The sequence below is a fragment of the Euphorbia lathyris genome, chromosome 9 (assembly GCF_963576675.1).
Source record: "Euphorbia lathyris chromosome 9, ddEupLath1.1, whole genome shotgun sequence".
Lineage (NCBI taxonomy): Eukaryota > Viridiplantae > Streptophyta > Magnoliopsida > Malpighiales > Euphorbiaceae > Euphorbia > Euphorbia lathyris.
In genome coordinates this window covers 15,654,530-15,726,618 of record NC_088918.1, presented here as the reverse complement: position 1 = coordinate 15,726,618, position 72,089 = coordinate 15,654,530, and positions in this window count along the sequence as shown.

Sequence of the window (72,089 nt, the reverse complement as noted above, 5' to 3'; positions counted from 1 at the left end):
TCATGTTTTTTATAATTTAATAATAGAATTAGAGATTAATGTTTATAAATTTGGTGATTTTTTTTGAATTTTTTTGTTCAATTCGTACAAAAGACATTATATATATATATTTTCAGATCTCAACATATGTTTGTGATTCGTTACTGATAAAATCAGGGGGTTTTTTTTGGAATTTACCCAATTTATTTATATATATTTTTAATATTTAATTGAGATTCGGTCGGTTTCGGTTAACCGCGGTTTTTGGAATGAAGAAACCGTAACCGTAACCATTAACCATTATTTTTAAAAGGGTAAATTCCAAAAACAACCCCTGTGGTTTGATGTTGTTCAAAAAAAAACCCTTGTGGTTTGTTATTACCAAAAAAAAGGACTGTGGTTTACGCCGTTACCCGAAAAAACGGAAAAGGGCTTAACACCGTTAAAATGCTGACGTGACACAAGGGTAGAGTTGGAAATTTTTTTATTTTTTTATTTTTATTTTTTATTTTTTATTTTTTCTTTTTCTTTTTCTTTTTCTTTCCCTTCTCCCTTTTTCTTCCTTCTCTCCTCCTCCTCCTTCCTTCTCTTCTTCTTCTCTTCTTCTTCTTTTTTTTTTAAATTTCTGAAATTTTATTTTTTTTAATTTTTCTTTTTCTTTTTTCTTTTTCTTTTTCTTTTTCTTCTTTTCCTTTCCCTTCTTCTTCCTTCTCTCCTCCTTCTTATTCTTTCTTCCTCCTCCTCCTTCTTCTTCTTTTTTTCTATTCTTTTTTTTTTAAATTCCCTTACTCGAAGAAATTTGGAATTTTCCCGAAATCTGGAATTTCCAGATTTCGGGAAAATTCCAGATTTCTGGAATTTTCCAGATTTCCGTCGAAAATCGGGAAATTTTTCAGATTTCCGAAGAAATCTGAAAATTTCCGAAACTTAAAAAAAAGAAAAAAATAAAGGAAGAAGAAGAGGGATGAAGAAGAAGAAGAATGGAGGAGGGAAGAAGAAGAATTAGAAGAAGAAGAAGAAGAAGAAGGAGAGAAAGAGGAGGAGAAGAAGGAGAGAAAGAGGAGGAGAAGAAGAAGAAGGAGGAGGAGGAGGAGGATGAGAAGAAGAAGGAAAAGGAAAAGAAAAGAAAAAGAAAAAGAAAAATATAAAAAAAAAATTTCAGAAATTAAAAAAAAAATGAAGAAGAAGAGAAGAAGAAGAAGAAGAAGAAGAAGAAGAAGAAGAAGAAGAAGAAGAAGAAGAGAAGGAAGAAGGAGGAGGAGAGAAGGAAGAAGAAGGGAGAAGAAAAAGAAAAAGAAAAAGAAAAAGAAAAAGAAAAAGAAAAAAGAAAGAAGAAAAAGAAAAAGAAAAAAGAAAAAGAAACATTAAAAAAAATAAAATTTCAGAAATTAAAAAAAAAAAGAAGAAGAAGAGAAGAAGAAGAAGAGAAGGAAGAAGGAGGAGGAGAGAAGGAAGAAGAAGGGAGAAGGGAAAGAAAAAGAAAAAGAAAAAGAAAGAAAAAAGGAAAATAAAAAAAAAAAATTTCCAACTCTACCCCTGTGCCACGTCAGCATTTTAACGGTGTTAAGTCCTTTTCCGTTTTTCAGGTAACGGCGTAAACCACAGTCCTTTTTTTTGGTAATAACAAACCACAAGGGTTTTTTTTGAACAACATCAAACCACAGGGGTTGTTTTTGGAATTTACCCTTTTTAAAATTAAAAACCGTACACTAGTCCATCGGTTTCGGTTAACCTTATTTTCGGTTTGGTTTCGGTTTGGTTTTTCGGTTTTTCGGTTTTTCGGTTTTTCGTGTGCACCCCTACTTTTAATAGTACTAATTCTATTAGAGTTAACAATCAATATTAAGTTAATTATAATTTTAACTTTTTAGTTAGACCCTGTTCTTTGTCACTTAATTTCAGTATCATTAATTCCAGTTCAGTTAAATTCAGTTATCAGTTCAGTTCATAATTTATCATTCCTTATTATAATTATTTTTTATTTTGTTATTATTATTATTAGAACTGTTATTATTTTTATAAGCTTTTTATTTTAATTATTACTATATTTTTAAAGGATTATATTAATGTTTCAGTAAAATTCAGTTCAGTTCAGTTAATTTCAATAAAAAAGAACAGAGCCTTAGAATATGATTCCTTAATTAGCTTTAATTCTGACACTAAGTTACTAGGTATTAACATACTAAAGCTTCAAGTCCAACCCGTTAGGGCTGGCAAAACTTTTTTAATTTTCAACATGCTAAAACTTGATTTTTTTTGGTGTTTTGGCTAAAAAAAAATTAAAAGTGGTTAAAATGAAAAAGTTAACACTAATTTCTTAAAAATTATAATTTTTTTTTATTTCTAGTTATAATTTTCTTAAATTAAAATTTAGTTTAGAAGTTAAATTATTTGAGTCTTAAAAGTAAAACAAAATGATTTTTTAATAGAAAAAGAGATATTGTATAAAAATGAGATCAAAAGTGTTATAAACATAAAGAGTTTATTAGAAGTAATTAATAATTTTTTGAAATATAAAATTCAAATAAATAAAAATTTGATAAAATAAAATGAGATCCATGGAATTATAACTCATACATCTTAAACCAACGCAATCAGTTTGGAATATTGCAATAATACTACAAAATACCACCATTACTCAAGGGTAGAGTCAATGCTCGGGGGAGTTCCGACACCCCTAGACAGTGGCGAATACAAGATTACTCGGTTGGGGGGCCGATTTTACACGTGCGTTTGTAAAAAAAAAGTTTTGCTAAATCGAACTTGCTCAATTTTTTGTGTGTATATATGCGTGTTATAATTTGAATGGTCAAGAACCAATTTTTAAGTATTAATGTACAATTTCTCAAAATTAAGCTAGATTTCGTTTAATAGTCCTAACATGTAAAAAAAAATTAAATTTAGGAGGGCTGAACAGGTAAAAAAAATTAAAAATTTGATTTCAGAGGGCCTATCAGGTTAAAAAGAAATTAATAATTTGAATTTAAGGAGGTCTAACAGACAAAAAAAAAAAGAAATTTGGATTTAGGGAGCCCTAACATGCCAAAAAATAAAAAATTGGATCTACAGAGGCCTAATAGGCCAAAAAAATCAGAAATTTGGATTTAGAGAGACCTAATATGTACAAAAAAATAGAAATTTGGATTCAGGGAGTACCTAGTAGATCCAAAATATTTAAATTTTTAATTTTGGACAAGCATAACACGTAATGGACCATTTTGGGGGCTAATTCAATACTCGATAAAAAAAATTTGAAACAGGAGGGCCGAAACTACCCGGGATCAAGCTGGTTCCGGCGGCCGGAGGGGCCAGTGCCCTCCTGTCTATGCCCCGGGCTGTGGCTGGCTCCTCCCCTGCATTGAGGTACCAACAAATTTTTAATGCTTTGTTTTTGGAAGTTAACTTTTTGTTTCGATAATAGTGAATAGACTTTAAAACACGTAACTAATATACTTCAATCACTCTCTCCATTTATATTAAATATTTAACTATTAATTCTAATAATAATAAAACAAGTAAGAAAAATCATACAAAAAAAAATGTCAAAAACGTGTAAACACCATTTTACTTGAGATGTAGATTTATAATGTCAAAAGGGATATAAGTTTTTCTTTCGTGGAAGATTTATGAAGTTTTGCAAAGGAGATGATTACAATTAAAAAACTCATACTTTTTGAGGGTCTGTTGAAAGAGCCTTTTCAACAATATTGTGGTGACCAATTTTCGAAATCGGATGAGACGAGTTGATGAATGATAGTTTGGTAGTATACATCGAGAAGGAAATTTTTCCGAGCATTGATAATGAAATAATTTTGGATCATTTTCAAAAGATATCGTCTTATAGAATTCAATTGCCATCTAATAATAATCGGGTTGGAATACATGTTCAAAAATAGTCATATAAACTATTATGTATTAAAATAATTTTCTTGATTTCAAGACATCTAGTAAGAATATCACGCCCTCTTTGGAAATTTTGGATTCGCCACTAGTTAGAATTAGACCTATCTAGTTGTGGATTGGGCTCGGGCCTAGTCTCGCGTTTTTATGTAAAAGTACGTAGTTCGAGCCCAGCCCGCTATAAATTTAGACGAGTTCGGGTCGGACTGGACTCAACACTAATTAGAATCAGTTAAAGAGCAGTTAAATCGGTCTTTTTTAATTTTTGATAACATGGGGCTAAAGTTAATCTTACATGGAAACGTTAGAATTAAATTTACATTATTTCTTCTTTTAAACATTAGGGTTAAATTTGATCTTTATTTCTAAAATCATCTGTTGAGAAAGAGAGAGAAATTAAAGAAATTAAAGGCACTTTACAATAATAATAATTTAACTATAATATAAAAATTATAAATAATAGAGGTTATGGGTTCGAATCACATGAGTGGGATGAGCTAAAGGATTTTCTTTATCTTTAATATAATTTTCATTTGTTTAATGTAAGTTCATTGCGCAAACTTTTAAAAAAATAATAATAATAAAATTTTATATGAAGTTTTTTTTATAAAAATACGTACATCATTTTATAGATAAGAAAATAATGGCTCTGTTTGGTAAATAGCTTTTTGGAGTAAAATGAGAGGTTTTGATCACTTTAGAGGTTTTGACTAGTCAAACCTTTAACAGTGGTGTTTGGTGAAAAGAAGTTTGAAAGTGCTTATTGGGTCCAAAAGGCTAATTTTGAAAAAACTCATTTTATGAGTCTTTTCAATTAGCTTATTGTTCCATCTCTTTTTATGGACATTTCTACCCTTAATTAATATTCTTTATGATACGGATCGGTTTCGTGACGTGTTAGTTTTAATCGTAAACTAACAAAGATGTTCTTCTCTAGCTAAACTAGAAGGAGTGAATCCCAATTTCATAGACTAAATCCATAGGAATAATAAAATCCTCATTGTTGAAGGTAGAACCTTAACAAAGCTTCACAAAGAAGTTGATAATTTGATTGATAAAAAGTTAAGCATTACAATGACAAAGAGATGAATTTATATCATCTAAAACCTAATTGCCAAATTACAATAAAGGGTAAAGAATATAACTACTTAAAATAATAAGATAAGGGTAAAAGGGGTTAAATATAAAGGGGTGACATGGATGGTAAATAGGGAGTGGTAGGGTTGTAATAAGGGAGTGGCAAAGGTGTAAATAAGGAGTGGCAGGATTGTAAATATTAAAGAAGCTGGAGTAAGGAGCAAGTTCCTTAAACTGAAGGCACGCGGGGCGTGCCTAATTCTACGCGGGGCGTAGATTGGCTGATGAGCTCTTTTCAGGATCAGTATTCATTCTACGCGGGGCGTGCCTTGGCTGCTGAGCTCCTCTCTGGATCAGTACTCACTCTACGTGGGGCGTGCCCAATTCTACGCGGAGGCGTGCCTTGGCTGTTGAACTCTTCTCCGGATCAGACACTCAAGTACGCGGAGCGTGCTATAAGGTACGCAGGGCGTGCCTGAGCTGTTGAGCTGTTATGTGGCCCTGTTTTGGCCTCTTTACTCGTTTGTTGCTCGTGCTTGGTTCTTCCTCCGACTTCCCTCGTACGGACCCGATCCTAGGTAAAGATGCCCTGCATCATACACTCTCTCTTAAAAGAACTTGACCCCAAGTTGCTTGCCACATATTGATGAGACGTGTTCGTCGTGAATGAACCCAAGCCCTCAAATCGAACCAAAGTGTTGTTCGAGATGAATTTAAGAAGTCCACTCCACATATTGTCGGACTCACCTTCTCCTCACGATTTTTTCCCCATATCTCCACAAGTGCCTCACCCCGGATTTCATCTTCCGTGGTACTCATCTCCCCATCTCCACCAATATCGGATGCTCTTCCAACATCGAATGGTATGTGTTGGCGAAGCTTGTCAAACCACTTCCCAATAAATGCTTGGATGGTCTTCCAACGCCCCTCACTTCGTTGAACAGACTACCATTGGATCCTCTTGATCTCCCCATCACGAACTTGAGGAATCAACACACTCTTTTTCCGCTCTTGGCCTACCTCGAATGGAATGTCCCGACGACACATATCAACCCAGCTAGGATCAATCCCATAAGCACTCTTCAAAACCCCAACACGGCCTTGAGTCGAATATGTCCGGACCTCAATATACCTCACGCCATCAACCCGGATGCTAGGCTCAACCTCCACTCGCTCATAGCCAACCTCAAGTGTAATGTCCCGGCGCCATATATCAACCCAAATTGGAGCGATCCCTTGAGTACTCTTCATAACCCAAACATGACTTTTGATGGACGAAATGTGTATCGTGCAAAACTAAGGGCAAGTGCACCCTATCGTTATCAAGTAATAAATAGTAAGTAGAGTATCGTTCCCTCGAGGATTGTGTTTATATCTATTGATTTTTGTGAATTTCTATTATCTAAGCAATCAAAACTTGAATTGTTTGAGATACTAAACTAATGAATTTAAAACAACTAAATAAAGTAAACAAAGGAGGAAACAAAATGAATTTAAATATGATGTAAGTCACTAGAGCAAGGCTTCCCCTAACCTAATGTATATAATCCACACAACAATCCTATCCAAGTTCTTAAGTTTTAATCTAGAGACGGTGATTATTTCCTAAAGTAATTAACCTAGCTTTGGTCCAGTCAAGATTAATCCTATTTCACATACAATTACCCTAGCTTTGGTCTAGTCAAGAATAAAAGTATAATGAAAGCATTAAGTTCTCTGAAATAACCTCGAAGTTATATCGTGAAACTAAACCCCGAAAACCGCACCGCATAGACAGGTCTAAACTATGTAGTTCCATTAATTATCTTAGTGTCGGTCAACCAAAATCATTAATTGTAATTTAGCTAAATATTGGCCAAATATCTAACTAGGAAATTAAGCTCCATAGTTTAATTCTCTAATTAATAAATTATGAACTTGAAATCAGATTGCAAGTAAATCATATACTTCGATTAGGATCCGCCATAGCTCTAGCTATGGAGGGGTTAGTTCATGGTAGATGGAAAGAAAACAAGAAATTTAATAGAAAACAAACTAGAAAACATAATTAAAGTAAAGAGAAGAAAAGATGACCAGAGAATAAACTTTGAAATAAAACTAGAATCAGCTACAAAGGTAGAAAGGAAATGAACAAAAAGAAAACTAAAAAAAAATCTAAAAGAGAGAGCTAAAAAGAGGTGGTGAGGCCTGTTCCATGTTTGTTCCAGGTCTGTGATGAGGTCTGTTCCACGTCTACTTTCATGCTTTCCAATGTAGGTATTTATAGTTGCACATGCCTTCATGCATTCCTTGTAACTTCCAACTTTAATGCCATTAAAGAGAAGATAAATGGAGGATTGAATTCTTAATGCTCTAACTTCCTAACTTTGATGTAGTTAAAAAGAAGATTAATGGAGAGTTGAATTCTTCTTTGTAACTTTTTAACTTTCATAGAATTAAAGAGAGCATTAAGTAGTGTAACTCCTTCTTGAGCATTCAAAAGACTCTTTAAATAGTATTAAAATAGTCATAACATTCCATGGATAGTTTTTGAGGAATTTATGACAAGAAAGATTTATTTAAAGAGTCATGATTTTTCATTCTTCAACTGCTACAAGGTCACCAACTAGAGGGAGTTCTAACTTTGCAACTTTATTTACTTGAGTAATGATTCCTTAATTGCATTTTTTCCCCAAATAATACCTAAAAACATATGGAACAAGCATTAGTTCTTAAAACATAAAATAATTATAAAATATTAAAAACTATCTTAAAATGTATGATTAATATAATTAAAATATATTAAAAACTATATGAAAATGCAAGATAACAACTTTGAATTGAATATGTCCGGACTTTGCTATCGCCCATTCCACTAACTCGGCTATTGTAGACACCGAGTCGGAAGACCTGTGACGAAAACCTGTAACAAGACGGTTGAAGTGGCTGATTCCGGAAGTTTTAAAGCAAAAAATATATAATAAAAAGACGTGAGGTCAGTAGGAGTTGCGGTCGTCGAATGGACGGCTCGCGAGTGCTCGGCGACGTGGTGTGAGCGCCTAGTGATAATCGGCGTGCGCCCGACGACAGTTGGACGCACGCCCGACAGCGCGGGACGCACGCCCAACGTCCGCTGGGCGCACGCCCGACAGCGTGGGGTGCACGCCCGACGCGTCCGACGGTCGTTGGGCGAATGCCCAACCTGCGTTGGGCGTGCGCCCAACAAGAGTTGGGCGTCCGCCCAACTAATGTTGGGCGTTCGCCCAACGCAAGTTGGGCGTCCGCCCAACTAAGTTGGGCGTTCGCCCAACTAGTGTTGGGCGATCGCCGAACCTCCTTTGGGCGACGCCCAACTTTAATCGGGCGTCGCCCAAAGTTTTCGGGGATCCTCGCCTATATAAGGCACGAATCCCCATGCAAAAAAGGAGGAGGATTTTGGAGAGCTTTCTCACTCTAGACATTTTTAGAGAAAGTGAATTTTTTGAGGAAAATATTTTTTTTCTCAAAAAGTCCGAATTTCCTAAAAGTTAAATTTTTACTAAAAAACCGAAAAAACACAAAAAGGCAACTCGTGAAATCAACTGACTTCAACTGTCAATACCGAACTTGAGGTATTATCCGAGGACTAGACTCGTGTTATTTATTTTAATTATTTTATTTATTTATTTTTATTTTTAGTCTTTATTTTTATTTATTTATTTATCACGTCTTATTTAATTTCCCGTATTTATTTGTTTTTGTCTCGTATTAAATAAACGTTCGTTTTTGTTTTGAAATAAAAAACCTCGTTTTAATATCCCAATACGAACCGTGATCCGATTCGAAGGTAGTTCGGGATTAAAAAACGTTGTAATTATAAGTTTTGAAAATATTTCTAAATAACGTTTTGAAATAAAACATCGTTTTAGGAATCTCCGATATAGACTATGATCCAAATTTGGTAGTCCGGGGACCCAAAATGATAGAATAGATCTAATCTAAAGCTTTTGAATAAATCTGGAAACTGTTGGACTAAATCTGTAATTCTGCCTTTTCTGTCACTAACAGCAGATTAGCGACGGAGTTTCCGTCGGTAATCTGCTGGAATCCGAAAATACCCTTTTAAACCCATTTCTTCATTTTTTTTGATATTCAATCTCTTATATATATATATGTATAGTTATGTAATATGTTAGTTAAAATTATTTTTGAGGCATTCACCCAATAATTATCTATATACTTACTTACTTTGTATATTCGATTACAATTTTCATTGTTTTGGTTTTCATGGAATTATTTGTATATGTATATATAGTTTTTTGGTTTATTTAAATGGATTTAGCTATTATTGAGGATGGGGTATTTCCTATATATTCATAAACTATCTTGGGATCCAAATTACTTTCCTTTTCTTTTAAATTTGTATAGTTTTAGTTATTTTTACATAGTTATAATTAGGATAAAAAGGTATTTTATTTAGTACTTTTTCTCATTTTCTTTATTATATCATATAGTATTCCTTACTCATTTTTATCTATAGATATATCCTTATTTTTAGATAAAACTATGTATACATATATATTTCTATCTTATTTTTGTATATATGTATATATTTTAAACATATTTGATTGGGTAAATTTGGCCTTGATTTGTTAATTATTGTAATGATGTTCAAGTAAGGGCTAATTGAGTGAAAAAGGGAAAAATAAAAGACAAAAAGAGATTTCAAGTTGTTTGTTTAAATTAAAGTTTTTCTAGATATTCTTCAAGTGTAAATAAAAGATTTTTGTCATTTTAAACCGTTTCCAAAATATCATGTGTCGAAACCTTAATTCGTTCCAACGGCGGATTAAGCGAATCTTGTAATTAAAGTCGTTTTCTATTTGTAAATAATAGAGTTTTGAATTGTTTTCTTGTTTAAATGATTTTGTACAAAAATAAATGAACTTGTATGCTTAATCACGTTTTTGTTAAAACTTCTTATCTCACGTTTTCAAACACTCGAATCGTTCCAACGGCGATTCGAGTCGATATCATGTTAATCAACGGGGTTTTGAAACGTACCTAAATCGTTCCAACGGCGATTAAGGTACGAACCATGTAAATGAGCTCGTTTTTGGGAAATGAGATTAGCTTAGAGTTAGTGTATGGTCTAAAGCATAAAATCACACTGTAAAAAATCAATTCTCTCTTCTCCCCCTCTCTCTCTTGTATACTTTAAATTTATGCAAAATGGGTGATTCTTTACTAAAATGGCTTTCAATGACATGCTCAAAACGGTTTTCAAAGCGAGAAAGAAAAGGTTTCAAATGAATTTTAAACTTAAAGAAATATGCGATTAGTCCGTTATCGCCTAACACGCTGAGTAGGAGGCCGGTGGTTCATAACCGGGCGATGTCGGGGTGCCTAGTAGCCTTTCTTCGGAAAGGAGCTAGCCTTCTCGGCTCGTACCTAAGTTTCCCGAACCCTCACCGGTCTCTCGCAAGGGATCGGTGTTCATTTTCCCATTCGTGGGTGGAGACTCTTCCATACTCCGAGCTCCGGTCCTGCCGAGCAGCTTGATTCCACGATTGGTTGCTTTCGGCGCCAATCACCGCTTACGTCGCCATGAGGTGTCCACCCCCCGGTCCGCCCGGGCGAGGCCGTTCGGCACCTTGTCTAACAAGTGGCGACTCTATTGGGGAAGCGAGAAATTTGATTCCGAAAGGCGTGTATTAAGCCCTTAACGGGGACGGATCGTATTATTTCTTTTCGTATGCATTCATAAGCATTATTGCAAACCTTTTGGGTAATTTCCGCGAAACCTCTACCGAGAGTCCATTCGTCGCTCGAAAGAGGCTAGTGTAAGTTCCCCCTTACAGTAAGGCGCCAAAGGGTCCCCATCCATTCGTTAGGGGCGAATTTGTGCGATTCTGTGAGGTCCCGCGATCAGCCGTGTCAGCATATAGTAGCCTTAGAAGTTGCCATAGGATTACCCGTTACTATTTTTGACGTGATGAATGAATCAGTTCGTGTTTTCAAATTGCCATGATACATATCTAATCCTAAACTATGTAAAGAAAATGAAACGATACGTTAATATATACTCTTGAACCGATATACAAACTACCCCAAAGCATCGAAACGATTCGAACTAAAGACGACTTAGTCATCTCGTGTGAATGAACTTGTGCGACCCGCCTGGTCCCTTTTCGTGTCCCGAAGAAGGCACATGTTCAGGAAATGCGTTATGACGTAAGCACGTATTAGTACGAATCGGTTTGATATTAAGGATAGTTATGTCTCGATTCAAAAGACTATATTAACGGTAGCTGTTACTCACATTCTTTAAATAGGTTAGGATAAAACGAGATTATGACAAAACGAAAACAAAGAACATTTCTATTTCGAACGACCCCGTTGTAACATAAAGAGTTTCATAAACGTGGCCCGTCCCTTCTGAATGAAAAAGCGAACTCTTACGTTACGCCTTGTGTTGTTCTTAAGAGAAATGGATGTATCCGCAAAAGTGACTAAGAAAAAGATAAAAATGACCAAAATCATTCTGTATCTACGTTATATATCCATCCCGAGAGTAGTTAAAGAAAATGAACCAATGCCGTTAAATACGTGCCTCAAGCCGGTATGTACGCCGTTTAAAATCATAAAGCCGAATTAAGCTAAACCGCATAATCGCGCTAAATGGACGAGACTGTGGGTTTGACTAATGGCTCAATCATGTCGACCATTACCAAAACTATAAGAAATATGGCCCGACATACGTGTTTGCTTGACTCGTGCCTAAGTGAAAAAGAACGGTGATATCTCTGCTCCGAATAAGCATGTGATTCAACGAAACGTTGATTTTCTATAACCACACTAGGAGGATATATCCCGTAAATTGGAAAAAATAAAGAGTTGTTAATAGCCGAAAGATTATCGTGCGCTCGAATAAGACTCGCCGTCTTTTCACGTAGCCAAAAAACGAGCAAACAAGATTCTTGACGCTAAAAACAAACACGTTACGCGATGAGTCCGTTCCCTAAAAAAAAATCTAAAAGTGATACCATCACTAAATAAACACGTGGTTACGTCTCTCGATAGATCCAAAAGATCCCGTCGTAATCCAAAAATTGAGACACGAACCCACACGAATAAAAGGGAACGAGTCATTGTCAATAACGAACGGTTGAACTGAAAGAATAACTCGTACAACGTCTAAAATCCGAGATGCGCTCAAAGGGAGTCAAAACCCGAACTAATGCGTCTCGTAAAATGACAAAAGATGAGTTATTCCAAAAGGACAATCCAACTTGGTCGATATCTTAGTCACTAAACGTTGATATGTCAAAACGAACTGTATTGTCTGATGAATGATTTACTTTTCCGCAATAATCGACGGCATCACGCGTCCCCTGGACCGCAATGTGAGCCCCAAACCAAAATCCTAGGAAAGAGACTTGGACCATCGAGTGCGTGGAGGAATAAGGGTGGAAGAGAGATGATGTGATACGTGTAATTAGACTGACGTTTGTTCTTCTTATCTTATATATCCGTAAATAAATAAACGCACACACCACGAATCATGCATATAAAACCATGCATACATACTAATGGATGACCGTTCGTGCAGACTTCATCATTAAGCGGTTGTGGTTTCGCGAGAGTAGCCGGCTAGTCAGGCAGTTTGATCAGCTACAAATTGACAATTCTGAATCGGCAGTTGTGGCTTCTGAATCATCTTCGTCCGAGTATACTCAGTCTTCTGCCAGTATGTCTGCGACCGACGAAAAGGTGGCCGAATTGGAAAACTCTGTGAACAACATTAATGATCAGTTGGCCGCAATTTTGGCCCAGCTCGCTGAGCTAGCATTGAAGGATAATAAGAGTGGTAGCAAATGCGCTGAGAATGAAGTGAACACCGGTCCCCGCTTCGGGAACGAGGATGACTATCAGGATTATATCCAGAAACAGCTTGAGAAAGAGAAGGCTAAGGAAGATGAGTAGAAGCAGCACATCACTCAGGAAGTGCAGGATCTGCGTGGGGGAAGTTCCGGGAGTCAAGACTTTTATAATTTGAAGAACTGCTTGTCGGCAACGGCTTTGCCCTTGAAATTTCGGCTCCCGGACATGAAGAAGTTCAATGGAACCGGGGATCCCACGGCTCACATGAATCAGTATGTCACAGTAATGAAGCACACGACCCTAACTGAGGATCAAGTCCTGGGACTATTCAATACCTATCTGGAGGGAGCGGCCCTCGTATGGTTTCATGCGTTGCCGCTGGTGACGAAGAGAGATTGGAAGGAGTTGGCAAAGTCATTCATCGCCCAATATAGTTTCAACACTATGCTTGAGGTTACTCTGAAGGAGCTGGAGAGTACTAAGCAGCAAACTGGTGAGTCTTTTTCCGATTTTGTGAGGAGGTGGAGAGCCAAGGCGGCAATAATGAAGCAGAAGCCGCTTGAGCAGGATCAGATCAGAATGGTAGTTGGTAACACGTTGCCGTATATTAAGAATGAGCTGCGGTATATGCCTTTTACCGATTTCAATCAGATGTATAGTTGTGCCTTGACAGTTGAGGGGGATGGAGAGCCGAAGAAAGCTTACACTAAGTGGACGAAGTCTGGATATAGTGCCGGAGGGCCAAGTGCGAGTACAGAATCAGCCGCAGTGAAAGTGCTTGAACTTAACACTATCGAGAAGAGGCAGTTCGCCAAGTTTGATCAAAGCTACGCAAAAGTTTTCGAACGATTGCAGAAAAGGGGATTGTTGAAAGCCCTCACTCCTAATGGAAAAGCACCGTCTACTCCTCAGATGCAAGCTAGGGGGTACTGTGAGTTCCATAGCAACTACGGGCACACTATTGAGAACTGTGAGAGGTTGAAGCATGAGATTCAAAATTTGATTGAGAAGAAAAAGATAGCTGATCCATCATCAGCAAACCCTTCCACTAGGCGCAATCCATTTCCTAATCATAGGGTAGGTATGATCGAATCCGGGCTCGAGGAGAGTACGATGGTAGAATCCTTTGAGGAGGATGAAGAGGAGCTGTTGGACTCCGATGAGAAAATGACGATAGGAAGCGGATTGTATGTGTCTTTTCTGGGAGAGGAAACAACGGGCGAGATGATAGATGAGGAATTGGGCGATGGAGCGCCATATGACAAAGATGACACCGAAGAGACCGGGCAGGGGTCATCTCGGAGAATTATTCTTGAGTTAAAGATATTCAGTGGGGTGGAGGACCCTGAGGTCCACTTGTATGAGTATATGTGTGCTATGTTTGTTGAACCGTTTGGGATTAATGAGATCGCTCAGTGGTTCCACCCTTCGTTGATAGGCGAGCCTTTGGAGTGGTTCCGATCCTTGCCTGATTCCATCAAGGGTGATTGGTCACAATTGGCAAGTTTATTCTTGGAAAAGTATAAGAAGGCTAAAGAGAGAGCGTCAGAAAGTAGCGCAATGCAGGTTGGGCCCATCAAGCGCCCATTGCCAGCAGTTAGTAAGTATAACGGCAACAAAGACCCTATGGAGCATTTGCACTTCTACTTGTCAGTGATGGGGCCGTTGGGCTTCAAAGGGGAGGAAATCACGAGTTTATTTTGCAACTCGTTGGCAGGAGAATCGCTGGTGTGGTATATGTCTCTTCCGATGAATGTTAAGGTGAATTGGGCTGAAATGACTAAGAGATTCATCAAGAAATGCACCGCATGGGGACATCCAGAGGAAATGCCTGAGTCACTCGATGAGGAGACACCTGAGGCAGTATTAACCATGGCTAAGTACAAGGGAGATGAGAACCCCATCGATCATGTAAACCGTTTCCGTGCCTACATGTTTGACGCGGGACTCTATCGAAGTGAGTTGGTTCAGCATTTTCCAAAGACACTCATATGAGAAGCTTTGATGTGGCACCGAATGCTCTCGGTAAAGACAAAAGGGGACTGGGGGTCCCTCATGGAGGCCTTTGTGCAAAGGTATGAGATGTACATTCCGTGGACGGGGTCGTTGGAAGATTTAGAAAGGATCAAGCAATTTCCCGAAGATACATTTGTGGATTACGCAAGAAGGTGGAGGTTCAAGTATGCTTCACGTCAGGTCACCTTGAGCGATCAAGAGCAACTCATGTGCATCCGAAAGGGTGCTATTCCACTTGTGGCAAAGAGGTTGAGTAGGGTGTTGTTGAAGGATTATGATGAGGTTATAGGATGGGCTCGGTATGGATCGTCGGACCCTTCCTACGTAAATCCGAACGTCCCTCACGTGATGGATCTGATTGTTGTGGATATCTGGGGAAGTTCCTCGGAAGAGGAAGGTATCAATCAGAAAGCTCCAATCCATATCCGGGATGAGTCTGATGACGAGCCGGAAATTTCCGTAATGGTAGAGTCGGGCCGAGGCACCGAGGGAAAGAATCTGCCCGGATTTAAGATCTTCAACGATGTTACTGACTGGGGCAAAAGAAAGGCAAGCTGCTTCATAGAGGGGATCATGATGCTTGACCTGAATGCTGAGGAGCAGGTGATCACTATTGAGGCCACTGTGGGAGCGGTGGATGAGCCCAGTACCTCTAAGACTTATGAGAAACTCGAGAACCCTGTTGATGACAACTAGATTACTGCTTTGTTTGAATCTGATGATGTACTCACCAATACTATCAATGAAATGAATTCTGATTTTGCTTACTTGCTTGATGTTGATTCTGATCATTCCATGCATTCTCATTCATATAACATGCCTACATTTGAAATCAATACAATAGAAATGTCAACTTTCAATCTTGGCACGGATGAAAATCCTAAACTTATACAAATTGCTCAAGAATTAACTATTGAAGAGAGGAAAGAATTTGAGAGAATAATTAAAAAAAAATATGAAATAGTGTTTGCTTGGACGTACGAAGACATGCCTGAAACCGATAAATCCATCGTAGCTCACCGTATTCCAAAATACCCCGATGCTAAACCTGTAAAGCAAAAGCTCCGACGCATGAGGCCAGAATGGGTAGATAAGATCAGGGAAGAAGTGAAGAAACAGTTAGAGGCAGGTTTCATCGAAGTAATTGAATATCCGCCGTGGGTGGCAAATGTAGTGCCAATCGCAAAGAAGGACGGTAAGGTGCGAATGTGCGTCGACTATAGAGATCTCAACAAGGCTTGAAGATGAATTCACATTGCCTCACATCGATGTATTGATCGACAGTGCAGCATCAAGCGTCTTGCACACGAATGTGGATGGCTTCATGGGCTACATGCAGGTTCAGATGGTCGAGAAGCACAAAGCAAAGACCTCGTTCACTACTGAGTGGGGGACATGTTGCTATTGAGTAGTGCCATTTGGTTAAAAAAAATGACGGGGCAACTTATCAGCAAATGGCTACGGCACTATTCCACGACATGATAAACAAAGAGGTGGAGGTCTATGTGGATGACATGATGGTCAATTCGGATACAAGAGAAGGGCATTTTGTAGCACTTGAGAAGTTTTTGGCCCGAATTGCAGAATTCAAGCTAAGGTTAAACCCGAAGAAATGCTTCTTTAGCGTTTCATCGGGGAAAATCTTAAGCTATGTGATCAGTAACAAGGGAATTGAGGTAGATCCCGACAAAGTGAAAGCCATACAGGAAATACCGGCACCGAAGAATGAGAAAGAAGTGAGAGGATTCCTGGGGCAGGTTCAGTATATCAGTCGATTCATAACATGACTCACCACAATCTGCGAACCAATCTTTAAGCTGCTACGGAAATATCAACCCACGGTTTGGAACGATAAGTGCCAGCAAGCGTTGGAAAGTGTCCGGACCTATTTAACTAATCCACCGGTTTTGAGGCTGCCTAAACTCGGAAAACCACTTCTCCTCTTTGTAGCGATCGAGGAGCGATCCATTGGAGCAATGTTGGCCCAGGAAGGGGACACCGGTGTGGAGCATGCGGTGTATTATCTGAGTAAGAAGTTCCTGGAATACGAGCTTAAGTATAATATGATCGAAAAGACATGCGTGGCAGTAGTATGCCTAACGAAGAAGCTGCGACACTATTTTCAGTTTTACAAAGTGATCATTATTTCCCGGATGGATCCCGTGAAGTATCTGTACCGAACTCCATCCTTAATCGGAAAGCTGGCCCGATGGTTGTTGCTTCTGTCAGAATTCGACATCGAATATGTAACGAAGAAGGTTATCAAGGGGAGAGCCGTAGCAGAATTTCTGGCCAATCAGCCCCTAAGTGCGGAAGAAGAGGAGACGAACTATGATTTCCCCGACGAGCATTTGAGCACCATAGAGTTTATACCGTGGAAAATGTTCTTCGATGTCGCAGTTAATTTAAGTGGAGCAAGGGTAGGAGTGTTACTTATTTCGCCAGAAGGAGAAAGGATCCCAATGGCAAAGAAGTTATCGTTCCCTCTCACTAATAATACGGCCGAGTATGAATCGTGCGTCTACGGGTTAGAGTCTTTAGCAGCATTGGGAGCATTGTACGTTGAAATCTGGGGCGACTCAAAGCTGATTATCAAACAAGCACAAGGAAACTGGGAAGTAAGGGAAGAAAGGTTGCGCCCATACCTAGACCAGCTGGAAGGGTTGGCACAGAGATTCAGCGAGTGCCACTTTTATCACATTCCCCGAGCACAGAACCAAGCAGCGGATACTTTGGCCACCTTGGTGTCGGTGTGGGATAATCCACGAAATCTTGCCTCAAAGCCTTTGGTGCTAAAAAGGTCCCACAAACCGTGCTATGAAGATGTAATGTTGTTAGGAGTAGACGAGAAGCCTTGGTACTTCGACATTGTGAATTTCATGAAAAACGGGACTTATCCAGCAGAATCAGAACTTAGGGATCAGGCTGTGATCAGGAGGTTAGCTCATCAGTTCGTCATCCACAATGATTTGCTTTACAAAAGGCACACCGATGGATTACAATTGAGATGCTTGGACGAGGGAGAAGCCCGTGAGGCAATGGAGTCGGTACACTTAGGAATTTGTGGAGCCAATATGGGAGGAGCAGTATTAGCAAAGAAAATCGTAAGGCAATGCTTCTATTGGCTCACCATGGAAAGAGATTGAAACGAATATATGAAGAAATGCTATGGTTGTCAAATCAACGGGGATTATAACCACCTGCCAGCTATGGAACTACACATGTCGGCACCCGTTTGGCCGTTTGCAGCTTGGGGCATCGATATCGTCAGCGAGGTAAGGCTTAATGCATCTAATGGACACAAGTTCATCGCAGTTGCCATTAATTACCGCACTAAGTGGGTAGAGGCAGAATCGTTTAGTAAGCTGGGATCAAAGCAGATGAGGAAGTTTATTGAAAAGCATCTAATCACCAAGTTCGGGGTGCCTCACCACATGATCACGGATAATGGGATCCAGTTTCAAGGGGAAGTGAAAAGTCTCTTCCAAGAGTACGGTATTGAGCATCATAGATCGTCTCCATATCGCCCACAAGCTAACGGGGCAGTAGAAGCGGCCAATAAGAACCTTAAGGGGATTCTCGTAAAGACAGTAGCATCGCATCAGAATTGGCACGAGCAGCTTCCGCTCGCTTTATGGGCTTATTGCACGATGGTTAGAGCGTCAACGGGGGCAACGCCGTTCTCCTTAGTATATAGGGCAGAAGCGGTTCTGCCTATTGAGGTTGAGAAGCGATCGCTGAGAATCGCGGTAGAAGTAGAGATTCCTAAAGCGGAATGGGTGAAGAAGCATTATGAACAGCTGGCATTGGTAGACGAGAAGAGGATGGAGGCCCTTTACCATATACAGCTATATCAAAGGAGGATGGCCCGGGCTTTCTGATAGGGGTCAAAAACCCCTATCTTTGGGTACGGTTTTAGGACGGGTTTTAGCATTATTTAGTTAATAAGCGAGCATTTCTCGCATTTAAATGCTTTTGTGTGAGTTAGTTAGGAATTGGAAACGTTTTATTTATTTTTCGTTGTTTAGGTTCGTTTTATGACCAATTTAGGTAATTACGGCCAAAATAGCATGCATAGTATAATTCCGTTATCTTTTGAAGCTAATTGGTCCGTCAAAAGTCGCACCAAACGAAGCGTTTGCTCAAAATAAGCGATTGGCGGGTCAATTTAGCCTTTGGACTAATGTTATCTGGAGTTTCTGTACATGCGCAGGTATAAGTTCGAACGAAAAAGGCATCGACGGCAGTCGGCAAGCACACGGGGGCATACCGGGCAAGAATGCTCGACGAGCGGGCCTCCGTAGGCCATGCCTGCTCGCCGAGTAGGCCCCTGGAGGCCTGTTCGGGCGAGCAGGATGCTTGCTCGCCGAGCAGGCCGCCAGAGGCCTGCTCGCCGAGCAGGGCGCTGCTCATCGCGAGTAGCGCCTGCTCGCCGAGCAGCTCGCCCTGCTCGGCGAGCAGACCTGCGGGAATTGGTCAAAAAGACCAATTCCGCCCCCACGATGCCACGACGGACCCCACGACTTCCTACCTGCATAAGGACACGAAAATAGGTCAAAAAGAGGGCCGAGCCACGCCTATAAATAGAGTTTTTCCAATGTAAATTAGTATCTTTTATCTTTGTAATTCTCTTAGCTTTTCATCTTGAGAAATCCTCTCCACCTCCTCCATATCCTTCAAACCTCCATTGAAGACACCTCCGAAGCTCCGTTCACCGAGGATTGCTCAAGCTCCATCCTTAAGTCCTAGGAAGACGCCTGCATTGGTAGACAGGTTCCCTGAAAGGGATTTTTCTTCTTTTATATTCTGTCTAGCCTCTGATACATGTTATGAATCCTAGGCTCATTGTAACTTCGTGACAATACTTTCATCTTTGATATATATTATAGTTCTTATTCATTCAATTGTTTTAATGCTTTAATCTTTGTCTTACGCTTTGTCTGATTGGTTTAACTCATTCGATAATCCCAAAATCAAGTTGGCACATATTGCGAGCTGAATCTGACCTAGTCAGTGCCTATAGGATTGACGACCCTATAGAAGATTAAGCCCAAATTGCTAAGCCTTAGAGCTAGTTTCGGCCTTACAAGGGAATCACGAACTAGGGACTTTAGGAGGATAGGTCGGGTTAATCGCTTCGGACACAAGTGACTTAGGTTTTAATTCAATTGCTTAAACAATCTATTCTCATTATCATCGTATCCCTTCATGTTCCTTCGGATAATTGCATTGGTAAAAGATCACTTAGGAGTAGTTTAACTTAATTAGGGGTAGAGTAACTTAATTAGGCATAAAATAACTTAGTTAGAATCAGATAACTTAGCTAGGAATAGTATAATTCAACCTAGGAGTAGATTAACTTAGAAAAACCAACTCAAAACCCCCTAAGCCTAGATAACACCTGAAACCAAGTAACTCGATACTTGCAGAAATAAATCCTGTGGACGATAACCTGGACTTAACCAGAAATTTATTACTTGATAACGACGGGGTACACTTATCCCTTAGTGAGTCTTCATCCCAACTTAGGTGAAGGCGCATCAAGTTTTTGGCGCCGTTGCCGGAGATTTATTTCTTCTGCAATATCGAACCAAAGGTCGATTTGTTAGTTTAGGCATTCTTTGTGAATATATCTTTGTTTATATCATTCATACTTGCCTATAGCTTATACTTGTCTATATATATACTTGTTTATATCATACTTGCTTATATTCGACTATAATTTATACTTGTATATACAAATACTTGTTGATATACTATTACTTAAATTCTGTAACATTACTTGTACTTATAAAATCGTTCTTCCAGCAACTATGGACAACAGAGCGTCAAATCCGTCCATGAACGATCTCAACACAAAAATGGATTTCCTTGTGGCTTCATACAGCCGTAATAACCAACCAAGGACACCATTTTGCGAGAGATGCAGCCAGAATCACCCCGGTAGGGTATGCCACATCAACTATTACGTACCTAGAGGTGAGAATGTAAGTTACTTGGGTAATCATCAAAGGTATAATTCTGAACCCCCAACTTACAACTATTAGGATCAGGAGCATACACGATATCCACCGGTGCCCTATATGGCACCCGTGGATACCCTTCCATGTTCCCATTCTAACTCTGATTTTTATGGCAGGCAAACAGAGTGCTCATAAGGAATAATGACCCTCTTAAGAGAGATATCCGTCCGACTGGCAGCCAACGAGGAGGCATGCAGGACCCTGAGCAACCAGCTTGCCGCAATCAGACAAGAAGAAAGGGAGTGCCAAGAGGCGTTCCTCTTACAAGAGGAGGCAATTCAAGCCATCGCCCTAAGGAGCGGCAAAGAAGTGGACACACTCGTGGCACCTCCATCGCAAACACATCTGTCACCTCAGGTAAGTAGGGAACCGGAAGTGGTAAGCAACCCCGGTCCCGCATCTGAAACTCCAGCTCCTGAAGTAGCTGTAGAAAAAGTAGTTAGGCCTTATGCACCAAAACTGCCATTTCCTCAGAAACAGAAAAAGGCCAACCTAGATAAGAAATTTGCTCGGTTTTCGGAAATCCTTAGTAGACTAGAAATCAATATTCCATGAATGGAAGCATTAGAGGAAATGACGAACTATGCAAAATTTCTTAAAGACATGTTGTCGAAAAAGAAAAAGTTTGGGGAAAATGAGATAGTGGCTTTAACAGAACAATGCTCAGTCATAATCACCCATAAATTACCCCCCAAGCTTAAAGATCAAAGGAGCTTTACCATCCCGTGTAGGATAGGCAACATGCACATAGATAGGGCATTATGCGATTTAGGAGCAAGTATTAATCTTATGCCTTTATCAATTTTCAGGAAATTGGGACTCGGAGAGCCTAAACCAACAAACATGACACTGCAGCTAGCGGATAGGTCGATCGCACGGCCTAGAGGCATAGTTGAAGATGTATTGGTGAAGGTGGACAAACTGATCTTCCCGGTCGATTTTGTGGTCCTCGACATGGAAGAAGATGACTCCGTCCCCATTCTTCTTGGGAGACCGTTCCTTGCAACCGGTAGGACACTGATAGACGTCCATGGAGGTAAATTGGTCCTAAGGGTGCAGGATGAAGAGGTAACATTTAACGTTTATGAGTCTATGAAATTTCCTCAAGAACGCTCCAAAAGTTGTAACTTTGTAGATGCGCTAATAGATGAATGTATTGAGGAAGTTGACCTTAACATGAGAAATGCCTCTTTAGAGCTCGGTCTAGGTGGTGAGGGATGTGAAAACTCGAATGAACCATTTGAAGATCTCCCACCTGAAAAATGTTATTGGGTCAAGGGTAGAAAAGAGGATATTGATCGCGAGATCAAACCTAAACCCAAAACCTCGTTAGAGGAACCTCCAGAATTGGAGCTTAAGCCCTTGCCCAACAATCTGAAATATGTTTTTCTTCAACCTCCCACAGATTTACTCGTTATTATTTCTTCTTTGTTGACAGTTGAACAGGAAGAAAAATTGGTGGAGGTGCTGATGCGACATAAAGGGGCCTTTGGATGGTCAATCCATGACATCAAAGGCATCGACCCTAAAATCTGCACGCATAGGATTTTCCTTGAGGAAGAGATCAAGCCATCTGCCCAACCTCAACGACGGCTCAACCCTAACATGAAAGAGGTGGTAAAAGCCGAGGTTATAAAACTCCTCGACGCAGGTATCATCTTTCCGATTTCTGATAGCCAATGGGTAAGCCCGGTTCAATGCATGCCCAAAAAGGGGGGGACGACGGTAATGGAGAACGAAAAGGGGGAATTAATCCCAACTAGAAAGGTTACGGGTTGGCGTGTATGCATAGATTATAGGAAATTAAATGAGGCCACCCGTAAAGACCACTTCCCTTTACCATTTATTGATCAAATGTTGGAACGGTTGGCAGGGCACGAATTTTTCTGTACTTTAGATGGGCTATCCGGCTATATGCAAATTCCTGTGGACCCTTTGGACCAAGAGAAAACCACATTCACTTGTCCCTATGGGACTTTCGCATATAGGTGGATGCCTTTCGGATTATGTAATGCCCCTGCCACATTCCAACGTTGTATGATGGCTATGTTTTCTGACATGGTCGAGGAGTTCCTAGAAATTTTCATGGATGACTTTAATGTTGTAGGACCTACTTTCGACCAATGTCTTGAAAACTTGGACCGAGTCTTAAAACGTTGTGAAGACAAAAACTTGGCACTCAATTGGGAAAAGTGCCAGTTTATGGTCCAAAATTGTATAGTGTTAGGACACAAGGTGTCGGGAAAGGGGATCGAGGTCGATCCGGCAAAAATTGAGGTAATTGAAAAACTGCCACCCCCTACCAATGTAAAATTGGTTAGGAGCTTTTTAGGACATGCGGGGTTTTATAGACGGTTCATAAAAGACTTTTCAAAAATCACTAAACCCCTCACTCAATTATTACTGAAAGATGCTGATTTTAATTTCAATGAAGAATGTATGCTTGCATTTAAATTACTGAAAAAGAAATTAATCGAAGCACCTATTATGGTAAGCCCAGATTGGTCCCTTCCCTTTGAGTTAATGTGCGATGCCAGTGATCTGGTTGTAGGAGCCTGTCTTGGGCAGAGGGTAGATAAACTTTTTCGCCCAATCTTCCATGCTAGCAAAACCTTAAATGATGCACAACAGAATTAATCAATAACTGAAAAGGAATTGCTAGCCGTAGTTTTTGCCTTTGACAAATTTAGATCTTATTTGGTGCTGTCTAAGGTAATTGTTTTTACTGACCATGCAGCCTTGAGATATCTGATGAGCAAGCAGGATGCAAAACCTAGGCTGATCCGTTGGATCTTACTACTCCAAGAATTTGACATCGAGATCAGAGACAAGAAAGGGGTGGAAAACGTGATAGCGGACCACCTATCCAGGTTAGAGTCAGATCAGCAATCCTTAGAGCATGAGGCAATCAAGGAGGTATTCCCGGATGAAACGTTATATTCGGTAAAAACTCTCCCCTGGTTTGCAGACATCGCGAACTACAAAGTCGGTAACATTCTTCCTCTTGATTTAGATGCAAACAAAAGACGTAAGTTTTTGTTTGAAAGCAAACAATATTTTTGGGAAGAACCTTATTTATTTCGATTCTGCACCGATGGCATGATTAGGAGATGTATACCTGAGGAGGAGGTAGAGTCAGTGATTAACATGTGCCACTCTAGGGAACCAGGCGGCCACTTTGGGCCAGATAGGACAGTGGCAAAAATCCTCCAAAGTGGGCTTTGGTGGCCACAAATGCATAGTGATGTCAATAGTTATATTAAATACTGTGATGCATGTCAGAGAGTAGGGAATATCTCTAGGAGGAATGAGATGCTTCAACAAGGCATACTCGTCTGTGATCTATTTGATGTTTGGGGCATAGACTTTATGAGACCTTTCCCCATGTCACACACCAACCAATACATTCTTGTCGCGGTTGATTATGTCTCTAAATGGGTAGAGGCCGAAGCCTTACCCACAAACGATGCTCGAGTAGTGATAAAATTCCTAAGAAAGAATATCTTTGCCAGATTTGGAACCCCCCGGACTATCATTAGTGATGGGGGGATCCCATTTCTGCAATAAGCAGTTTGATACGTTGCTCCAAAAGTATGGCGTAGCCCATAGGGTCGCAACACCTTACCATCCTCAGACAAGTGGTCAGGTAGAAGTGTCAAACAGAGAGCTAAAACGTATTCTTGAGAAAACGGTGGGGAATGCTAGAAAAGATTGGAGTCTTAAACTGGACGATGCTCTGTGGGCATACCGGACAGCATTCAAGACTCCCATAGGAATGTCCCCCTACCGTTTAGTTTTCGGGAAATCTTGTCATTTGCCTGTTGAATTAGAGCACAAAGCTTATTGGGCGCTGAAATTTCTAAACTTTGACCCTAAACTTTCAGGTGACCTACGGTTAACACAACTACATGAACTGGATCAGTTCTTGATGCACATCCCTCCGGTATGGTTGAGATTATGTTGAATGATGGAACCACCCAGAAAGTAAATGGACATCGACTCAAACTTTATCTCGGTAAAGACACTTCGGGTGTCCAAATCCTCCGTCTTCAAGATGATCAGTAAGTTGTCTTCTCCACCCTAACTCTTTACACTTGTTCTTTATGATTTGTGAGGCAATGTTGGAACTTATTGCATATTTTTAGTGTGAGGAGGAGGGGTAGACAAACTTACAAAAAAATTATATAATTTTTTTAAATTTTTGTTGCGTCGTGTCTAGTTTAGGTTTGCGTTTTTCGGGTTTTATTTATGTTTTGCATGTTTAGGACCTAAAACCGTGAACCTCCTTCGAATCTAAACTTCGTTATTTGTCATTGAGGACTGAGAACCGAATCTAAAATTGCATGACAACTAGTTTAGGTGTAGGACACAATCCTTGTATCTGTAAAAGCATGAGCTAAAGTTTGCATTTAGACCCTACTTTTGAAGAAATGTCAAAATCATTACTTAGGTAGATAACTTAAGAATTGAAGGCATGTGATGTTGAACTTGAGTTTGGGGAAAACTAGTAAACACAAAATTGAAACCCAAAGAATTGTGAGTTGAATTTGAGCCTAAGAGCGAACATCAAAAAGCTCTTTTTCTTGACATTTTTGTGTGAATGCTTTGACTTGTGGAAAGATTACAGATTTTGCACCTAATGCTGTGTTGAACCTACATGCAATGCTTTGAGATGATAAACGATGAAATCAGCCTCATTAGAATTAACCCTTTTTCTTTACCTTATTTTCTCTTTTTCATCCACTCTAGGAAGCCCCTTTGAGCCTATATTTTTGTAGTTTATAGATTTTTCTTTCGTTCTAACCTATTTTTGCAAACCACAACTTGGTTTGCTACTTAACCCAAATTTTTTGCAAAGCTCAAATTGAGCCTTTGTTTTCTTCTAGCGCTTTTTCTTTGTTTATGGCATTATAGTAGCAAGCCAAAAGGCTAAGAAGTGAATGAGCATCACTATCCAAAAAAAAAGGGAAGAAGAGAAAAACAGAAAAAAAAGGGAAAAGAAAAGAAAAGAGACGAACTAAAAGGGGAGAACTTCATCCCCCAATTCTTTAAATCAAAACGTCTCAAGAAAACATCCCAAAAAGAGAATAATGGATGAATAAAAAGCTCAATCACTTCATATTTGCTAAAGCCATTTGAACTTTGTTTTTCTAGCGCTAGAACTATTAACCCTTGTTGTACCTTTAACCCTCTAACCACGTTACAACCCAAATTCGAGGCTGTTTTGGATATCATCGGAGTCATATAGCATAGTAGAGGAACTCGGATGAACGTGAAAAATCAACGTAATCGTAAGCAAGAACATAAGCCGAGAGTAAACACTTTAGCCACTAAAATTGTGTGAATTGAGTGAACTACCTATGGTGAGGTGTTTTACTTAGCGATCCCCTCAAGCTCGTTTAATTGAACATGTGTCCTTTTGCTTAAAACTATTACCTATGATAATTGAAATGCGGCTTTTGGATATCGTGTCTCTACTTTGTATTTCTGAATGCATGTAACTACAGATGCTCGAAATTGTGTCAAGCACCTAGTCAAACCGGGAGGTTTTCTAGCTTGCTTGTGATTGCGGGTTTAGTTTTTTAGTTTACTTGGGGACAAGTAAAGTTTTAAGTGCGAGGAGGTTTGATAGGGGTCAAAAACCCCTATCTTTGGGTACGGTTTTAGGACGGGTTTTAGCATTATTTAGTTAATAAGCGAGCATTTCTCGCATTTAAATGCTTTTGTGTGAGTTAGTTAGGAATTGGAAACGTTTTATTTATTTTTCGTTGTTTAGGCTCGTTTTATGACCAATTTAGGTAATTACGACCAAAATAGCATGCATAGTATAATTCCGTTATCTTTTGAAGCTAATTGGTCCGTCAAAAGTTGCACCAAACGAAGCGTTTGCTCAAAATAAGCGATTGGCGGGTCAATTTAGCCTTTGGACTAATGTTATCTGGAGTTTCTGTACATGCGCAGGTATAAGTTCGGACGAAAAAGGCATCGACGGCAGTCGGCAAGCACATGGGGGCATACCGTGCAAGAATGCTCGACGAGCGGGCCTCCGTAGGCCATGCCTGCTCGCCGAGCAGGCCCCTGGAGGCCTGCTCGGGCGAGCAGGATGCCTACTCGCCGAGCAGGCCACCAGAGGCCTGCTCGGGCGAGCAGGATGCCTGCTCGCCGAGCAGGGCGCTGCTCGTCGCGAGTAGCGCCTGCTCGCCGAGCAGCTCGCCCTGCTCGGCGAGCAGACCTGCGGGAATTGGTCAAAAAGACCAATTCCGCCCCCACGATGCCACGACAGACCCCACGACTTCCTACCTGCATAAGGACACGAAAATAGGTCAAAAAGAGGGCCGAGCCACGCTTATAAATAGAGTTTTTCCAATGTAAATTAGTATCTTTTATCTTTGTAATTCTCTTAGCTTTTCATCTTGAGAAATCCTCTCCACCTCCTCCATATCCTTCAAACCTCCATTGAAGACACCTCCGAAGCTCCGTTCACCGAGGATTGCTCAAGCTCCATCCTTAAGTCCTATGAAGACGCCTGCATTGGTAGACAGGTTCCCTGAAAGGGATTTTTCTTCTTTTATATTCTGTCTAGCCTTTGATACATGTTATGAATCCTAGGCTCATTGTAACTTCGTGACAATACTTTCATCTTTGATATATATTATAGTTCTTGTTCATTCAATTGTTTTAATGCTTTAATCTTTGTCTTACGCTTTGTCTGATTGGTTTAACTCATTCGATAATCCCAAAATCAAGTTGGCACATATTGCGAGCTGAATCTGACCTAGTCAGTGCCTATAGGATTGACGACCCTATAGAAGATTAAGCCCAAATTGCTGAGCCTTAGAGCTAGTTTCGGCCTTACAAGGGAATCACGAACTAGGGACTTTAGGAGGATAGGTCAGGTTAATCGCCTCGGACACAAGTGACTTAGGTTTTAATTCAATTGCTTAAACAATCTATTCTCATTATCATCGTATCCGTTCATGTTCCTTCGGATAATTGCATTGGTAAAAGATCACTTAGGAGTAGTTTAACTTAATTAGGGGTAGAGTAACTTAATTAGGCATAGAATAACTTAGTTAGAATCAGATAACTTAGCTAGGAATAGTATAATTCAACCTAGGAGTAGATTAACTTAGAAAAACCAACTCAAAACCCCCTAAGCCTAGATAACACCTGAAACCAAGTAACTCGATACTTGCAGAAATAAATCCTGTGGACGATAACCTGGACTTAACCAGAAATTTATTACTTGATAACAACGGGGTACACTTATCCCTTAGTGAGTCTTCATCCCAACTTAGGTGAAGGCGCATCACTTTCAACGAAAGGGTTAAGGTCAGTCCTATCAAAGAAGGAGACATGGTGCTGAAACAGATCCGAATGACGCGCACCGACCCTAGGGGCAAGTTTAGGCCAAACTGGGAAGGACCGTTTCTCGTGAAGAAGATCCTAAGCAAAGGGGCGGTGAAACTAACCACGATGGATGGCATTGAGTTCTCCGAACCTACCAATCTGGATAGGCTTAAGAAATACTTTTCGTAAAAAAAAAAGAAAAAAAAAAGAAATAAAAATTCCCGATAGGTTGAAAACCCGCAAAAGGCGATCTATGCAACAATAAGGGACATCCCAATGAGTGAAAACCCAAGAGGGCGCTCATTTGAAAATTCCGGGATAATAAAAGGAGAGTTGAAAAATCGCTGGGACCTGAAAACCGAAAAAGGCGGGTCCTGGTAACAATAGTTATATCTTGAGCAATTATGGAAATAATGTGTAAGTGGCTAAGTATTTCTATTGCTTGTAAATAAATAAAGGCATGAATATATTCGAAGAGAATGTTTGAAATGATTATGATCGACTGAATGTAGGGTATTACAAGTCATGAGTTATACATTTCTTTTCCCCACCACCAAATAAAAAGCCTACACAAACATCTTTTTCACATATACCCACTATACATCACGGTAGTACTAATAAAGTCGTAAACCAAAACAATGACGGGACTATCAAAGAGGAGGAACCCCAAAGTCCCAAAAGCCCTCAAGCGAATCAAAGCCTCTGAAGTAAGGTGCCCACTCCTCGGCTAAGGCCTCATCGGCAACCCGGTGACCCTTTATCGCAATCCGCAAACTCTCCTCAGTAGCTCGTTGGACCTCTATATCCACATGGCTCCTCTCATCGGTTGCCCGGCCTCGCTCCTCCCAGCTGGAGCACTCATCCTCCATCTCTCGATAACGATGTATGATCTGAGCGTCATCATTCCGTAGTGACTCTCCTCGCCCGGCCGCCACGCCCTCCTGTACTCTTCGGCCCATAGAATGGAGGCCTCCCTGTAAAGAAAAATAGGAGGGAAGCAATGTAAAAAAGGAGAAAGAAAAAAAAAGAGAAAATATATATACATTCATTCATAATCATGTGCATACATATCACTACACTAGGTTATACAATACTCACCAGATGATGGGCGTGACTTAAGTCAAGCCGCGCGCAGGAATACTTGGATAGATCCACGAAATTTGTGCAAGTCTAGGCAGGCTTCGATAGGCAAATTAGGATTCGATCTATGGGCACAGGCCCCGCTACGGACTGCAGTCTACGGCATTATCAATGGGCACATGCCCCGCTAAGGACTGCGGTCTATGGCATCATCAATGGGCACAGGCCCTGCTACGGACTGTGGTCTACGGCATTATCAATGGGCACAGGCCCCGCTACAGACTGCGGTCTATGGTATTATCAATAGGCACAGGCCCCGCTACGGACTGCGGTCTACGACATCATCAATGGGCACAGGCCCCGCTACGAACTCTAGTCTACGGCATGAAGCGACTGCGGTCACAAACTCTTGGGCGAGTGATAAAGCCCAAATATCAAAGCGACTGCGGTCAAAACCTCTTGGACGAGGTCTCAATTCCAACTCTCGGACGAGTGATAAAGCCCAGCTATCATCAATGAAGAGCACCTGCGATCGATGTAGAGGTTAAGGTCGAACGGTTGATTTGGAGATATGCGAAACAAGCAAACTCCTGCGATCGATGTATAGATTAGGGTCAGATATTCGATTTGGAGATCTGCAATACAAGAAAATGCCTGCGATCGATGTAGAGATTAGGGTCGAACGATGGATTTGGAGATATGCAAACAAAAGGACGCCTGCGATCGATGTATAGATTAGGGTCGGATGTTCGATTTGGAGGTCTGCAATACATGAAAACGCCTGCGATCGATGTAGAGATTAGGGTCGAACGATGGATGTGGAGATACGCAAACGAAAGGACGCCTGCGATCGATGTGGAGATTAGGGTTGAATGATTAATTTCAAAACGAAAGAGTACCTGCGGTCGAGATAAAGACTAGGGTCGCTAGAAAAAGCAACTTTACCTGTGGTCGAGATAAAGACTAGGGTCGCTAGAAAAAGCAACTTTACCTGCGGTCGAGATAAAGACTAGGGTCGCTAGAAAAAGCAACTTTACCTGCGGTCGAGATAAAGACTAGGGTCGCTAGAAAAAGCAACTTTACCTGCGGTAGAGATAAAGGCTAGGGTCGCTAGAAAAAGCAACTTTACCTGCGGTCGAGATAAAGACTAGGGTCGCTAGAAAAAGCAACTTTACCTGCGGTCGATGAGAAGACTAGGGTCGCTAGAAAAAGCCATTTACCTGCGGTCGATTTAGACTAGGGTCGCTAGAAAAAGCTATTTACCTGCGGTCGATTTAGACTAGGGTCACTAGAAAAAGCCATTTACATGCGGTCGATTTAGACTAGGGTTGCTAGAAAGAGCCATTTTACCTGCGGTCGATTTAGAGACTAGGGGCCCCAGAAGGAGCGTTCGCCGGCAGCCGATTCAGAGGCAAGGACGGGACAGCCAAAGTGAAGATTGAAGACAAGATAGGAACTTGCGACATGGAGATCATGTATTTCTCCTCCCACTCTATAGGTGTCTTTTACTTTAATATATTTCGCATTGCATGTGTTGAATTCACGAAAAGAGGTTTTCAAAAAAGCACACACGTCACTGCCAAAAATAGAAAAGTAGGGGCAACTGTAGACACCGAGTCGGAGGACCTGTGACGAAAACCTGTAACAAGACGGTTGAAGTGGTTGATTCCGGAAGTTTTAAAGCAAAAAATATATAATAAAAAGACGTGAGGTCAGTAGGAGTTGCGGTCGTCGAATGGACGGCTCGCGAGTGCTCGGCGATATGGTGCGAGCGCCTAGCGATAATCGGCGCGCGCCCGACGACAGTTGGACGCACGTCCGACAGCGCGGGGCGCACACCCAACGTCCGATGGGCGTGCGCCCGACAGCGCGGGGCGCACGCCCGACGTCCGCTGAGCGCGCGCGCCCGATAGCGCAGGGCGCACGCCCGACGTCCGCTGGGCGCACGCGCCCGACGGCCGTTGGGCGAACGCCCAACCTGCGTTGGGCAAACGCCCAACGCCTATTGGGCGCGCGCCCAACTAAGTGGGGCGTCCGCCCAACTAGTGTTGGGCGATCGCCCAACCTCCTTTGGGCGACGCCCAACTTTAATCGGGCGTCGCCCAAAGTTTCCGGGGATCCTCGCCTATATAAGGCACGGATCCCCATGCAAAAAAGGAGGAGGATTTTGGAGAGCTTTCTCACTCTAGACATTTTTAGAGAGAGAGAGAGTGAATTTTTTGAGGAAAATATTTTTTTTCTCAAAAAGTCCGAATTTTCTAAAAGTTAAATTTTTACTAAAAAACCGAAAAAACACAAAAAGGCAACTCGTGAAATCAACTGACTTCAACTGTCAATACCGAACTTGAGGTATTATCCGAGGACTAGACTCGTGTTATTTATTTTAATTATTTTATTTATTTATTTTTATTTTTAGTCTTTATTTTTATTTATTTATTTATCACGTCTTATTTAATTTCCCGTATTTATTTGTTTTTGTCTCGTATTAAATAAACGTTCGTTTTTGTTTTGAAATAAAAAACCTCGTTTTAATATCCCAATACGAACCGTGATCCGATTCGAAGGTAGTTCGGGATTAAAAAACGTTGTAATTATAAGTTTTGAAAATATTTCTAAATAACGTTTTGAAATAAAACATCGTTTTAGGAATCTCCGATATAGACTATGATCCAAATTTGGTAGTCCGGGGACCCAAAATGATAGAATAGATCTAATCTAAAGCTTTTGAATAAATCTGGAAACTGTTGGACTAAATCTGTAATTCTGCCTTTTCTGTCACTAACAGCAGATTAGCGACGGAGTTTCCGTCGGTAATCTGCTGGAATCCGAAAATACCCTTTTAAACCCATTTCTTCATTTTTTTTGATATTCAATCTCTTATATATATATATGTATAGTTATGTAATATGTTAGTTAAAATTATTTTTGAGGCATTCACCCAATAATTATCTATATACTTACTTACTTTGTATATTCGATTACAATTTTCATTGTTTTGGTTTTCATGGAATTATTTGTATATGTATATATAGTTTTTTGGTTTATTTAAATGGATTTAGCTATTATTGAGGATGGGGTATTTCCTATATATTCATAAACTATCTTGGGATCCAAATTACTTTCCTTTTCTTTTAAATTTGTATAGTTTTAGTTATTTTTACATAGTTATAATTAGGATAAAAAGGTATTTTATTTAGTACTTTTTCTCATTTTCTTTATTATATCATATAGTATTCCTTACTCATTTTTATCTATAGATATATCCTTATTTTTAGATAAAACTATGTATACATATATATTTCTATCTTATTTTTGTATATATGTATATATTTTAAACATATTTGATTGGGTAAATTTGGCCTTGATTTGTTAATTATTGTAATGATGTTCAAGTAAGGGCTAATTGAGTGAAAAAGGGAAAAATAAAAGACAAAAAGAGATTTCAAGTTGTTTGTTTAAATTAAAGTTTTTCTAGATATTCTTCAAGTGTAAATAAAAGATTTTTGTCATTTTAAACCGTTTCCAAAATATCATGTGTCGAAACCTTATTTCGTTCCAACGGCGGATTAAGCGAATCTTGTAATTAAAGTCGTTTTCTATTTGTAAATAATAGAGTTTTGAATTGTTTTCTTGTTTAAATGATTTTGTACAAAAATAAATGAACTTGTATGCTTAATCACGTTTTTGTTAAAACTTCTTATCTCACGTTTTCAAACACTCGAATCGTTCCAACGGCGATTCGAGTCGATATCATGTTAATCAACGGGGTTTTGAAACGTACCTAAATCGTTCCAACAGCGATTAAGGTACGAACCATGTAAATGAGCTCGTTTTTGGGAAATGAGATTAGCTTAGAGTTAGTGTATGGTCTAAAGCATAAAATCACACTGTAAAAAATCAATTCTCTCTTCTCCCCCTCTCTCTCTTGTATACTTTAAATTTATGCAAAATGGGTGATTCTTTACTAAAATGGCTTTCAATGACATGCTCAAAACGGTTTTCAAAGCGAGAAAGAAAAGGTTTCAAATGAATTTTAAACTTAAAGAAATATGCGATTAGTCCGTTATCACCTAACACGCTGAGTAGGAGGCCGGTGGTTCATAACCGGGCGATGTCGGGGTGCCTAGTAGCCTTTCTTCGGAAAGGAGCTAGCCTTCTCGGCTCGTACCTAAGTTTCCCGAACCCTCACCGGTCTCCCGCAAGGGATCGGTGTTCATTTTCCCATTCGTGGGTGGAGACTCTTCCATACTCCGAGCTCCGGTCCTGCCGAGCAGCTTGATTCCACGATTGGTTGCTTTCGGCGCCAATCACCGCTTACGTCGCCATGAGGTGTCCACCCCCCGGTCCGCCCGGGCGAGGCCGTTCGGCACCTTGTCTAACAAGTGGCGACTCTATTGGGGAAGCGAGAAATTTGATTCCGAAAGGCGTGTATTAAGCCCTTAATGGGGACGGATCGTATTATTTCTTTTCGTATGCATTCATAAGCATTATTGCAAACCTTTTGGGTAATTTCCGCGAAACCTCTACCGAGAGTCCATTCGTCGCTCGAAAGAGGCTAGTGTAAGTTCCCCCTTACAGTAAGGCGCCAAAGGGTCCCCATCCATTCGTTAGGGGCGAATTTGTGCGATTCTGTGAGGTCCCGCGATCAGCCGTGTCAGCATATAGTAGCCTTAGAAGTTGCCATAGGATTACCCGTTACTATTTTTGACGTGATGAATGAATCAGTTCGTGTTTTCAAATTGCCATGATACATATCTAATCCTAAACTATGTAAAGAAAATGAAACGATACGTTAATATATACTCTTGAACCGATATACAAACTACCCCAAAGCATCGAAACGATTCGAACTAAAGACGACTTAGTCATCTCGTGTGAATGAACTTGTGCGACCCGCCTGGTCCCTTTTCGTGTCCCGAAGAAGGCACATGTTCAGGAAATGCGTTATGACGTAAGCACGTATTAGTACGAATCGGTTTGATATTAAGGATAGTTATGTCTCGATTCAAAAGACTATATTAACGGTAGCTGTTACTCACATTCTTTAAATAGGTTAGGATAAAACGAGATTATGACAAAACGAAAACAAAGAACATTTCTATTTCGAACGACCCCGTTGTAACATAAAGAGTTTCATAAACGTGGCCCGTCCCTTCTGAATGAAAAAGCGAACTCTTACGTTACGCCTTGTGTTGTTCTTAAGAGAAATGGATGTATCCGCAAAAGTGACTAAGAAAAAGATAAAAATGACCAAAATCATTCTGTATCTACGTTATATATCCATCCCGAGAGTAGTTAAAGAAAATGAACCAATGCCGTTAAATACGTGCCTCAAGCCGGTATGTACGCCGTTTAAAATCATAAAGCCGAATTAAGCTAAACCGCATAATCGCGCTAAATGGACGAGACTGTGGGTTTGACTAATGGCTCAATCATGTCGACCATTACCAAAACTATAAGAAATATGGCCCGACATACGTGTTTGCTTGACTCGTGCCTAAGTGAAAAAGAACGGTGATATCTCTGCTCCGAATAAGCATGTGATTCAACGAAACGTTGATTTTCTATAACCACACTAGGAGGATATATCCCGTAAATTGGAAAAAATAAAGAGTTGTTAATAGCCGAAAGATTATCGTGCGCTCGAATAAGACTCGCCGTCTTTTCACGTAGCCAAAAAACGAGCAAACAAGATTCTTGACGCTAAAAACAAACACGTTACGCGATGAGTCCGTTCCCTAAAAAAAAATCTAAAAGTGATACCATCACTAAATAAACACGTGGTTACGTCTCTCGATAGATCCAAAAGATCCCGTCGTAATCCAAAAATTGAGACACGAACCCACACGAATAAAAGGGAACGAGTCATTGTCAATAACGAACGGTTGAACTGAAAGAATAACTCGTACAACGTCTAAAATCCGAGATGCGCTCAAAGGGAGTCAAAACCCGAACTAATGCGTCTCGCAAAATGACAAAAGATGAGTTATTCCAAAAGGACAATCCAACTTGGTCGATATCTTAGTCACTAAACGTTGATATGTCAAAACGAACTGTATTGTCTGATGAATGATTTACTTTTCCGCAATAATCGACGGCATCACGCGTCCCCTGGACCGCAATGTGAGCCCCAAACCAAAATCCTAGGAAAGAGACTTGGACCATCGAGTGCGTGGAGGAATAAGGGTGGAAGAGAGATGATGTGATACGTGTAATTAGACTGACGTTTGTTCTTCTTATCTTATATATCCGTAAATAAATAAACGCACACACCACGAATCATGCATATAAAACCATGCATACATACTAATGGATGACCGTTCGTGCAGACTTCATCATTAAGCGGTTGTGGTTTCGCGAGAGTAGCCGGCTAGTCAGGCAGTTTGATCAGCTACAAATTGACAATTCTGAATCGGCAGTTGTGGCTTCTGAATCATCTTCGTCCGAGTATACTCAGTCTTCTGCCAGTATGTCTGCGACCGACGAAAAGGTGGCCGAATTGGAAAACTCTGTGAACAACATTAATGATCAGTTGGCCGCAATTTTGGCCCAGCTCGCTGAGCTAGCATTGAAGGATAATAAGAGTGGTAGCAAATGCGCTGAGAATGAAGTGAACACCGGTCCCCGCTTCGGGAACGAGGATGACTATCAGGATTATATCCAGAAACAGCTTGAGAAAGAGAAGGCTAAGGAAGATGAGTAGAAGCAGCACATCACTCAGGAAGTGCAGGATCTGCGTGGGGGAAGTTCCGGGAGTCAAGACTTTTATAATTTGAAGAACTGCTTGTCGGCAACGGCTTTGCCCTTGAAATTTCGGCTCCCGGACATGAAGAAGTTCAATGGAACCGGGGATCCCACGGCTCACATGAATCAGTATGTCACAGTAATGAAGCACACGACCCTAACTGAGGATCAAGTCCTGGGACTATTCAATACCTATCTGGAGGGAGCGGCCCTCGTATGGTTTCATGCGTTGCCGCTGGTGACGAAGAGAGATTGGAAGGAGTTGGCAAAGTCATTCATCGCCCAATATAGTTTCAACACTATGCTTGAGGTTACTCTGAAGGAGCTGGAGAGTACTAAGCAGCAAACTGGTGAGTCTTTTTCCGATTTTGTGAGGAGGTGGAGAGCCAAGGCGGCAATAATGAAGCAGAAGCCGCTTGAGCAGGATCAGATCAGAATGGTAGTTGGTAACACGTTGCCGTATATTAAGAATGAGCTGCGGTATATGCCTTTTACCGATTTCAATCAGATGTATAGTTGTGCCTTGACAGTTGAGGGGGATGGAGAGCCGAAGAAAGCTTACACTAAGTGGACGAAGTCTGGATATAGTGCCGGAGGGCCAAGTGCGAGTACAGAATCAGCCGCAGTGAAAGTGCTTGAACTTAACACTATCGAGAAGAGGCAGTTCGCCAAGTTTGATCAAAGCTACGCAAAAGTTTTCGAACGATTGCAGAAAAGGGGATTGTTGAAAGCCCTCACTCCTAATGGAAAAGCACCGTCTACTCCTCAGATGCAAGCTAGGGGGTACTGTGAGTTCCATAGCAACTACGGGCACACTATTGAGAACTGTGAGAGGTTGAAGCATGAGATTCAAAATTTGATTGAGAAGAAAAAGATAGCTGATCCATCATCAGCAAACCCTTCCACTAGGCGCAATCCATTTCCTAATCATAGGGTAGGTATGATCGAATCCGGGCTCGAGGAGAGTACGATGGTAGAATCCTTTGAGGAGGATGAAGAGGAGCTGTTGGACTCCGATGAGAAAATGACGATAGGAAGCGGATTGTATGTGTCTTTTCTGGGAGAGGAAACAACGGGCGAGATGATAGATGAGGAATTGGGCGATGGAGCGCCATATGACAAAGATGACACCGAAGAGACCGGGCAGGGGTCATCTCGGAGAATTATTCTTGAGTTAAAGATATTCAGTGGGGTGGAGGACCCTGAGGTCCACTTGTATGAGTATATGTGTGCTATGTTTGTTGAACCGTTTGGGATTAATGAGATCGCTCAGTGGTTCCACCCTTCGTTGATAGGCGAGCCTTTGGAGTGGTTCCGATCCTTGCCTGATTCCATCAAGGGTGATTGGTCACAATTGGCAAGTTTATTCTTGGAAAAGTATAAGAAGGCTAAAGAGAGAGCGTCAGAAAGTAGCGCAATGCAGGTTGGGCCCATCAAGCGCCCATTGCCAGCAGTTAGTAAGTATAACGGCAACAAAGACCCTATGGAGCATTTGCACTTCTACTTGTCAGTGATGGGGCCGTTGGGCTTCAAAGGGGAGGAAATCACGAGTTTATTTTGCAACTCGTTGGCAGGAGAATCGCTGGTGTGGTATATGTCTCTTCCGATGAATGTTAAGGTGAATTGGGCTGAAATGACTAAGAGATTCATCAAGAAATGCACCGCATGGGGACATCCAGAGGAAATGCCTGAGTCACTCGATGAGGAGACACCTGAGGCAGTATTAACCATGGCTAAGTACAAGGGAGATGAGAACCCCATCGATCATGTAAACCGTTTCCGTGCCTACATGTTTGACGCGGGACTCTATCGAAGTGAGTTGGTTCAGCATTTTCCAAAGACACTCATATGAGAAGCTTTGATGTGGCACCGAATGCTCTCGGTAAAGACAAAAGGGGACTGGGGGTCCCTCATGGAGGCCTTTGTGCAAAGGTATGAGATGTACATTCCGTGGACGGGGTCGTTGGAAGATTTAGAAAGGATCAAGCAATTTCCCGAAGATACATTTGTGGATTACGCAAGAAGGTGGAGGTTCAAGTATGCTTCACGTCAGGTCACCTTGAGCGATCAAGAGCAACTCATGTGCATCCGAAAGGGTGCTATTCCACTTGTGGCAAAGAGGTTGAGTAGGGTGTTGTTGAAGGATTATGATGAGGTTATAGGATGGGCTCGGTATGGATCGTCGGACCCTTCCTACGTAAATCCGAACGTCCCTCACGTGATGGATCTGATTGTTGTGGATATCTGGGGAAGTTCCTCGGAAGAGGAAGGTATCAATCAGAAAGCTCCAATCCATATCCGGGATGAGTCTGATGACGAGCCGGAAATTTCCGTAATGGTAGAGTCGGGCCGAGGCACCGAGGGAAAGAATCTGCCCGGATTTAAGATCTTCAACGATGTTACTGACTGGGGCAAAAGAAAGGCAAGCTGCTTCATAGAGGGGATCATGATGCTTGACCTGAATGCTGAGGAGCAGGTGATCACTATTGAGGCCACTGTGGGAGCGGTGGATGAGCCCAGTACCTCTAAGACTTATGAGAAACTCGAGAACCCTGTTGATGACAACTAGATTACTGCTTTGTTTGAATCTGATGATGTACTCACCAATACTATCAATGAAATGAATTCTGATTTTGCTTACTTGCTTGATGTTGATTCTGATCATTCCATGCATTCTCATTCATATAACATGCCTACATTTGAAATCAATACAATAGAAATGTCAACTTTCAATCTTGGCACGGATGAAAATCCTAAACTTATACAAATTGCTCAAGAATTAACTATTGAAGAGAGGAAAGAATTTGAGAGAATAATTAAAAAAAAATATGAAATAGTGTTTGCTTGGACGTACGAAGACATGCCTGAAACCGATAAATCCATCGTAGCTCACCGTATTCCAAAATACCCCGATGCTAAACCTGTAAAGCAAAAGCTCCGACACATGAGGCCAGAATGGGTAGATAAGATCAGGGAAGAAGTGAAGAAACAGTTAGAGGCAGGTTTCATCGAAGTAATTGAATATCCGCCGTGGGTGGCAAATGTAGTGCCAATCGCAAAGAAGGACGGTAAGGTGCGAATGTGCGTCGACTATAGAGATCTCAACAAGGCTTGAAGATGAATTCACATTGCCTCACATCGATGTATTGATCGACAGTGCAGCATCAAGCGTCTTGCACACGAATGTGGATGGCTTCATGGGCTACATGCAGGTTCAGATGGTCGAGAAGCACAAAGCAAAGACCTCGTTCACTACTGAGTGGGGGACATGTTGCTATTGAGTAGTGCCATTTGGTTAAAAAAAATGACGGGGCAACTTATCAGCAAATGGCTACGGCACTATTCCACGACATGATAAACAAAGAGGTGGAGGTCTATGTGGATGACATGATGGTCAATTCGGATACAAGAGAAGGGCATTTTGTAGCACTTGAGAAGTTTTTGGCCCGAATTGCAGAATTCAAGCTAAGGTTAAACCCGAAGAAATGCTTCTTTAGCGTTTCATCGGGGAAAATCTTAAGCTATGTGATCAGTAACAAGGGAATTGAGGTAGATCCCGACAAAGTGAAAGCCATACAGGAAATACCGGCACCGAAGAATGAGAAAGAAGTGAGAGGATTCCTGGGGCAGGTTCAGTATATCAGTCGATTCATAACATGACTCACCACAATCTGCGAACCAATCTTTAAGCTGCTACGGAAATATCAACCCACGGTTTGGAACGATAAGTGCCAGCAAGCGTTGGAAAGTGTCCGGACCTATTTAACTAATCCACCGGTTTTGAGGCTGCCTAAACTCGGAAAACCACTTCTCCTCTTTGTAGCGATCGAGGAGCGATCCATTGGAGCAATGTTGGCCCAGGAAGGGGACACCGGTGTGGAGCATGCGGTGTATTATCTGAGTAAGAAGTTCCTGGAATACGAGCTTAAGTATAATATGATCGAAAAGACATGCGTGGCAGTAGTATGCCTAACGAAGAAGCTGCGACACTATTTTCAGTTTTACAAAGTGATCATTATTTCCCGGATGGATCCCGTGAAGTATCTGTACCGAACTCCATCCTTAATCGGAAAGCTGGCCCGATGGTTGTTGCTTCTGTCAGAATTCGACATCGAATATGTAACGAAGAAGGTTATCAAGGGGAGAGCCGTAGCAGAATTTCTGGCCAATCAGCCCCTAAGTGCGGAAGAAGAGGAGACGAGCTATGATTTCCCCGACGAGCATTTGAGCACCATAGAGTTTATACCGTGGAAAATGTTCTTCGATGTCGCAGTTAATTTAAGTGGAGCAAGGGTAGGAGTGTTACTTATTTCGCCAGAAGGAGAAAGGATCCCAATGGCAAAGAAGTTATCGTTCCCTCTCACTAATAATACGGCCGAGTATGAATCGTGCGTCTACGGGTTAGAGTCTTTAGCAGCATTGGGAGCATTGTACGTTGAAATCTGGGGCGACTCAAAGCTGATTATCAAACAAGCACAAGGAAACTGGGAAGTAAGGGAAGAAAGGTTGCGCCCATACCTAGACCAGCTGGAAGGGTTGGCACAGAGATTCAGCGAGTGCCACTTTTATCACATTCCCCGAGCACAGAACCAAGCAGCGGATACTTTGGCCACCTTGGTGTCGGTGTGGGATAATCCACGAAATCTTGCCTCAAAGCCTTTGGTGCTAAAAAGGTCCCACAAACCGTGCTATGAAGATGTAATGTTGTTAGGAGTAGACGAGAAGCCTTGGTACTTCGACATTGTGAATTTCATGAAAAACGGGACTTATCCAGCAGAATCAGAACTTAGGGATCAGGCTGTGATCAGGAGGTTAGCTCATCAGTTCGTCATCCACAATGATTTGCTTTACAAAAGGCACACCGATGGATTACAATTGAGATGCTTGGACGAGGGAGAAGCCCGTGAGGCAATGGAGTCGGTACACTTAGGAATTTGTGGAGCCAATATGGGAGGAGCAGTATTAGCAAAGAAAATCGTAAGGCAATGCTTCTATTGGTTCACCATGGAAAGAGATTGAAACGAATATATGAAGAAATGCTATGGTTGTCAAATCAACGGGGATTATAACCACCTGCCAGCTATGGAACTACACATGTCGGCACCCGTTTGGCCGTTTGCAGCTTGGGGCATCGATATCGTCAGCGAGGTAAGGCTTAATGCATCTAATGGACACAAGTTCATCGCAGTTGCCATTAATTACCGCACTAAGTGGGTAGAGGCAGAATCGTTTAGTAAGCTGGGATCAAAGCAGATGAGGAAGTTTATTGAAAAGCATCTAATCACCAAGTTCGGGGTGCCTCACCACATGATCACGGATAATGGGATCCAGTTTCAAGGGGAAGTGAAAAGTCTCTTCCAAGAGTACGGTATTGAGCATCATAGATCGTCTCCATATCGCCCACAAGCTAACGGGGCAGTAGAAGCGGCCAATAAGAACCTTAAGGGGATTCTCGTAAAGACAGTAGCATCGCATCAGAATTGGCACGAGCAGCTTCCGCTCGCTTTATGGGCTTATTGCACGATGGTTAGAGCGTCAATGGGGGCAACGCCGTTCTCCTTAGTATATAGGGCAGAAGCGGTTCTGCCTATTGAGGTTGAGAAGCGATCGCTGAGAATCGCGGTAGAAGTAGAGATTCCTAAAGCGGAATGGGTGAAGAAGCATTATGAACAGCTGGCATTGGTAGACGAGAAGAGGATGGAGGCCCTTTACCATATACAGCTATATCAAAGGAGGATGGCCCGGGCTTTCTGATAGGGGTTAAAAACCCCTATCTTTGGGTACGGTTTTAGGACGGGTTTTAGCATTATTTAGTTAATAAGCGAGCATTTGTCGCATTTAAATGCTTTTGTGTGAGTTAGTTAGGAATTGGAAACGTTTTATTTATTTTTCGTTGTTTAGGTTCGTTTTATGACCAATTTAGGTAATTACGGCCAAAATAGCATGCATAGTATAATTCCGTTATCTTTTGAAGCTAATTGGTCCGTCAAAAGTCGCACCAAACGAAGCGTTTGCTCAAAATAAGCGATTGGCGGGTCAATTTAGCCTTTGGACTAATGTTATCTGGAGTTTCTGTACATGCGCAGGTATAAGTTCGAACGAAAAAGGCATCGACGGCAGTCGGCAAGCACACGGGGGCATACCGGGCAAGAATGCTCGACGAGCGGGCCTCCGTAGGCCATGCCTGCTCACCGAGTAGGCCCCTGGAGGCCTGTTCGGGCGAGCAGGATGCTTGCTCGCCGAGCAGGCCGCCAGAGGCCTGCTCGCCGAGCAGGGCGCTGCTCATCGCGAGTAGCGCCTGCTCGCCGAGCAGCTCGCCCTGCTCGGCGAGCAGACCTGCGGGAATTGGTCAAAAAGACCAATTCCGCCCCCACGATGCCACGACGGACCCCACGACTTCCTACCTGCATAAGGACACGAAAATAGGTCAAAAAGAGGGCCGAGCCATGCCTATAAATAGAGTTTTTCCAATGTAAATTAGTATCTTTTATCTTTGTAATTCTCTTAGCTTTTCATCTTGAGAAATCCTCTCCACCTCCTCCATATCCTTCAAACCTCCATTGAAGACACCTCCGAAGCTCCGTTCACCGAGGATTGCTCAAGCTCCATCCTTAAGTCCTAGGAAGACGCCTGCATTGGTAGACAGGTTCCCTGAAAGGGATTTTTCTTCTTTTATATTCTGTCTAGCCTCTGATACATGTTATGAATCCTAGGCTCATTGTAACTTCGTGACAATACTTTCATCTTTGATATATATTATAGTTCTTATTCATTCAATTGTTTTAATGCTTTAATCTTTGTCTTACGCTTTGTCTGATTGGTTTAACTCATTCGATAATCCCAAAATCAAGTTGGCACATATTGCGAGCTGAATCTGACCTAGTCAGTGCCTATAGGATTGACGACCCTATAGAAGATTAAGCCCAAATTGCTAAGCCTTAGAGCTAGTTTCGGCCTTACAAGGGAATCACGAACTAGGGACTTTAGGAGGATAGGTCGGGTTAATCGCTTCGGACACAAGTGACTTAGGTTTTAATTCAATTGCTTAAACAATCTATTCTCATTATCATCGTATCCCTTCATGTTCCTTCGGATAATTGCATTGGTAAAAGATCACTTAGGAGTAGTTTAACTTAATTAGGGGTAGAGTAACTTAATTAGGCATAAAATAACTTAGTTAGAATCAGATAACTTAGCTAGGAATAGTATAATTCAACCTAGGAGTAGATTAACTTAGAAAAACCAACTCAAAACCCCCTAAGCCTAGATAACACCTGAAACCAAGTAACTCGATACTTGCAGAAATAAATCCTGTGGACGATAACCTGGACTTAACCAGAAATTTATTACTTGATAACGACGGGGTACACTTATCCCTTAGTGAGTCTTCATCCCAACTTAGGTGAAGGCGCATCAAGTTTTTGGCGCCGTTGCCGGAGATTTATTTCTTCTGCAATATCGAACCAAAGGTCGATTTGTTAGTTTAGGCATTCTTTGTGAATATATCTTTGTTTATATCATTCATACTTGCCTATAGCTTATACTTGTCTATATATATACTTGTTTATATCATACTTGCTTATATTCGACTATAATTTATACTTGTATATACAAATACTTGTTGATATACTATTACTTAAATTCTGTAACATTACTTGTACTTATAAAATCGTTCTTCCAGCAACTATGGACAACAGAGCGTCAAATCCGTCCATGAACGATCTCAACACAAAAATGGATTTCCTTGTGGCTTCATACAGCCGTAATAACCAACCAAGGACACCATTTTGCGAGAGATGCAGCCAGAATCACCCCGGTAGGGTATGCCACATCAACTATTACGTACCTAGAGGTGAGAATGTAAGTTACTTGGGTAATCATCAAAGGTATAATTCTGAACCCCCAACTTACAACTATTAGGATCAGGAGCATACACGATATCCACCGGTGCCCTATATGGCACCCGTGGATACCCTTCCATGTTCCCATTCTAACTCTGATTTTTATGGCAGGCAAACAGAGTGCTCATAAGGAATAATGACCCTCTTAAGAGAGATATCCGTCCGACTGGCAGCCAACGAGGAGGCATGCAGGACCCTGAGCAACCAGCTTGCCGCAATCAGACAAGAAGAAAGGGAGTGCCAAGAGGCGTTCCTCTTACAAGAGGAGGCAATTCAAGCCATCGCCCTAAGGAGCGGCAAAGAAGTGGACACACTCGTGGCACCTCCATCGCAAACACATCTGTCACCTCAGGTAAGTAGGGAACCGGAAGTGGTAAGCAACCCCGGTCCCGCATCTGAAACTCCAGCTCCTGAAGTAGCTGTAGAAAAAGTAGTTAGGCCTTATGCACCAAAACTGCCATTTCCTCAGAAACAGAAAAAGGCCAACCTAGATAAGAAATTTGCTCGGTTTTCGGAAATCCTTAGTAGACTAGAAATCAATATTCCATGAATGGAAGCATTAGAGGAAATGACGAACTATGCAAAATTTCTTAAAGACATGTTGTCGAAAAAGAAAAAGTTTGGGAAAAATGAGATAGTGGCTTTAACAGAACAATGCTCAGTCATAATCACCCATAAATTACCCCCCAAGCTTAAAGATCAAAGGAGCTTTACCATCCCGTGTAGGATAGGCAACATGCACATAGATAGGGCATTATGCGATTTAGGAGCAAGTATTAATCTTATGCCTTTATCAATTTTCAGGAAATTGGGACTCGGAGAGCCTAAACCAACAAACATGACACTGCAGCTAGCGGATAGGTCGATCGCACGGCCTAGAGGCATAGTTGAAGATGTATTGGTGAAGGTGGACAAACTGATCTTCCCGGTCGATTTTGTGGTCCTCGACATGGAAGAAGATGACTCCGTCCCCATTCTTCTTGGGAGACCGTTCCTTGCAACCGGTAGGACACTGATAGACGTCCATGGAGGTAAATTGGTCCTAAGGGTGCAGGATGAAGAGGTAACATTTAACGTTTATGAGTCTATGAAATTTCCTCAAGAACGCTCCAAAAGTTGTAACTTTGTAGATGCGCTAATAGATGAATGTATTGAGGAAGTTGACCTTAACATGAGAAATGCCTCTTTAGAGCTCGGTCTAGGTGGTGAGGGATGTGAAAACTCGAATGAACCATTTGAAGATCTCCCACCTGAAAAATGTTATTGGGTCAAGGGTAGAAAAGAGGATATTGATCGCGAGATCAAACCTAAACCCAAAACCTCGTTAGAGGAACCTCCAGAATTGGAGCTTAAGCCCTTGCCCAACAATCTGAAATATGTTTTTCTTCAACCTCCCACAGATTTACTCGTTATTATTTCTTCTTTGTTGACAGTTGAACAGGAAGAAAAATTGGTGGAGGTGCTGATGCGACATAAAGGGGCCTTTGGATGGTCAATCCATGACATCAAAGGCATCGACCCTAAAATCTGCACGCATAGGATTTTCCTTGAGGAAGAGATCAAGCCATCTGCCCAACCTCAACGACGGCTCAACCCTAACATGAAAGAGGTGGTAAAAGCCGAGGTTATAAAACTCCTCGACGCAGGTATCATCTTTCCGATTTCTGATAGCCAATGGGTAAGCCCGGTTCAATGCATGCCCAAAAAGGGGGGGACGACGGTAATGGAGAACGAAAAGGGGGAATTAATCCCAACTAGAAAGGTTACGGGTTGGCGTGTATGCATAGATTATAGGAAATTAAATGAGGCCACCCGTAAAGACCACTTCCCTTTACCATTTATTGATCAAATGTTGGAACGGTTGGCAGGGCACGAATTTTTCTGTACTTTAGATGGGCTATCCGGCTATATGCAAATTCCTGTGGACCCTTTGGACCAAGAGAAAACCACATTCACTTGTCCCTATGGGACTTTCGCATATAGGTGGATGCCTTTCGGATTATGTAATGCCCCTGCCACATTCCAACGTTGTATGATGGCTATGTTTTCTGACATGGTCGAGGAGTTCCTAGAAATTTTCATGGATGACTTTAATGTTGTAGGACCTACTTTCGACCAATGTCTTGAAAACTTGGACCGAGTCTTAAAACGTTGTGAAGACAAAAACTTGGCACTCAATTGGGAAAAGTGCCAGTTTATGGTCCAAAATTGTATAGTGTTAGGACACAAGGTGTCGGGAAAGGGGATCGAGGTCGATCCGGCAAAAATTGAGGTAATTGAAAAACTGCCACCCCCTACCAATGTAAAATTGGTTAGGAGCTTTTTAGGACATGCGGGGTTTTATAGACGGTTCATAAAAGACTTTTCAAAAATCACTAAACCCCTCACTCAATTATTACTGAAAGATGCTGATTTTAATTTCAATGAAGAATGTATGCTTGCATTTAAATTACTGAAAAAGAAATTAATCGAAGCACCTATTATGGTAAGCCCAGATTGGTCCCTTCCCTTTGAGTTAATGTGCGATGCCAGTGATCTGGTTGTAGGAGCCTGTCTTGGGCAGAGGGTAGATAAACTTTTTCGCCCAATCTTCCATGCTAGCAAAACCTTAAATGATGCACAGCAGAATTAATCAATAACTGAAAAGGAATTGCTAGCCGTAGTTTTTGCCTTTGACAAATTTAGATCTTATTTGGTGCTGTCTAAGGTAATTGTTTTTACTGACCATGCAGCCTTGAGATATCTGATGAGCAAGCAGGATGCAAAACCTAGGCTGATCCGTTGGATCTTACTACTCCAAGAATTTGACATCGAGATCAGAGACAAGAAAGGGGTGGAAAACGTGATAGCGGACCACCTATCCAGGTTAGAGTCAGATCAGCAATCCTTAGAGCATGAGGCAATCAAGGAGGTATTCCCGGATGAAACGTTATATTCGGTAAAAACTCTCCCCTGGTTTGCAGACATCGCGAACTACAAAGTCGGTAACATTCTTCCTCTTGATTTAGATGCAAACAAAAGACGTAAGTTTTTGTTTGAAAGCAAACAATATTTTTGGGAAGAACCTTATTTATTTCGATTCTGCACCGATGGCATGATTAGGAGATGTATACCTGAGGAGGAGGTAGAGTCAGTGATTAACATGTGCCACTCTAGGGAACCAGGCGGCCACTTTGGGCCAGATAGGACAGTGGCAAAAATCCTCCAAAGTGGGCTTTGGTGGCCACAAATGCATAGTGATGTCAATAGTTATATTAAATACTGTGATGCATGTCAGAGAGTAGGGAATATCTCTAGGAGGAATGAGATGCTTCAACAAGGCATACTCGTCTGTGATCTATTTGATGTTTGGGGCATAGACTTTATGAGACCTTTCCCCATGTCACACACCAACCAATACATTCTTGTCGCGGTTGATTATGTCTCTAAATGGGTAGAGGCCGAAGCCTTACCCACAAACGATGCTCGAGTAGTGATAAAATTCCTAAGAAAGAATATCTTTGCCAGATTTGGAACCCCCCGGACTATCATTAGTGATGGGGGGATCCCATTTCTGCAATAAGCAGTTTGATACGTTGCTCCAAAAGTATGGCGTAGCCCATAGGGTCGCAACACCTTACCATCCTCAGACAAGTGGTCAGGTAGAAGTGTCAAACATAGAGCTAAAACGTATTCTTGAGAAAACGGTGGGGAATGCTAGAAAAGATTGGAGTCTTAAACTGGACGATGCTCTGTGGGCATACCGGACAGCATTCAAGACTCCCATAGGAATGTCCCCCTACCGTTTAGTTTTCGGGAAATCTTGTCATTTGCCTGTTGAATTAGAGCACAAAGCTTATTGGGCGCTGAAATTTCTAAACTTTGACCTTAAACTTTCAGGTGACCTACGGTTAACACAACTACATGAACTGGATCAGTTCTTGATGCACATCCCTCCGGTATGGTTGAGATTATGTTGAATGATGGAACCACCCAGAAAGTAAATGGGCATCGACTCAAACTTTATCTCGGTAAAGACACTTCGGGTGTCCAAATCCTCCGTCTTCAAGATGATCAGTAAGTTGTCTTCTCCACCCTAACTCTTTACACTTGTTCTTTATGATTTGTGAGGCAATGTTGGAACTTATTGCATATTTTTAGTGTGAGGAGGAGGGGTAGACAAACTTACAAAAAAATTATATAATTTTTTTAAATTTTTGTTGCGTCGTGTCTAGTTTAGTTTTGCGTTTTTCGGGTTTTATTTATGTTTTGCATGTTTAGGACCTAAAACCGTGAACCTCCTTCGAATCTAAACTTCGTTATTTGTCATTGAGGACTGAGAACCGAATCTAAAATTGCATGACAACTAGTTTAGGTGTAGGACACAATCCTTGTATCTGTAAAAGCATGAGCTAAAGTTTGCATTTAGACCCTACTTTTGAAGAAATGTCAAAATCATTACTTAGGTAGATAACTTAAGAATTGAAGGCATGTGATGTTGAACTTGAGTTTGGGGAAAACTAGTAAACACAAAATTGAAACCCAAAGAATTGTGAGTTGAATTTGAGCCTAAGAGCGAACATCAAAAAGCTCTTTTTCTTGACATTTTTGTGTGAATGCTTTGACTTGTGGAAAGATTACAGATTTTGCACCTAATGCTGTGTTGAACCTACATGCAATGCTTTGAGATGATAAACGATGAAATCAGCCTCATTAGAATTAACCCTTTTTCTTTACCTTATTTTCTCTTTTTCATCCACTCTAGGAAGCCCCTTTGAGCCTATATTTTTGTAGTTTATAGATTTTTCTTTCGTTCTAACCTATTTTTGCAAACCACAACTTGGTTTGCTACTTAACCCAAATTTTTTGCAAAGCTCAAATTGAGCCTTTGTTTTCTTCTAGCGCTTTTTCTTTGTTTATGGCATTATAGTAGCAAGCCAAAAGGCTAAGAAGTGAATGAGCATCACTATCCAAAAAAAAAGGGAAGAAGAGAAAAACAGAAAAAAAAGGGAAAAGAAAAGAAAAGAGACGAACTAAAAGGGGAGAACTTCATCCCCCAATTCTTTAAATCAAAACGTCTCAAGAAAACATCCCAAAAAGAGAATAATGGATGAATAAAAAGCTCAATCACTTCATATTTGCTAAAGCCATTTGAACTTTGTTTTTCTAGCGCTAGAACTATTAACCCTTGTTGTACCTTTAACCCTCTAACCACGTTACAACCCAAATTCGAGGCTGTTTTGGATATCATCGGAGTCATATAGCATAGTAGAGGAACTCGGATGAACGTGAAAAATCAACGTAATCGTAAGCAAGAACATAAGCCGAGAGTAAACACTTTAGCCACTAAAATTGTGTGAATTGAGTGAACTACCTATGGTGAGGTGTTTTACTTAGCGATCCCCTCAAGCTCGTTTAATTGAACATGTGTCCTTTTGCTTAAAACTATTACCTATGATAATTGAAATGCGGCTTTTGGATATCGTGTCTCTACTTTGTATTTCTGAATGCATGTAACTACAGATGCTCGAAATTGTGTCAAGCACCTAGTCAAACCGGGAGGTTTTCTAGCTTGCTTGTGATTGCGGGTTTAGTTTTTTAGTTTACTTGGGGACAAGTAAAGTTTTAAGTGCGAGGAGGTTTGATAGGGGTCAAAAACCCCTATCTTTGGGTACGGTTTTAGGACGGGTTTTAGCATTATTTAGTTAATAAGCGAGCATTTCTCGCATTTAAATGCTTTTGTGTGAGTTAGTTAGGAATTGGAAACGTTTTATTTATTTTTCGTTGTTTAGGCTCGTTTTATGACCAATTTAGGTAATTACGACCAAAATAGCATGCATAGTATAATTCCGTTATCTTTTGAAGCTAATTGGTCCGTCAAAAGTTGCACCAAACGAAGCGTTTGCTCAAAATAAGCGATTGGCGGGTCAATTTAGCCTTTGGACTAATGTTATCTGGAGTTTCTGTACATGCGCAGGTATAAGTTCGGACGAAAAAGGCATCGACGGCAGTCGGCAAGCACATGGGGGCATACCGTGCAAGAATGCTCGACGAGCGGGCCTCCGTAGGCCATGCCTGCTCGCCGAGCAGGCCCCTGGAGGCCTGCTCGGGCGAGCAGGATGCCTACTCGCCGAGCAGGCCACCAGAGGCCTGCTCGGGCGAGCAGGATGCCTGCTCGCCGAGCAGGGCGCTGCTCGTCGCGAGTAGCGCCTGCTCGCCGAGCAGCTCGCCCTGCTCGGCGAGCAGACCTGCGGGAATTGGTCAAAAAGACCAATTCCGCCCCCACGATGCCACGACAGACCCCACGACTTCCTACCTGCATAAGGACACGAAAATAGGTCAAAAAGAGGGCCGAGCCACGCTTATAAATAGAGTTTTTCCAATGTAAATTAGTATCTTTTATCTTTGTAATTCTCTTAGCTTTTCATCTTGAGAAATCCTCTCCACCTCCTCCATATCCTTCAAACCTCCATTGAAGACACCTCCGAAGCTCCGTTCACCGAGGATTGCTCAAGCTCCATCCTTAAGTCCTATGAAGACGCCTGCATTGGTAGACAGGTTCCCTGAAAGGGATTTTTCTTCTTTTATATTCTGTCTAGCCTTTGATACATGTTATGAATCCTAGGCTCATTGTAACTTCGTGACAATACTTTCATCTTTGATATATATTATAGTTCTTGTTCATTCAATTGTTTTAATGCTTTAATCTTTGTCTTACGCTTTGTCTGATTGGTTTAACTCATTCGATAATCCCAAAATCAAGTTGGCACATATTGCGAGCTGAATCTGACCTAGTCAGTGCCTATAGGATTGACGACCCTATAGAAGATTAAGCCCAAATTGCTGAGCCTTAGAGCTAGTTTCGGCCTTACAAGGGAATCACGAACTAGGGACTTTAGGAGGATAGGTCAGGTTAATCGCCTCGGACACAAGTGACTTAGGTTTTAATTCAATTGCTTAAACAATCTATTCTCATTATCATCGTATCCGTTCATGTTCCTTCGGATAATTGCATTGGTAAAAGATCACTTAGGAGTAGTTTAACTTAATTAGGGGTAGAGTAACTTAATTAGGCATAGAATAACTTAGTTAGAATCAGATAACTTAGCTAGGAATAGTATAATTCAACCTAGGAGTAGATTAACTTAGAAAAACCAACTCAAAACCCCCTAAGCCTAGATAACACCTGAAACCAAGTAACTCGATACTTGCAGAAATAAATCCTGTGGACGATAACCTGGACTTAACCAGAAATTTATTACTTGATAACAACGGGGTACACTTATCCCTTAGTGAGTCTTCATCCCAACTTAGGTGAAGGCGCATCACTTTCAACGAAAGGGTTAAGGTCAGTCCTATCAAAGAAGGAGACATGGTGCTGAAACAGATCCGAATGACGCGCACCGACCCTAGGGGCAAGTTTAGGCCAAACTGGGAAGGACCGTTTCTCGTGAAGAAGATCCTAAGCAAAGGGGCGGTGAAACTAACCACGATGGATGGCATTGAGTTCTCCGAACCTACCAATCTGGATAGGCTTAAGAAATACTTTTCGTAAAAAAAAAAGAAAAAAAAAAGAAATAAAAATTCCCGATAGGTTGAAAACCCGCAAAGGGCGATCTATGCAACAATAAGGGACATCCCAATGAGTGAAAACCCAAGAGGGCGCTCATTTGAAAATTCCGGGATAATAAAAGGAGAGTTGAAAAATCGCTGGGACCTGAAAACCAAAAAAGGCGGGTCCTGGTAACAATAGTTATATCTTGAGCAATTATGGAAATAATGTGTAAGTGGCTAAGTATTTCTATTGCTTGTAAATAAATAAAGGCATGAATATATTCGAAGAGAATGTTTGAAATGATTATGATCGACTGAATGTAGGGTATTACAAGTCATGAGTTATACATTTCTTTTCCCCACCACCAAATAAAAAGCCTACACAAACATCTTTTTCACATATACCCACTATACATCACGGTAGTACTAATAAAGTCGTAAACCAAAACAATGACGGGACTATCAAAGAGGAGGAACCCCAAAGTCCCAAAAGCCCTCAAGCGAATCAAAGCCTCTGAAGTAAGGTGCCCACTCCTCGGCTAAGGCCTCATCGGCAACCCGGTGACCCTTTATCGCAATCCGCAAACTCTCCTCAGTAGCTCGTTGGACCTCTATATCCACATGGCTCCTCTCATCGGTTGCCCGGCCTCGCTCCTCCCAGCTGGAGCACTCATCCTCCATCTCTCGATAACGATGTATGATCTGAGCGTCATCATTCCGTAGTGACTCTCCTCGCCCGGCCGCCACGCCCTCCTGTACTCTTCGGCCCATAGAATGGAGGCCTCCCTGTAAAGAAAAATAGGAGGGAAGCAATGTAAAAAAGGAGAAAGAAAAAAAAAGAGAAAATATATATACATTCATTCATAATCATGTGCATACATATCACTACACTAGGTTATACAATACTCACCAGATGATGGGCGTGACTTAAGTCAAGCCGCGCGCAGGAATACTTGGATAGATCCACGAAATTTGTGCAAGTCTAGGCAGGCTTCGATAGGCAAATTAGGATTCGATCTATGGGCACAGGCCCCGCTACGGACTGCAGTCTACGGCATTATCAATGGGCACATGCCCCGCTAAGGACTGCGGTCTATGGCATCATCAATGGGCACAGGCCCTGCTACGGACTGTGGTCTACGGCATTATCAATGGGCACAGGCCCCGCTACAGACTGCGGTCTATGGTATTATCAATGGGCACAGGCCCCGCTACGGACTGCGGTCTACGACATCATCAATGGGCACAGGCCCCGCTACGAACTCTAGTCTACGGCATGAAGCGACTGCGGTCACAAACTCTTGGGCGAGTGATAAAGCCCAAATATCAAAGCGACTGCGGTCAAAACCTCTTGGACGAGGTCTCAATTCCAACTCTCAGACGAGTGATAAAGCCCAGCTATCATCAATGAAGAGCACCTGCGATCGATGTAGAGGTTAAGGTCGAACGGTTGATTTGGAGATATGCGAAACAAGCAAACTCCTGCGATCGATGTATAGATTAGGGTCAGATATTCGATTTGGAGATCTGCAATACAAGAAAATGCCTGCGATCGATGTAGAGATTAGGGTCGAACGATGGATTTGGAGATATGCAAACAAAAGGACGCCTGCGATCGATGTATAGATTAGGGTCGGATGTTCGATTTGGAGGTCTGCAATACATGAAAACGCCTGCGATCGATGTAGAGATTAGGGTCGAACGATGGATGTGGAGATACGCAAACGAAAGGACGCCTGCGATCGATGTGGAGATTAGGGTTGAATGATTAATTTCAAAACGAAAGAGTACCTGCGGTCGAGATAAAGACTAGGGTCGCTAGAAAAAGCAACTTTACCTGTGGTCGAGATAAAGACTAGGGTCGCTAGAAAAAGCAACTTTACCTGCGGTCGAGATAAAGACTAGGGTCGCTAGAAAAAGCAACTTTACCTGCGGTCGAGATAAAGACTAGGGTCGCTAGAAAAAGCAACTTTACCTGCGGTAGAGATAAAGGCTAGGGTCGCTAGAAAAAGCAACTTTACCTGCGGTCGAGATAAAGACTAGGGTCGCTAGAAAAAGCAACTTTACCTGCGGTCGATGAGAAGACTAGGGTCGCTAGAAAAAGCCATTTACCTGCGGTCGATTTAGACTAGGGTCGCTAGAAAAAGCTATTTACCTGCGGTCGATTTAGACTAGGGTCACTAGAAAAAGCCATTTACATGCGGTCGATTTAGACTAGGGTTGCTAGAAAGAGCCATTTTACCTGCGGTCGATTTAGAGACTAGGGGCCCCAGAAGGAGCGTTCGCCGGCAGCCGATTCAGAGGCAAGGACGGGACAGCCAAAGTGAAGATTGAAGACAAGATAGGAACTTGCGACATGGAGATCATGTATTTCTCCTCCCACTCTATAGGTGTCTTTTACTTTAATATATTTCGCATTGCATGTGTTGAATTCACGAAAAGAGGTTTTCAAAAAAGCACACACGTCACTGCCAAAAATAGAAAAGTAGGGGCAACTGTAGACACCGAGTCGGAGGACCTGTGACGAAAACCTGTAACAAGACGGTTGAAGTGGTTGATTCCGGAAGTTTTAAAGCAAAAAATATATAATAAAAAGACGTGAGGTCAGTAGGAGTTGCGGTCGTCGAATGGACGGCTCGCGAGTGCTCGGCGATATGGTGCGAGCGCCTAGCGATAATCGGCGCGCGCCCGACGACAGTTGGACGCACGTCCGACAGCGCGGGGCGCACACCCAACGTCCGATGGGCGTGCGCCCGACAGCGCGGGGCGCACGCCCGACGTCCGCTGAGCGCGCGCGCCCGATAGCGCAGGGCGCACGCCCGACGTCCGCTGGGCGCACGCGCCCGACGGCCGTTGGGCGAACGCCCAACCTGCGTTGGGCAAACGCCCAACGCCTATTGGGCGCGCGCCCAACTAAGTTGGGCGTCCGCCCAACTAGTGTTGGGCGATCGCCCAACCTCCTTTGGGCGACGCCCAACTTTAATCGGGCGTCGCCCAAAGTTTCCGGGGATCCTCGCCTATATAAGGCACGGATCCCCATGCAAAAAAGGAGGAGGATTTTGGAGAGCTTTCTCACTCTAGACATTTTTAGAGAGAGAGAGAGTGAATTTTTTGAGAAAAATATTTTTTTTCTCAAAAAGTCCGAATTTTCTAAAAGTTAAATTTTTACTAAAAAACCGAAAAAACACAAAAAGGCAACTCGTGAAATCAACTGACTTCAACTGTCAATACCGAACTTGAGGTATTATCCGAGGACTAGACTCGTGTTATTTATTTTAATTATTTTATTTATTTATTTTTATTTTTAGTCTTTATTTTTATTTATTTATTTATCACGTCTTATTTAATTTCCCGTATTTATTTGTTTTTGTCTCGTATTAAATAAACGTTCGTTTTTGTTTTGAAATAAAAAACCTCGTTTTAATATCCCAATACGAACCGTGATCCGATTCGAAGGTAGTTCGGGATTAAAAAACGTTGTAATTATAAGTTTTGAAAATATTTCTAAATAACGTTTTGAAATAAAACATCGTTTTAGGAATCTCCGATATAGACTATGATCCAAATTTGGTAGTCCGGGGACCCAAAATGATAGAATAGATCTAATCTAAAGCTTTTGAATAAATCTGGAAACTGTTGGACTAAATCTGTAATTCTGCCTTTTCTGTCACTAACAGCAGATTAGCGACGGAGTTTCCGTCGGTAATCTGCTGGAATCCGAAAATACCCTTTTAAACCCATTTCTTCATTTTTTTTGATATTCAATCTCTTATATATATATATGTATAGTTATGTAATATGTTAGTTAAAATTATTTTTGAGGCATTCACCCAATAATTATCTATATACTTACTTACTTTGTATATTCGATTACAATTTTCATTGTTTTGGTTTTCATGGAATTATTTGTATATGTATATATAGTTTTTTGGTTTATTTAAATGGATTTAGCTATTATTGAGGATGGGGTATTTCCTATATATTCATAAACTATCTTGGGATCCAAATTACTTTCCTTTTCTTTTAAATTTGTATAGTTTTAGTTATTTTTACATAGTTATAATTAGGATAAAAAGGTATTTTATTTAGTACTTTTTCTCATTTTCTTTATTATATCATATAGTATTCCTTACTCATTTTTATCTATAGATATATCCTTATTTTTAGATAAAACTATGTATACATATATATTTCTATCTTATTTTTGTATATATGTATATATTTTAAACATATTTGATTGGGTAAATTTGGCCTTGATTTGTTAATTATTGTAATGATGTTCAAGTAAGGGCTAATTGAGTGAAAAAGGGAAAAATAAAAGACAAAAAGAGATTTCAAGTTGTTTGTTTAAATTAAAGTTTTTCTAGATATTCTTCAAGTGTAAATAAAAGATTTTTGTCATTTTAAACCGTTTCCAAAATATCATGTGTCGAAACCTTAATTCGTTCCAACGGCGGATTAAGCGAATCTTGTAATTAAAGTCGTTTTCTATTTGTAAATAATAGAGTTTTGAATTGTTTTCTTGTTTAAATGATTTTGTACAAAAATAAATGAACTTGTATGCTTAATCACGTTTTTGTTAAAACTTCTTATCTCACGTTTTCAAACACTCGAATCGTTCCAACGGCGATTCGAGTCGATATCATGTTAATCAACGGGGTTTTGAAACGTACCTAAATCGTTCCAACGGCGATTAAGGTACGAACCATGTAAATGAGCTCGTTTTTGGAAAATGAGATTAGCTTAGAGTTAGTGTATGGTCTAAAGCATAAAATCACACTGTAAAAAAATCAATTCTCTCTTCTCCCCCTCTCTCTCCTGTATACTTTAAATTTATGCAAAATGGGTGATTCTTTACTAAAATGGCTTTCAATGACATGCTCAAAACGGTTTTCAAAGCGAGAAAGAAAAGGTTTCAAATGAATTTTAAACTTAAAGAAATATGCGATTAGTCCGTTATCGCCTAACACGCTGAGTAGGAGGCCGGTGGTTCATAACCGGGCGATGTCGGGGTGCCTAGTAGCATTTCTCCGGAAAGGAGCTAGCCTTCTCGGCTCATACCTAAGTTTCCCGAACCCTCATCGGTCTCCCGCAAGGGATCGGTGTTCATTTTCCCATTCGTGGGTGGCGACTCTTCCATACTCCGAGCTCCGGTCCTGCCGAGCAGCTTGATTCCACGATTGGTTGCTTTCGGCGCCAATCACCGCTTACGTCGCCATGAGGTGTCCACCCCCCGGTCCGCCCGGGCGAGGCCGTTCGGCACCTTGTCTAACAACTATCATGCTCAATCTCTCCTTGTCCATGGCCCACATCAAACGGAATATCCCGGCGACATTTGTCCACCCACATCATAGTGAACCCAAGCACACACATAGTAGTTCCATCCTCACCTTGGGTTAACAACCTCGGGACCTCAAGACTTGATATTTGACTAACTTGGCTAGGATTCCACAAGTCTTGAGCTTCGTCTATCTTCTCAACATCTCTCGGGCAGCTATCCCCATTCATCAAAGACTTCATAAACCCCACTCTCCTCATCACAAGATCGCTTCTTATTGACTCCTCATAGAGTTGAGGTTCCCCCAAATAGCATAACATATACCAACACACACACATGTCAATAAAGCACAAAATAGTGAGTTCTGAATTTACCAAGTCTTGACTTCCTTCCATCTTCTCTATATTCTCCGGGAAGCCGTTCCCCATCAACAAACAATCACCAAAGCCCACAACAAGATCACCCCTTATGGTTCCATCATAGGGAAGGTTCTCCCTCAACATAAAGCTCCTTTTTCTCACAACAAGATCACCTCTCATGGGCTCATCATAGGGAAGGTTCTCCCTCAACATACACATCCAAGATTCCAACACAAATATCTCAACAAAGCACAAAAGAATAAGTTCAGATTTTACCAAATGAGTGACTCGACTCTTTGGCATGTGGCATGTGCTAGGCATCTCGGTGCTATCAATAGGCTTCATAGAGCAACATTCATCCTCCTCTCTAGAGCTCAATTCACCATGTGTAGAGCTAGGTGCACTACCTCCCGGATCCCAAGCTATGTCTCGTGGTAGCTTCCTCAAAGGTGGAAGCCCTTTAGGTGGCTCATTGAAAGACACGTGCTTGTCACCGTTGAACATCGGCTCTACTTCCTCACTTCCAACTTTGCTACTCCCCTTCTCAACCTCATTCTCCTCTTTGGATTTGACTTCACTAGGAGAGTGGCTAGCTAACTCATCCATGGAACCCAAGTTAAGATGATTCAATGTCTCACTTGTTCCATCGTTGCCCCTGGAGGCCTGCTCGGGCGAGCAGGATGCCTACTCGCCGAGCAGGCCACCAGAGGCCTGCTCGGGCGAGCAGGATGCCTGCTCGCCGAGCAGGGCGCTGCTCGTCGCGAGTAGCGCCTGCTCGCCGAGCAGCTCGCCCTGCTCGGCGAGCAGACCTGCGGGAATTGGTCAAAAAGACCAATTCCGCCCCCACGATGCCACGACAGACCCCACGACTTCCTACCTGCATAAGGACACGAAAATAGGTCAAAAAGAGGGCCGAGCCACGCTTATAAATAGAGTTTTTCCAATGTAAATTAGTATCTTTTATCTTTGTAATTCTCTTAGCTTTTCATCTTGAGAAATCCTCTCCACCTCCTCCATATCCTTCAAACCTCCATTGAAGACACCTCCGAAGCTCCGTTCACCGAGGATTGCTCAAGCTCCATCCTTAAGTCCTATGAAGACGCCTGCATTGGTAGACAGGTTCCCTGAAAGGGATTTTTCTTCTTTTATATTCTGTCTAGCCTTTGATACATGTTATGAATCCTAGGCTCATTGTAACTTCGTGACAATACTTTCATCTTTGATATATATTATAGTTCTTGTTCATTCAATTGTTTTAATGCTTTAATCTTTGTCTTACGCTTTGTCTGATTGGTTTAACTCATTCGATAATCCCAAAATCAAGTTGGCACATATTGCGAGCTGAATCTGACCTAGTCAGTGCCTATAGGATTGACGACCCTATAGAAGATTAAGCCCAAATTGCTGAGCCTTAGAGCTAGTTTCGGCCTTACAAGGGAATCACGAACTAGGGACTTTAGGAGGATAGGTCAGGTTAATCGCCTCGGACACAAGTGACTTAGGTTTTAATTCAATTGCTTAAACAATCTATTCTCATTATCATCGTATCCGTTCATGTTCCTTCGGATAATTGCATTGGTAAAAGATCACTTAGGAGTAGTTTAACTTAATTAGGGGTAGAGTAACTTAATTAGGCATAGAATAACTTAGTTAGAATCAGATAACTTAGCTAGGAATAGTATAATTCAACCTAGGAGTAGATTAACTTAGAAAAACCAACTCAAAACCCCCTAAGCCTAGATAACACCTGAAACCAAGTAACTCGATACTTGCAGAAATAAATCCTGTGGACGATAACCTGGACTTAACCAGAAATTTATTACTTGATAACAACGGGGTACACTTATCCCTTAGTGAGTCTTCATCCCAACTTAGGTGAAGGCGCATCACTTTCAACGAAAGGGTTAAGGTCAGTCCTATCAAAGAAGGAGACATGGTGCTGAAACAGATCCGAATGACGCGCACCGACCCTAGGGGCAAGTTTAGGCCAAACTGGGAAGGACCGTTTCTCGTGAAGAAGATCCTAAGCAAAGGGGCGGTGAAACTAACCACGATGGATGGCATTGAGTTCTCCGAACCTACCAATCTGGATAGGCTTAAGAAATACTTTTCGTAAAAAAAAAAGAAAAAAAAAAGAAATAAAAATTCCCGATAGGTTGAAAACCCGCAAAGGGCGATCTATGCAACAATAAGGGACATCCCAATGAGTGAAAACCCAAGAGGGCGCTCATTTGAAAATTCCGGGATAATAAAAGGAGAGTTGAAAAATCGCTGGGACCTGAAAACCAAAAAAGGCGGGTCCTGGTAACAATAGTTATATCTTGAGCAATTATGGAAATAATGTGTAAGTGGCTAAGTATTTCTATTGCTTGTAAATAAATAAAGGCATGAATATATTCGAAGAGAATGTTTGAAATGATTATGATCGACTGAATGTAGGGTATTACAAGTCATGAGTTATACATTTCTTTTCCCCACCACCAAATAAAAAGCCTACACAAACATCTTTTTCACATATACCCACTATACATCACGGTAGTACTAATAAAGTCGTAAACCAAAACAATGACGGGACTATCAAAGAGGAGGAACCCCAAAGTCCCAAAAGCCCTCAAGCGAATCAAAGCCTCTGAAGTAAGGTGCCCACTCCTCGGCTAAGGCCTCATCGGCAACCCGGTGACCCTTTATCGCAATCCGCAAACTCTCCTCAGTAGCTCGTTGGACCTCTATATCCACATGGCTCCTCTCATCGGTTGCCCGGCCTCGCTCCTCCCAGCTGGAGCACTCATCCTCCATCTCTCGATAACGATGTATGATCTGAGCGTCATCATTCCGTAGTGACTCTCCTCGCCCGGCCGCCACGCCCTCCTGTACTCTTCGGCCCATAGAATGGAGGCCTCCCTGTAAAGAAAAATAGGAGGGAAGCAATGTAAAAAAGGAGAAAGAAAAAAAAAGAGAAAATATATATACATTCATTCATAATCATGTGCATACATATCACTACACTAGGTTATACAATACTCACCAGATGATGGGCGTGACTTAAGTCAAGCCGCGCGCAGGAATACTTGGATAGATCCACGAAATTTGTGCAAGTCTAGGCAGGCTTCGATAGGCAAATTAGGATTCGATCTATGGGCACAGGCCCCGCTACGGACTGCAGTCTACGGCATTATCAATGGGCACATGCCCCGCTAAGGACTGCGGTCTATGGCATCATCAATGGGCACAGGCCCTGCTACGGACTGTGGTCTACGGCATTATCAATGGGCACAGGCCCCGCTACAGACTGCGGTCTATGGTATTATCAATGGGCACAGGCCCCGCTACGGACTGCGGTCTACGACATCATCAATGGGCACAGGCCCCGCTACGAACTCTAGTCTACGGCATGAAGCGACTGCGGTCACAAACTCTTGGGCGAGTGATAAAGCCCAAATATCAAAGCGACTGCGGTCAAAACCTCTTGGACGAGGTCTCAATTCCAACTCTCGGACGAGTGATAAAGCCCAGCTATCATCAATGAAGAGCACCTGCGATCGATGTAGAGGTTAAGGTCGAACGGTTGATTTGGAGATATGCGAAACAAGCAAACTCCTGCGATCGATGTATAGATTAGGGTCAGATATTCGATTTGGAGATCTGCAATACAAGAAAATGCCTGCGATCGATGTAGAGATTAGGGTCGAACGATGGATTTGGAGATATGCAAACAAAAGGACGCCTGCGATCGATGTATAGATTAGGGTCGGATGTTCGATTTGGAGGTCTGCAATACATGAAAACGCCTGCGATCGATGTAGAGATTAGGGTCGAACGATGGATGTGGAGATACGCAAACGAAAGGACGCCTGCGATCGATGTGGAGATTAGGGTTGAATGATTAATTTCAAAACGAAAGAGTACCTGCGGTCGAGATAAAGACTAGGGTCGCTAGAAAAAGCAACTTTACCTGTGGTCGAGATAAAGACTAGGGTCGCTAGAAAAAGCAACTTTACCTGCGGTCGAGATAAAGACTAGGGTCGCTAGAAAAAGCAACTTTACCTGCGGTCGAGATAAAGACTAGGGTCGCTAGAAAAAGCAACTTTACCTGCGGTAGAGATAAAGGCTAGGGTCGCTAGAAAAAGCAACTTTACCTGCGGTCGAGATAAAGACTAGGGTCGCTAGAAAAAGCAACTTTACCTGCGGTCGATGAGAAGACTAGGGTCGCTAGAAAAAGCCATTTACCTGCGGTCGATTTAGACTAGGGTCGCTAGAAAAAGCTATTTACCTGCGGTCGATTTAGACTAGGGTCACTAGAAAAAGCCATTTACATGCGGTCGATTTAGACTAGGGTTGCTAGAAAGAGCCATTTTACCTGCGGTCGATTTAGAGACTAGGGGCCCCAGAAGGAGCGTTCGCCGGCAGCCGATTCAGAGGCAAGGACGGGACAGCCAAAGTGAAGATTGAAGACAAGATAGGAACTTGCGACATGGAGATCATGTATTTCTCCTCCCACTCTATAGGTGTCTTTTACTTTAATATATTTCGCATTGCATGTGTTGAATTCACGAAAAGAGGTTTTCAAAAAAGCACACACGTCACTGCCAAAAATAGAAAAGTAGGGGCAACTGTAGACACCGAGTCGGAGGACCTGTGACGAAAACCTGTAACAAGACGGTTGAAGTGGTTGATTCCGGAAGTTTTAAAGCAAAAAATATATAATAAAAAGACGTGAGGTCAGTAGGAGTTGCGGTCGTCGAATGGACGGCTCGCGAGTGCTCGGCGATATGGTGCGAGCGCCTAGCGATAATCGGCGCGCGCCCGACGACAGTTGGACGCACGTCCGACAGCGCGGGGCGCACACCCAACGTCCGATGGGCGTGCGCCCGACAGCGCGGGGCGCACGCCCGACGTCCGCTGAGCGCGCGCGCCCGATAGCGCAGGGCGCACGCCCGACGTCCGCTGGGCGCACGCGCCCGACGGCCGTTGGGCGAACGCCCAACCTGCGTTGGGCAAACGCCCAACGCCTATTGGGCGCGCGCCCAACTAAGTTGGGCGTCCGCCCAACTAGTGTTGGGCGATCGCCCAACCTCCTTTGGGCGACGCCCAACTTTAATCGGGCGTCGCCCAAAGTTTCCGGGGATCTTCGCCTATATAAGGCACGGATCCCCATGCAAAAAAGGAGGAGGATTTTGGAGAGCTTTCTCACTCTAGACATTTTTAGAGAGAGAGAGAGTGAATTTTTTGAGAAAAATATTTTTTTTCTCAAAAAGTCCGAATTTTCTAAAAGTTAAATTTTTACTAAAAAACCGAAAAAACACAAAAAGGCAACTCGTGAAATCAACTGACTTCAACTGTCAATACCGAACTTGAGGTATTATCCGAGGACTAGACTCGTGTTATTTATTTTAATTATTTTATTTATTTATTTTTATTTTTAGTCTTTATTTTTATTTATTTATTTATCACGTCTTATTTAATTTCCCGTATTTATTTGTTTTTGTCTCGTATTAAATAAACGTTCGTTTTTGTTTTGAAATAAAAAACCTCGTTTTAATATCCCAATACGAACCGTGATCCGATTCGAAGGTAGTTCGGGATTAAAAAACGTTGTAATTATAAGTTTTGAAAATATTTCTAAATAACGTTTTGAAATAAAACATCGTTTTAGGAATCTCCGATATAGACTATGATCCAAATTTGGTAGTCCGGGGACCCAAAATGATAGAATAGATCTAATCTAAAGCTTTTGAATAAATCTGGAAACTGTTGGACTAAATCTGTAATTCTGCCTTTTCTGTCACTAACAGCAGATTAGCGACGGAGTTTCCGTCGGTAATCTGCTGGAATCCGAAAATACCCTTTTAAACCCATTTCTTCATTTTTTTTGATATTCAATCTCTTATATATATATATGTATAGTTATGTAATATGTTAGTTAAAATTATTTTTGAGGCATTCACCCAATAATTATCTATATACTTACTTACTTTGTATATTCGATTACAATTTTCATTGTTTTGGTTTTCATGGAATTATTTGTATATGTATATATAGTTTTTTGGTTTATTTAAATGGATTTAGCTATTATTGAGGATGGGGTATTTCCTATATATTCATAAACTATCTTGGGATCCAAATTACTTTCCTTTTCTTTTAAATTTGTATAGTTTTAGTTATTTTTACATAGTTATAATTAGGATAAAAAGGTATTTTATTTAGTACTTTTTCTCATTTTCTTTATTATATCATATAGTATTCCTTACTCATTTTTATCTATAGATATATCCTTATTTTTAGATAAAACTATGTATACATATATATTTCTATCTTATTTTTGTATATATGTATATATTTTAAACATATTTGATTGGGTAAATTTGGCCTTGATTTGTTAATTATTGTAATGATGTTCAAGTAAGGGCTAATTGAGTGAAAAAGGGAAAAATAAAAGACAAAAAGAGATTTCAAGTTGTTTGTTTAAATTAAAGTTTTTCTAGATATTCTTCAAGTGTAAATAAAAGATTTTTGTCATTTTAAACCGTTTCCAAAATATCATGTGTCGAAACCTTATTTCGTTCCAACGGCGGATTAAGCGAATCTTGTAATTAAAGTCGTTTTCTATTTGTAAATAATAGAGTTTTGAATTGTTTTCTTGTTTAAATGATTTTGTACAAAAATAAATGAACTTGTATGCTTAATCACGTTTTTGTTAAAACTTCTTATCTCACGTTTTCAAACACTCGAATCGTTCCAACGGCGATTCGAGTCGATATCATGTTAATCAACGGGGTTTTGAAACGTACCTAAATCGTTCCAACAGCGATTAAGGTACGAACCATGTAAATGAGCTCGTTTTTGGGAAATGAGATTAGCTTAGAGTTAGTGTATGGTCTAAAGCATAAAATCACACTGTAAAAAATCAATTCTCTCTTCTCCCCCTCTCTCTCTTGTATACTTTAAATTTATGCAAAATGGGTGATTCTTTACTAAAATGGCTTTCAATGACATGCTCAAAACGGTTTTCAAAGCGAGAAAGAAAAGGTTTCAAATGAATTTTAAACTTAAAGAAATATGCGATTAGTCCGTTATCGCCTAACACGCTGAGTAGGAGGCCGGTGGTTCATAACCGGGCGATGTCGGGGTGCCTAGTAGCCTTTCTTCGGAAAGGAGCTAGCCTTCTCGGCTCGTACCTAAGTTTCCCGAACCCTCACCGGTCTCCCGCAAGGGATCGGTGTTCATTTTCCCATTCGTGGGTGGAGACTCTTCCATACTCCGAGCTCCGGTCCTGCCGAGCAGCTTGATTCCACGATTGGTTGCTTTCGGCGCCAATCACCGCTTACGTCGCCATGAGGTGTCCACCCCCCGGTCCGCCCGGGCGAGGCCGTTCGGCACCTTGTCTAACAAGTGGCGACTCTATTGGGGAAGCGAGAAATTTGATTCCGAAAGGCGTGTATTAAGCCCTTAACGGGGACGGATCGTATTATTTCTTTTCGTATGCATTCATAAGCATTATTGCAAACCTTTTGGGTAATTTCCGCGAAACCTCTACCGAGAGTCCATTCGTCGCTCGAAAGAGGCTAGTGTAAGTTCCCCCTTACAGTAAGGCGCCAAAGGGTCCCCATCCATTCGTTAGGGGCGAATTTGTGCGATTCTGTGAGGTCCCGCGATCAGCCGTGTCAGCATATAGTAGCCTTAGAAGTTGCCATAGGATTACCCGTTACTATTTTTGACGTGATGAATGAATCAGTTCGTGTTTTCAAATTGCCATGATACATATCTAATCCTAAACTATGTAAAGAAAATGAAACGATACGTTAATATATACTCTTGAACCGATATACAAACTACCCCAAAGCATCGAAACGATTCGAACTAAAGACGACTTAGTCATCTCGTGTGAATGAACTTGTGCGACCCGCCTGGTCCCTTTTCGTGTCCCGAAGAAGGCACATGTTCAGGAAATGCGTTATGACGTAAGCACGTATTAGTACGAATCGGTTTGATATTAAGGATAGTTATGTCTCGATTCAAAAGACTATATTAACGGTAGCTGTTACTCACATTCTTTAAATAGGTTAGGATAAAACGAGATTATGACAAAACGAAAACAAAGAACATTTCTATTTCGAACGACCCCGTTGTAACATAAAGAGTTTCATAAACGTGGCCCGTCCCTTCTGAATGAAAAAGCGAACTCTTACGTTACGCCTTGTGTTGTTCTTAAGAGAAATGGATGTATCCGCAAAAGTGACTAAGAAAAAGATAAAAATGACCAAAATCATTCTGTATCTACGTTATATATCCATCCCGAGAGTAGTTAAAGAAAATGAACCAATGCCGTTAAATACGTGCCTCAAGCCGGTATGTACGCCGTTTAAAATCATAAAGCCGAATTAAGCTAAACCGCATAATCGCGCTAAATGGACGAGACTGTGGGTTTGACTAATGGCTCAATCATGTCGACCATTACCAAAACTATAAGAAATATGGCCCGACATACGTGTTTGCTTGACTCGTGCCTAAGTGAAAAAGAACGGTGATATCTCTGCTCCGAATAAGCATGTGATTCAACGAAACGTTGATTTTCTATAACCACACTAGGAGGATATATCCCGTAAATTGGAAAAAATAAAGAGTTGTTAATAGCCGAAAGATTATCGTGCGCTCGAATAAGACTCGCCGTCTTTTCACGTAGCCAAAAAACGAGCAAACAGGATTCTTGACGCTAAAAACAAACACGTTACGCGATGAGTCCGTTCCCTAAAAAAAAATCTAAAAGTGATACCATCACTAAATAAACACGTGGTTACGTCTCTCGATAGATCCAAAAGATCCCGTCGTAATCCAAAAATTGAGACACGAACCCACACGAATAAAAGGGAACGAGTCATTGTCAATAACGAACGGTTGAACTGAAAGAATAACTCGTACAACGTCTAAAATCCGAGATGCGCTCAAAGGGAGTCAAAACCCGAACTAATGCGTCTCGCAAAATGACAAAAGATGAGTTATTCCAAAAGGACAATCCAACTTGGTCGATATCTTAGTCACTAAACGTTGATATGTCAAAACGAACTGTATTGTCTGATGAATGATTTACTTTTCCGCAATAATCGACGGCATCACGCGTCCCCTGGACCGCAATGTGAGCCCCAAACCAAAATCCTAGGAAAGAGACTTGGACCATCGAGTGCGTGGAGGAATAAGGGTGGAAGAGAGATGATGTGATACGTGTAATTAGACTGACGTTTGTTCTTCTTATCTTATATATCCGTAAATAAATAAACGCACACACCACGAATCATGCATATAAAACCATGCATACATACTAATGGATGACCGTTCGTGCAGACTTCATCATTAAGCGGTTGTGGTTTCGCGAGAGTAGCCGGCTAGTCAGGCAGTTTGATCAGCTACAAATTGACAATTCTGAATCGGCAGTTGTGGCTTCTGAATCATCTTCGTCCGAGTATACTCAGTCTTCTGCCAGTATGTCTGCGACCGACGAAAAGGTGGCCGAATTGGAAAACTCTGTGAACAACATTAATGATCAGTTGGCCGCAATTTTGGCCCAGCTCGCTGAGCTAGCATTGAAGGATAATAAGAGTGGTAGCAAATGCGCTGAGAATGAAGTGAACACCGGTCCCCGCTTCGGGAACGAGGATGACTATCAGGATTATATCCAGAAACAGCTTGAGAAAGAGAAGGCTAAGGAAGATGAGTAGAAGCAGCACATCACTCAGGAAGTGCAGGATCTGCGTGGGGGAAGTTCCGGGAGTCAAGACTTTTATAATTTGAAGAACTGCTTGTCGGCAACGGCTTTGCCCTTGAAATTTCGGCTCCCGGACATGAAGAAGTTCAATGGAACCGGGGATCCCACGGCTCACATGAATCAGTATGTCACAGTAATGAAGCACACGACCCTAACTGAGGATCAAGTCCTGGGACTATTCAATACCTATCTGGAGGGAGCGGCCCTCGTATGGTTTCATGCGTTGCCGCTGGTGACGAAGAGAGATTGGAAGGAGTTGGCAAAGTCATTCATCGCCCAATATAGTTTCAACACTATGCTTGAGGTTACTCTGAAGGAGCTGGAGAGTACTAAGCAGCAAACTGGTGAGTCTTTTTCCGATTTTGTGAGGAGGTGGAGAGCCAAGGCGGCAATAATGAAGCAGAAGCCGCTTGAGCAGGATCAGATCAGAATGGTAGTTGGTAACACGTTGCCGTATATTAAGAATGAGCTGCGGTATATGCCTTTTACCGATTTCAATCAGATGTATAGTTGTGCCTTGACAGTTGAGGGGGATGGAGAGCCGAAGAAAGCTTACACTAAGTGGACGAAGTCTGGATATAGTGCCGGAGGGCCAAGTGCGAGTACAGAATCAGCCGCAGTGAAAGTGCTTGAACTTAACACTATCGAGAAGAGGCAGTTCGCCAAGTTTGATCAAAGCTACGCAAAAGTTTTCGAACGATTGCAGAAAAGGGGATTGTTGAAAGCCCTCACTCCTAATGGAAAAGCACCGTCTACTCCTCAGATGCAAGCTAGGGGGTACTGTGAGTTCCATAGCAACTACGGGCACACTATTGAGAACTGTGAGAGGTTGAAGCATGAGATTCAAAATTTGATTGAGAAGAAAAAGATAGCTGATCCATCATCAGCAAACCCTTCCACTAGGCGCAATCCATTTCCTAATCATAGGGTAGGTATGATCGAATCCGGGCTCGAGGAGAGTACGATGGTAGAATCCTTTGAGGAGGATGAAGAGGAGCTGTTGGACTCCGATGAGAAAATGACGATAGGAAGCGGATTGTATGTGTCTTTTCTGGGAGAGGAAACAACGGGCGAGATGATAGATGAGGAATTGGGCGATGGAGCGCCATATGACAAAGATGACACCGAAGAGACCGGGCAGGGGTCATCTCGGAGAATTATTCTTGAGTTAAAGATATTCAGTGGGGTGGAGGACCCTGAGGTCCACTTGTATGAGTATATGTGTGCTATGTTTGTTGAACCGTTTGGGATTAATGAGATCGCTCAGTGGTTCCACCCTTCGTTGATAGGCGAGCCTTTGGAGTGGTTCCGATCCTTGCCTGATTCCATCAAGGGTGATTGGTCACAATTGGCAAGTTTATTCTTGGAAAAGTATAAGAAGGCTAAAGAGAGAGCGTCAGAAAGTAGCGCAATGCAGGTTGGGCCCATCAAGCGCCCATTGCCAGCAGTTAGTAAGTATAACGGCAACAAAGACCCTATGGAGCATTTGCACTTCTACTTGTCAGTGATGGGGCCGTTGGGCTTCAAAGGGGAGGAAATCACGAGTTTATTTTGCAACTCGTTGGCAGGAGAATCGCTGGTGTGGTATATGTCTCTTCCGATGAATGTTAAGGTGAATTGGGCTGAAATGACTAAGAGATTCATCAAGAAATGCACCGCATGGGGACATCCAGAGGAAATGCCTGAGTCACTCGATGAGGAGACACCTGAGGCAGTATTAACCATGGCTAAGTACAAGGGAGATGAGAACCCCATCGATCATGTAAACCGTTTCCGTGCCTACATGTTTGACGCGGGACTCTATCGAAGTGAGTTGGTTCAGCATTTTCCAAAGACACTCATATGAGAAGCTTTGATGTGGCACCGAATGCTCTCGGTAAAGACAAAAGGGGACTGGGGGTCCCTCATGGAGGCCTTTGTGCAAAGGTATGAGATGTACATTCCGTGGACGGGGTCGTTGGAAGATTTAGAAAGGATCAAGCAATTTCCCGAAGATACATTTGTGGATTACGCAAGAAGGTGGAGGTTCAAGTATGCTTCACGTCAGGTCACCTTGAGCGATCAAGAGCAACTCATGTGCATCCGAAAGGGTGCTATTCCACTTGTGGCAAAGAGGTTGAGTAGGGTGTTGTTGAAGGATTATGATGAGGTTATAGGATGGGCTCGGTATGGATCGTCGGACCCTTCCTACGTAAATCCGAACGTCCCTCACGTGATGGATCTGATTGTTGTGGATATCTGGGGAAGTTCCTCGGAAGAGGAAGGTATCAATCAGAAAGCTCCAATCCATATCCGGGATGAGTCTGATGACGAGCCGGAAATTTCCGTAATGGTAGAGTCGGGCCGAGGCACCGAGGGAAAGAATCTGCCCGGATTTAAGATCTTCAACGATGTTACTGACTGGGGCAAAAGAAAGGCAAGCTGCTTCATAGAGGGGATCATGATGCTTGACCTGAATGCTGAGGAGCAGGTGATCACTATTGAGGCCACTGTGGGAGCGGTGGATGAGCCCAGTACCTCTAAGACTTATGAGAAACTCGAGAACCCTGTTGATGACAACTAGATTACTGCTTTGTTTGAATCTGATGATGTACTCACCAATACTATCAATGAAATGAATTCTGATTTTGCTTACTTGCTTGATGTTGATTCTGATCATTCCATGCATTCTCATTCATATAACATGCCTACATTTGAAATCAATACAATAGAAATGTCAACTTTCAATCTTGGCACGGATGAAAATCCTAAACTTATACAAATTGCTCAAGAATTAACTATTGAAGAGAGGAAAGAATTTGAGAGAATAATTAAAAAAAAATATGAAATAGTGTTTGCTTGGACGTACGAAGACATGCCTGAAACCGATAAATCCATCGTAGCTCACCGTATTCCAAAATACCCCGATGCTAAACCTGTAAAGCAAAAGCTCCGACACATGAGGCCAGAATGGGTAGATAAGATCAGGGAAGAAGTGAAGAAACAGTTAGAGGCAGGTTTCATCGAAGTAATTGAATATCCGCCGTGGGTGGCAAATGTAGTGCCAATCGCAAAGAAGGACGGTAAGGTGCGAATGTGCGTCGACTATAGAGATCTCAACAAGGCTTGAAGATGAATTCACATTGCCTCACATCGATGTATTGATCGACAGTGCAGCATCAAGCGTCTTGCACACGAATGTGGATGGCTTCATGGGCTACATGCAGGTTCAGATGGTCGAGAAGCACAAAGCAAAGACCTCGTTCACTACTGAGTGGGGGACATGTTGCTATTGAGTAGTGCCATTTGGTTAAAAAAAATGACGGGGCAACTTATCAGCAAATGGCTACGGCACTATTCCACGACATGATAAACAAAGAGGTGGAGGTCTATGTGGATGACATGATGGTCAATTCGGATACAAGAGAAGGGCATTTTGTAGCACTTGAGAAGTTTTTGGCCCGAATTGCAGAATTCAAGCTAAAGTTAAACCCGAAGAAATGCTTCTTTAGCGTTTCATCGGGGAAAATCTTAAGCTATGTGATCAGTAACAAGGGAATTGAGGTAGATCCCGATAAAGTGAAAGCCATACAGGAAATACCGGCACCGAAGAATGAGAAAGAAGTGAGAGGATTCCTGGGGCAGGTTCAGTATATCAGTCGATTCATAACATGACTCACCACAATCTGCGAACCAATCTTTAAGCTGCTACGGAAATATCAACCCACGGTTTGGAACGATAAGTGCCAGCAAGCGTTGGAAAGTGTCCGGACCTATTTAACTAATCCACCGGTTTTGAGGCTGCCTAAACTCGGAAAACCACTTCTCCTCTTTGTAGCGATCGAGGAGCGATCCATTGGAGCAATGTTGGCCCAGGAAGGGGACACCGGTGTGGAGCATGCGGTGTATTATCTGAGTAAGAAGTTCCTGGAATACGAGCTTAAGTATAATATGATCGAAAAGACATGCGTGGCAGTAGTATGCCTAACGAAGAAGCTGCGACACTATTTTCAGTTTTACAAAGTGATCATTATTTCCCGGATGGATCCCGTGAAGTATCTGTACCGAACTCCATCCTTAATCGGAAAGCTGGCCCGATGGTTGTTGCTTCTGTCAGAATTCGACATCGAATATGTAACGAAGAAGGTTATCAAGGGGAGAGCCGTAGCAGAATTTCTGGCCAATCAGCCCCTAAGTGCGGAAGAAGAGGAGACGAACTATGATTTCCCCGACGAGCATTTGAGCACCATAGAGTTTAAACCGTGGAAAATGTTCTTCGATGTCGCAGTTAATTTAAGTGGAGCAAGGGTAGGAGTGTTACTTATTTCGCCAGAAGGAGAAAGGATCCCAATGGCAAAGAAGTTATCGTTCCCTCTCACTAATAATACGGCCGAGTATGAATCGTGCGTCTACGGGTTAGAGTCTTTAGCAGCATTGGGAGCATTGTACGTTGAAATCTGGGGCGACTCAAAGCTGATTATCAAACAAGCACAAGGAAACTGGGAAGTAAGGGAAGAAAGGTTGCGCCCATACCTAGACCAGCTGGAAGGGTTGGCACAGAGATTCAGCGAGTGCCACTTTTATCACATTCCCCGAGCACAGAACCAAGCAGCGGATACTTTGGCCACCTTGGTGTCGGTGTGGGATAATCCACGAAATCTTGCCTCAAAGCCTTTGGTGCTAAAAAGGTCCCACAAACCGTGCTATGAAGATGTAATGTTGTTAGGAGTAGACGAGAAGCCTTGGTACTTCGACATTGTGAATTTCATGAAAAACGGGACTTATCCAGCAGAATCAGAACTTAGGGATCAGGCTGTGATCAGGAGGTTAGCTCATCAGTTCGTCATCCACAATGATTTGCTTTACAAAAGGCACACCGATGGATTACAATTGAGATGCTTGGACGAGGGAGAAGCCCGTGAGGCAATGGAGTCGGTACACTTAGGAATTTGTGGAGCCAATATGGGAGGAGCAGTATTAGCAAAGAAAATCGTAAGGCAATGCTTCTATTGGTTCACCATGGAAAGAGATTGAAACGAATATATGAAGAAATGCTATGGTTGTCAAATCAACGGGGATTATAACCACCTGCCAGCTATGGAACTACACATGTCGGCACCCGTTTGGCCGTTTGCAGCTTGGGGCATCGATATCGTCAGCGAGGTAAGGCTTAATGCATCTAATGGACACAAGTTCATCGCAGTTGCCATTAATTACCGCACTAAGTGGGTAGAGGCAGAATCGTTTAGTAAGCTGGGATCAAAGCAGATG